We start from the raw sequence: 72,089 nt of genomic DNA on the forward strand, positions 1-72,089 counted from the left end.
ACATCGAGAAAGATGTAATTTCCCCCGTTTCTACAAAACAGCTACACCATTAACCTAAAGATCGTTAGATCGTGAAAAAAAAAATTGTCATTACCATATTTGTCCCAGGCGGATCCATGGTGGTCAAGTCAGTCGGCAAGGCAAGCACTTCTTCCTTGTTTCATGGTGGGTACGTACTTTGCTTCAAAACGTAGGTGCTGATTGGCTCCTGTGCGCCAATGAACGCGATCTATCGATCTGGGCTGGATTGCTCTTCCTTCATCCTCCAACTACCCGGATGTCTGTCTGAGTAACTTGAAATTGAATTCGAGAACTGAATCTGAATTGTGAGAAGTGAATGTGAAGATATATAGAGAGTTTAACTTTAAGTGAGGATCAAATTTTGTTGGACAAACTTTATTCGACCACAATTCAGATTCTGTTTTTGAATAAATACAATTTCAAATTATACAATTCAGATTCAGATTTTCAATGCAATGATTCAAATTAAACAATACACTTTCAAATTATGTTATTCAAATTCAGTTATTCAATGCAATTATTCAAGTTTAGCAATTCAAATTCAGTTTCTAGTGGCACATATTTCAGCCCATAGTTGTTGCACCTGCTGCCCCAATCATGTAAATGGCTGGCACTGTTGTATTGCTTGTGGGTTTGAATAAACCTTAAAGAAGTGAGAAACTGTCTTGTCTTCATGATTACTTGGACTTGGATTTAACAAATTGGCGACGAGGATTTTGCTGTTCTATATGAAAGATGTCGGCTGTTGTTTCTTTTCCCACGCCATTCTTAACTGGAGTCAAGCCAGCCGCGATTTGAAAATACACGGTCAAGCCAGCCGCTCTTTTTTTTCGCTTGCGCGTGTAATCATGCACTTACGGTACGGGTGCTGAGAGCAGTCAAACTGCATGAAAAGAAGCTGTCGTACACCGGTTTCCTTTTATACTTTTGATTATTTTAAATAATTTTAAAATTTTCGTACAGAGAACTGGCCTTAAATGAAAAGATCACTACTTAATTTTTGTATATAAACGTTTGTATTGTTCATTAATTATTAGAAATCGCGTATTAATGATTATAAATGATAAGATTAAGGATTTTCATTCATTGTTTTCTTATTTAATGTTTAAGTGTATATATATATATATATATATATATATATATATATATATATATATGTATATATGTATGTATGTATGTATGTTTGTGTTTAACAAAATAAAATTCATCCTAGCAATTGCACTGTCCCAGTTTCCTACATACATAAGTGTTCCTTTATATGTTAGCTAATTCTTTCAAATCATATGTATTCAGAGTGACCCTGACTTTCACTGTATTCATTTTCAAGGCATTTTACTGTATAGTTTTGGGAAAAAAATAAAAGCAGAATCACCCAAAACATCAAACTCAATTGTTGTACTTGTACTTTTTCACAATTCCAACATTCATAAAAAGGGTTCCTTTATAGGTTAGCTCATTCTATCAAGTTATATGTATTCAGAGTGCCACTGACAATCACTGTATTCATTTTTAAGGTATTTTACTCTATGGTTTTTGAGAAATTTAAAAGCAAACTCACCCAAAACATCAAACTCAATTGTGGCACTTGCTCTTTTTCCCATAGGCCTATTCCAACATTCATAAAAAGGGTTCCTTTATAGGTTAGCTCATTCTTTCAAATCACATGTATTCAGAATGAGTCTGACCATCAATTTATTCATTTTTCAGGCATTTTACTGTATGGTTTTTGAGAAATTTAAAAGCAAAATCACCTAAAACAACAAAATGCATCCTAGCAATTGCACGGTGTCCCATTTTCCAACATTCATGAAAAGGGTTCATTTATAGGTTTGCTCATGCTTCCCCAAGTCATATGTATTCAGAGTGACCCTGACTACCATTGTATTAATCTTCAATGCCTTTTACTGTATAGTTCTTGAGAAAGAAAAAGCAAAATCACCCAAAACATCAATCTTAAGTTGTTGCACTTGCACTTATTCCCATTTTCCAACATTCATTAAAAAAACGTTCGTTTATAGGTTTGCTCATTATTTTGAGTCATATGTATTCGGAGTGACCCTGACTATCTCTGTAGTAATTTTCAAGGCATTTTACTGTATAGTTTTTGAAAAAAAAAAAAAAAGCAAACTCACCCAAAACATCAATCTCAATTGTTGCACTTGCACCTTTTCCCATTTTCCATCATTCATAAAAAACGTTCCTTTATAGGTTTGCTCATTCTTTTAAGTCATATGTATTTTGCGTGACCCTGATTATCACTGTGTTAATTGTCAAGGCATTTTACTGTATAGTTTTGGAAAAAACTAAATGCAAACTCAGCCGAAACATTAAACTCAATTGTTGCACTTGCACTTTTTCCCATTTTCCATCATTCATAAAAAACGTTCCTTTATAGATTTGCTCATTCTTTTAAGTCATGTGTATTCGGAGTGACCCTGACTATCTCTGTATTTATTTTCAAGGCATTTTACTGTATAGTTTTTGAAAAAACTAAATGCAAACTCACCTGAAACATTAAACTGAATTGTTGCACTTGCACTTTTTCCCATTTTCCAACATTCATAAAAAGGGTTCCTTTATAGGTTTGCTCATTCTTTTGAGTCATATGTATTCAGAGTGACCCTGACTATCATTGTATTAATTGTCAAGGCATTTTACTTTATAGTTTTTGAGAAAATGAAAAGCAAAATCACCCCAAATAACAAAATGCATTTTATCAATTGCACTGTCCCATGTTCCAACACACATAAAAAGGGTTCCTTTATAGGTTATCTCATTCTTTCAAATCATATGTATCCAGAGTGACCCAGACTATCACTGTCTTCATTTACAAGTCAGTTTTGGAGAAAATTTAATGCAAATTCTCTCCAAGCATCTGAGTGCATAAGCACTTTTACATCACGTCCCATTTTCACTCATAAAAATCTTTAATTTATAGTTTTGCTCATTCTTTTTTCAAGTCTTTTTACTGTATGGTTTTGTAGTAAATTACTGGCAAATTCACCCTTTATACACCATGTCCCATTTTCAAACACTCATAAAAGTCTTTCTTTATAGGTTTGCTTGTTCTGTCAGTTGATTACTGTTCACAGTCACCCTGACTATTAATGTATTAATTTTCACATTTTTACTGTATAATTTTGTAGAAAATTAAATGCAAATTCACCCAGAATCTAAGTGAATACGCACTTTTACATCATGTCCCATTTTCGAACCCTCATAAAAATCTTTCATTTACAGGTTTGCTTGTTCTTTTGATTGATTCCTGTTTACCGTAACCCTGACTATTACTTTATTATCATTATTAGTATTTAACATTTACACTTAGTCTTTTTGCAGATGCTTTTATCCAAAGTGACTTACAATTGTGGGATACATAAGGTGATTCATCTTAGAGGCAAACAGACACAGTAAGTGCTTGTAATACCAAGTTTTAGACATTGTTCAAATAAGTACAAGCTAGAAAAAGAAGGAATAAATAGAGTTGTTGTTGTTGTTATTTTTTTACGATGAAGCCAAGTTCTTTCTATTGATTACTGTTAATGGTGATCCTGACTATTACTGTGGTCATTTTCAGATATTTTTACTGTAAAGCTTGTGAGACAATTTATGGCAAATTCACCCCAAGTATCTATGTGCACCTTTTCATTATTACATCACGTCTCATTTTCAAACACTCTTAAAATTCTTTCCTTTATAGGTTTGCTCATTTCTTTATTGATCCTGTTTACAGTGACCCTGACTATTACTGTATTCATTTTCATGTCATTTTACTTTACAGTTTCGAGAAAACGTAAACTCACTTCAAAAATGTTTTTATAGAGTGTATTTTTGCACTCATATCCCGTTTTCCAACGTAAAGTTTCAGTTTCTGAAGGAATTATTATGCAAATATAACATGCTTATAACCACATGAATCTGACTCTTATTTCATAAATAGTATTGGTCAAAATTGCTAGGAAATACCGTTCTGACGTCATACACTCAACCTCTTCTTACATTTTAATTATTAGTGTCCCATTTAATTAAGTTAAAATCTTAATTTAAACCGTAGGAAATTATCAAGTTAGTTTTTAAAAAAATAAACTTTTTTTTTTCACTCACTTCACTCACTTTTCACTTTTAATTAACTCTTTGATCAGTCCTTATTTGTGTCCATGGATTATAATTTTTAGTTACATTTCTTATGTCTTTGCTTTTATAGCCCTGAGGTTGATGTATTTGTTAATGGTGATTATGCTTGAAAAGCTATTATTTGTTTTGCTGTGTTTGTTTACCATAATCATAAGTCTGTTGAATAGGTCTGCTTAGCTGCAATTTCTTGTTTCCTTACCTATAACTGATCAATTTCAATTGTATTAAAACGGATTTTAGAATAATCAATCTCAATAAAAATCCAGATACTGTACAACAAGATTGCACATGGTAAGATGGTTGACAACACAAAGTAAAAATAAGTAAAATAGTATCAGTGCCCTTGATTGAAAATGATCAAACTTTTATTTTGACTTTACTAAACTTTATTATATCATATTCTATGTACTTTTAAAAACATGCATTTTATATAAATACATGCTATTTATATATATTATACATTTATTTTGTGTATTTGAGTTTTTTTTGTTTTTTTGCCTTGTTTCAGAAAACAAATTTGTGCATCTTAAGGAATAATAGCACTTTGGGCATACTGTTGTATATATCATCAGACTGCACAACAGTGCCTAATGTGGCTTCAACACCTGTGAACAATTATTGACTGTCTTCTGCACACTGATGCATACACCTTAAATCATCTTCTCATATTAGGCTTTTGTTTCATTGCATAAAAAATTACATATTTGCATTTGTATCTGTGAAATGCCATAACACAGGTTACATAATTCATATAACATCTTATTTCTGTATTTCAGTCTTAATAAAACTCATGTTTAAATTCCATTAGGTTGTATTGCAGTCGATCAGTCAATATCCTACTGTTATTTCAAGGTGTCATCGAGCATTGAAAGGTGCCTAATAAATTATATTATTATCGTTATCATTAAATTATCATAGGAGTAAGTGGCAGCAAAGGCTGTGGAAGAAAGACACCAGGGAGTTCTGCAGAGGCATGAGGACTATAATTTGTTATAAGCTTTTTGTACAATAAAAACAACAAATAAAAATAAAGGAAAGGAAACCTCAACAGTTTTTCCCATCAAAACATGAACACGACTGTTTTCTACAATTCACACTGAAACAATAACAAACTAATATTAATAATAGCAAATAATGTTTGTTATATAATACTTACTGTGACGAGTGGGACGGGGCCGAAAGCCGTGGGAACAGAGCGAGGCCGGTGTAGTGATTGGGAAATGAGTGAAACCTGCTCCACTCACCGGTCTCGAGATCGGAAGGATACAAAAGAGGAGCGATGACCGTGAAGGACGAGAGAGGACCAGGCCTGGGCTTTATTTTGTGTTTAGTTTTTGTTTGTGCACGGCAGTCGTCCGCGAGGGGCTGTCGTGTTGTTTTGTGTTTATTTCATTATTAAAGCTTAATTTGAATGTCCGCTGGTTCCCGCCTCCTTCCCGGGATTGTGAAGTTTTAGTGTTACACTTGCTATGTGTATCTGATCTCGAAAGATAAGGTATATGTTTCAAATTAGGGCATTTAACAGGATACAAGAGCTAAATTAGTTTAGCCAGGTCTTATTTTAAATCTCATCAAATAGAACTTTCCTGACTTCTTTTTGTGCTCTTAATTACTTATTATTATTTGAATTAATACAGTAATAATAGTTAGGGTGACTGAACAGGAATCAATTGAAAGAACAAGCAAACCTATAAAGGAAAGATTTCTATGAGTGTTTGAAAATAGGACTGTCACGATCATTAGCTGGAGTGTCCATAAACTCCAAAAAGGGCACTCCACTCAGGACTCAGGCATTTTTGTGTCCATCCCCTTTTTCGAACTCCATTTCCTATCCTGCCTCATTCCTGGGACTGATTGCGCACACACACACACACACCTGCAGCTAATACACAGACACACATATAAGCAGCACAATCAATCTCAGTCTAGGGAAGTCGTGTGTAGTTCTGTCTTGCATTTCCGAGCGATTTCGTGTTTGTTCCTTCCGTGTCTAATCTTGGATTGTTTATACCGACTCTGATTCTATGATGCCTGCCCCGACCTCTGCTTGTGACTGTTACTGATTGTGGGTATCCCTGACATACCTGACATCATTCCTGATTACTGCCTGTCCGACAGTTCTTATAATAAAGTTCTGCATATGGATCCGAACGTCTCTGACTCTCATTGTAACAAGGACATGGTGTATAAGTGTTTATTCACTTAGACACTTGGAAATTGTGAATTTGCCTTTAATTTTCTCCAAAATTATACAATAAAAATATTTGATATTTTTTTAAGTGATAATCTGGGTCACTCTGAATACATATGACTTGAAAGTATGAGCAAACCTATAAAGGAACCCTTTTATGAATGTTGGAAAATGGGAAAAAGTGCAAGTGCAACAATTGATTTTGATGTTTTGGGTGAGTTTGCTTTTAGTTTTTTCCAAAACTATACAGTAAAATTCCTTGAAAATTAGTACATTGGTAGCCAGGGTCACTCTGAATACATATGTCTTGAAAGCATGAGCAAACCTATGAAGGAACCCTATTTATGAATGTTGGAAAATGGCAAAGAGTGCAAGTGCAACAATTGAGTTTGCTGTTTTGGGTAAGTTTGCTTTTAGTTTTTTCCAAAACTATACAGTAAAATGCCTTGAAAATTAATACAGAGATAGTCAGGGTCACTCCAAATACATATGACTTAAAAGAATGCGCAAACCTATAAAGGAACGTTTTTTATGAATGATGGAAAATGGGAAAAGGTGCAAGTGCAACAATTGAGTTTGATGTTTTGGGTGATTTTGCTTTTTGTTTACTCAAGAACTATACAGTAAAATGCCTTGACAATTAATACAGTGGTAGTCAGGGTCACAATGAATACATATGACTTGAAAGCATGAGCAAACCTATAAAGGAACCCTTTTTATGAATGTTGGAAAATGGGAAAAAGTTCAAGTGCAACAATTGAGTTTGATGTCCAACTTATGGACCTTATGGACTGGTCTATGGAGGTAATCCCTGAATTTTCTGTTTCTCCGCTGGTTCCGTCCAGCCCTGGTCCCCCTGTATACCCTCTCAGTCTCCCACTCCCACCTCCTCCAGTCAGTTCCTCTGCTCCATTTCCGCTGGTTCTGCCCAGCCCTGAGTTTTCTGTTTCTCCGCTGGTTCCGCCCAGCCCTGAATTTTCCGTTTCTCCGCTGGTTCCGTCCAGCCCTGAATTTTCTGTTTCTCCGCTGGTTCCGCCCAGCTCTGAATTTTCTGTTTCTCCGCTGGTTCCGCCCGGCCCTGGATTTTCTGTGTCTCCGCTGGTTCCGCCCAGCCCTGAATTTTCTGTTTCTCCGCTGTTTCCGCCCAGCCCTGAATTTTCTGTGTCTCCGCTGGTTCCGCCCAGCCCTGAGTTTTCTGTGTCTCCACTGTTTCCGCCCAGCCCTGAGTTTTCTGTGTCTCCGCTGGTTCCGCCCCGCCCTGAACTTTCTGTGTCTCCGCTGGTTCCGCCCAGCCCTGAATTTTCTGTGTCTCCGCTGGTTCCGCCCAGCCCTGAATTTTCTGTGTCTCCGTTGGTTCCGCCCAGCCTTGAATTTCCTGGACTCCTCCTCGGTCCTTCGACCCAGTGGCTCCGCCTTGGCTCTTAGCTCCCTCATCTCCACCGTGGCCTGGCATCCCACCTGCTCCACCGGGCTCCCTCGTCCCTCCGGCTCCACCTTGGTCAGTCGTTGACCATCCGCCACCTCGGGACTTCATTCCTCTGGCTTCACCTCGTCACTCCATCCCTCCGGCTCTGTCAGGCTCCTCCTTCCCTCTGGTTCCACCTCCATCCTCAGTCACTCCGGCTCTGCAGCGCTCTTCAAGGTCCCCGCCTCCGCCTTGGTCGCCTGAGACTTCTGCTCCACCTAGGCCCTCCGGATCCTCGGCTTCACCCTGGCTCTGCGGCTGCGCTGCTCCATCTTGGGCTCCTCACCCACCGGTGCAGTCTCCGCCTGTCGGCCCCGTGGTGTCGACGGCCCCTTCTCCACCATGGCTCCTCCCGCCGTCGACTCCACCGTGGATCTCCATCCTGGCTGGTCTCTGGAGGACCATCCGGATCCTCCTGCTCCGGGCTCCTCCCTGACTCCTCCCTCCTTCCACTCCACCCTGGTTCCCAGCTCCTTGCTCCCTCTTTGCCTGCCCCTTGCCTGCCCCACGGCCGCCTCCAGAACCCCCACCTTCCCTCCGCTGGTATTCCTCTTGCGGTGCGAGGACACACCGTTCCCGGGAGGGGGTGAACTGTTACGTTCTGGAACTTTCAGTTTCCTTATTTGGTCGTCCTGTTCTTGTTTTGTTAATTGATTCCCCACCTGTCTCCAGTTCCCTAATTACCTCCTGTGTGTTTAAATACCCTGTCTGTTCAGTTCTTCCTGGTCCGTGATTGATAACCTGATATTGTGAAGTTGTTATTGTGATGATGTTAATGTGTAGTATATTGTCTATATTATCCTTCGATGTTCAGTAAACTCCTCTTTTGTTCAAGACCCTCCTCGAGCGCTTTATTCTTACGTTAGCACACACCTTGCTGTAACACCTATAAAGGAACATTTTTTATGAATGTTGGAAAATGGGAAAAAGTGCAAGTGCAACAATTGAGTTTGATGTTTTGGGTGATTCTGGTTTTATTTTTTTTTGTCCAAAACTATACAGTACAATGCCTTGAAAATGAATACAGTGAAAGTCAGGGTCACTCTGAATACATATGATTTGAAAGAATTAACTAACATGTAAAGGAACACTTATGTATGTAGGAAACTGGGACAGTGCAATTGCTAGGATGAATTCTATTTTGTTAAACACACACACACACACACACACACACACATACATATACATATATATATATATATATATATATATATATATATGTACATATACACATACTCAAACATGAAGAAAACAATGAATGAATATCATTAATATTATCATTTATCATCATTAATAAACGATTTATAATAATTAATGTACAATGCAAACGTTTATATACAAAAATTAAGTATTTAAAAACGAAAAGTATAAAACGAAACCGGTGTACGACAGCTTCTTTTCATGCATTTTGTCTGCTCTGAGTACCGTAAGTGCATGATTACAGGCGCAAGCGAAAAAAAAGTGCGGCTGGCTTGACCGTGTATTTTCAAAGCGCGGCTGGCTTGACCGCAGTCATTCTTACCATGTCCGGGTGAGCCGTCTATTCCTTTTGGCGTCTGGTTGAAGATGTTTGAGAATTACTTACTTGTCATAAATGCATCAGGAGATGACTGGCCAGTTGCACGAAAGCGAGCGTTGTTTCTTCATTGCTTGGGGACAGAAGGGCAGAGATTATTCTATACTTTACCAAACCAAGGAGAAACAATGGAGGATGCAATTAAGATTTTGAAACTACACTTTGTTCCCCGACGTAATGTTGTGGCTGAGTGTCATGCATTCAGAAAACGAATTCAAGCATCAGGTGAAACAATCCTGCAGTATGTTGCTTCTCTTCGGGACTTAGCCACCACATGTGAGTTTGCATCTAATAATGATGAAATGTTGCGAGATCAATTAGTGGAGAATGTAAACAGTCATCGTGTTCGAGAACGTTTGTTATTAGAGACTGATTTGACTCTTGACAAGGATATTACTATTGCTACACAAATGGAGGCTGCTGGTGAACAAGCTAAACTTTTTTCAAATCAGACTTTAGTACCTGTGCAAGCAATACAAGCAACAAGTGTGGCTGCTGTTGATCGTTACAAAAGACAATCACCTTTGAAATCTCTGCCTGTGCTTTCAAAGTCTTTTGCTACTTCCTTGGCTCGTGCATGTTATCGATGTGGATCTACTAAACATCTTGCAAATGATTTCAGATGTCCTGCAGTTTCTGTAAAGTGCAACAGCAAACACATTCTGTACATGAGATTGAACTGCCTGAGCTTCAGATTCTTTACATGCATGATTCAGTATCTAATAAGATAAAGTGTACTACTACTATCATGACTGCATCAGCCTCTGTACCTGTGGAGTTGATTGTGGATTCTGGATCTTCTGTTTCCATTCTGCCTAAATCTGTGTATGAAAAACACTTTAAACAAGACTCTTTGCTGCCTCCTGCTGTTAAATTGGTGACATATTCACGAGATCCAATACCAGTGCTTGGTTGTCTACCGGTTACTGTTACCAGAGATAATATAACCTGTAATACTTCAATCTTTATAGTTGAATGTGGCACTGCTCTTCTTGGAATGGATTTAATTAATGGATTGCATCTCAAGTTTGAAGGTTCTTCCATACTTCCAGGACCGACTCAGTCTTCAGCCTCTGTAATGCGACTTTCTGCTTCTGTGCCTGTTACTAAGCTAGGATGTGCAAAAGGATTTGTGCATAAGGTAAAAACTTCTTCAGTGGTGAAACCTGTACGTCAGAAACTTAGACGGTTGCCATTATCTGTTCGAAATGCTGTCAGTGATGAACTTCAACGCCTTCTTGACTTGGGTGTTATTGAGCGAGTGGATGCATCACCATGGATTTCTCCAATTGTAGTTGTTCAGAAGAAGACTGGTGGTATTCGCATGTGTGTAGACCAGCGAGAACCAAATAAAGCTGTTGTTGCGGACAGTTATCCTTTGCCCCATATTGATGAGATGATGTCTATGCTGCGTGGAGCAACTGTCTTTTCTACAATTGATTTAGAGAATGCTTATTTCCAGCTTTTGTTACATGAAGAAAGTCGTGATTTGACTGCATTCATCACCCATGAAGGACTATTTAGATTCTGTCGAGTACCTTATGGCCTTGCTTCAGCTCCATCTGCATTTCAGAAAATGCTAGCAACTGTACTACAAGGGTTGCCAAATGTGGCCAATTATCTGGATGATGTCATTGTCTGGGGACACACAAAAAATGACCATGACCACATGCTCAAAGTGGTTCTTCAACGCATACATGATGCAGGCTTACAGTTGAATGATTCAAAGTGCCACTTTAATAAAAGCAGTTTGCGTTTCCTTGGTCATACTGTATTGGCACAGGGTATTCACCCAGATGAAGATCATCTTAGTGCAATGCTTCATGGTCCTGTTCCTAAAGATGTACATCAGCTCCGTTCCCTTCTTGGATTGTTGTCATGGTACAATAAATTCATTCCAAATTTTGCTACAGTTGTAGAACCATTGCGTGCTTGTATCAGACAAGGTTCTGAGTTCAGCTGGTCAGATGAGGCTCAGAAGAGTTTCAGTACTGTAAAGGAGTTGTTACTCCAAAGCCCTGCTTTAGCATTGTTGATCCTAACTTGCCTATTGTCGTTTCAACGGATGCATCAGATTATGGACTTGGTGCTGTATTCTCTCAAATTCATGAAAACAACACAGAGCACATTGTTGCATTTGCTTCAAGAACATTGTCTACTGCGGAACGCAAATATTCAACGATTGAAAAGGAAGCTTTAGCATGTGTCTGGGCTGTTGAAAAATGGAGAACTTACCTCTGGGGTCGGAAATTTCTTCTACGAACGGATCATCAGGCCTTGACAGTGCTCCTCTCCTCTAAAGGCACAGATTGCGATGGAATGAGGATCGCACGTTGGGCACGTTTTTGTCTTCTGAAATGTCTGCTGTGTCTCCAACTGAATTTGCTCTTGCTTCTGCATCATGCTCAGAAATGATTGCATTACGTGCTCAGATTGTTCGTGGATGGCCCTCTTCATCAGCTGCTGTGGGGGTTGTTCTACGTCCATATTTTCAAGTACGTCATGAACTTGCTGTGCAAAAGGACTATGTGTTTAGAGGGTCACGTCTTGTGGTTCCTGTTGCATTGCGACGTGTTTTGGTGAATCTTGCCCATGAAGGCCATCAAGGAATAGTGCGTACGAAACAGCGCATTCGTGAACTTTACTGGTGGCCTGGTATTGACCGCTTGGTTAAGGAACAAATCAAGAATTGTGAAGTTTGCTTGTCTTCTGATAAGGTTACAACTGTTCGTGCTGCACCCTTACAACCTGTACCTTTTCCAACTATGCCATGGGAAAAAGTGGCTGTTGACATTGTTGGCCCATTTGAAACCGCTACCTGGGATTGTTGGTACATAATGACACTGATTGACTATCATAGTAAGTGGCCAGAAGTGGCATTTACTTATTCAATCACAAGTAAAAATGTGATCAACTTCTTGATGTCAGTTTTCAGCAGATTTGGAAATCCTAATTACATTGTATCTGACAATGGATGTCAGTTCAAGTCAGTGGAGTTTGCTGCCTTTCTGAAAGATCGAGACATTCAACACATACATACGTCAGTGTATCATCCAGCTGCAAATGGAGCTATTGAGCGATTCCATCGAGTACTGAAGAGTTCTATTCAATCTGCTATTCTGTCTGGAAAGCCATGGAAATCAACAGTGACAGACTTTCTTCAAATGTACCGTGCTACTCCCCATGCTGTTACTGGACGGTCTCCTTCTGAGTTACTCTGTGGTAGAAAATTGCGCACTTGTCTAAATGTTCTCCCTCTTCCTATAACTGGTAAGGATCCTGCTGTGAGTCAGAAAGTGTCATTGTCTCAAAAGAAGATGAAAACATACACAGACCTCAAACGAAGAGCCTGTACTCCTGAGTTCAAACCTGGAGACTGGGTGTGTATAAAAATTCCAGTTCATGTTCCAAAAGGACATCCTAGATTCTCAAAGCCTTTGAAAATTGTGTATCAACTTGGTCCATGCACTTACCAGTTATCAGATGGAAAAAACTGGCATGCATCTCATCTTTCTCCAACTTGTGCACCTTTGGAAAATGCCATTGAGAGTGACCTGGTGTCTTTGCCCCTCCAGTCTGTTCCTTCCTCTACGGTGTTACCTAAAAATGAACTTGTGAACTTGCCTAATCAAATTGTTTCTCCATCTGTTCCTGTAAGGTCTTCATCACGAGTGAAACACCCTCCGCGTTGGTTGCATGATTATGTTACTTAGTACAAAAGACATTGATTATCTTGTTAATTCTAGTTCTAATATGTCTGGTTACAGAATGTAGAATATATTGTTAAACTAACTGAATTGGATGTAAATTTTGTATAGGTTTTGCTTATTGCACCAACTATGTAATTTGGGTGGAATTTACAGTTTTGAGTAAAGGGGGAATGTTGTGTCTATGTACTTGTCAGGAGATGGCGCTGTAGTCACATGTTGATACCTATAAAAGGTGTGGAGTAAGAATGGAAGTTGTTGCACCTGCTGCCCCAATCATGTAAATGGCTGGCACTGTTGTATTGCTTGTGGGTTTGAATAAACCTTAAAGAAGTGAGAAACTGTCTTGTCTTCATGATTACTTGGACTTGGACTTAACAGTAGCCATTTTTAGATTGCCATGTATCGTAATAAATCTTAAAGGACCGTTCACACCAATTTATAAAGAAAACGATAAAGATATTTAGTTTTAAAAACTGTTCTCACTATTTAAAAAAAAGAGTCCACACCACAGCTATAATGATAAAGACATAGAGAAACAATATCATTGGAATCACTTTAAGAACTATTTTTTTTCCAGCTGATGAACGATTAAAAACATTGACAGCCAATCAGAATCCTGCTATAACGAGCTCGAGAATGTGCGCGCTTAGAATAAACAGATTATATCGTTCGCTGCTGTGGACTCTATCGTTATCTTAATAGTTATCATTCATTGTGTGAACGGGGCTTTAGTCTGACAGTTATTGTTATATTTTCAAATTGTATTATCTGTAACCTGAAGCTTGAATTAATTGTTCACATTTATATAGCAGTTTTCCAGGGATCCCCAACACAAGCATGATAAAGCTATTCAGTAAAAAGCAAACAAGATCAGAAATGGTTAAGAGAGATAGGGACATCCTTTGAAATATTACTGATTTCTTTACAGTCTATTGGCATGTTTGTAACATTATATAAAATATTAATTATTTGTCATAATTTATTTTAAATATAGAGTAATTTACAATGTAATAATTTAAAATGCAACTGAAAGTAATTCAAAATGTATCTGAAATCAGTTAAATATGTAAACCAATGTTATTATCTTCACAGATCGTTTTAATGGACTCCCATCCATACTGTTGCAGCACTGTAGCAGACAGCACACTATTCAGAACTGAGAATCAGTGCAGTTCCTCCTGTACAGAGCTGTACTGAAGGGAGCAGAGCTGGCACAAACCTAGAACAATGGTAAGTAAGAGTCAAATTCTTTAATGTATGACATAATTAATAAACTTTGATTAATAATATTAACACGCCCCATTGGTATGCCTAGAGAGTCAAGCCAGGTCCTGTCAGTGGAATTGTGGTCCTGTTTTCAAGAGAGGAAACTCGCTGAGTGGTTAAGGTAGGAGGAAAGTGTCTAATATTGATATTGATCATCTTTTCATATCTTGCTTTTATTCATAATGTATAACATGCCTATTTGATTAGCCCTAACAGAAAAAAGACAAAAACACAATCATAATGATTATGGCTCTATTCATTATGCATGCAACTTGTAATGATGGTGGAAATTTTTAATTTTTCTTAATGGTCAATTTACACTATACCTTTGTTTTTCATCTCAGGAGAATGTTTGCAGTGATGTCACCAGTGATCTGCCTGACCTATCAGTCCTCCAAGTGGCAGAAGTGTTATAAATATAGTAGTGTTATAAAAATATAGTAACACACCATTACACTGTCATAGTTATTAGTATTTGTATTTTACATAACTATTAAAACTGTATCAAAGTTTAAAAAAATTAAGTGTGGATATTTACATGTTTACACTACACTGGTGAGCAAGAAAACATATTAAAGTTACATATAGGGGTGTAACGATTCACTCGTTTTCTCGATGCATCGATTACAAACCCTGTCGATTCATATGCATCGATTTTGAAACATGATTTTTGAATCGTGAATCGCCGATCTTGGACAGTAATCGATTCAAAATGCTAAGAATCGAATGAATCGCGATTTCTATAGCGATTCAATGCTTTCAAAATGTATACACATTAAATTACTACACGCACGAATTAATGGAGACCTTGAAGAGTGTTCGTGAATCGTGCCTCTTATCTGTCCTTCACGCGCTCCACTGTTTACCGACTGAGACTGTCACAGGATTGCGCTCGCGCTCCGTTCGTCTCTGACGCAGCTGACGTGTGATCTATAGGACTTGTGGCCAGTAATGCTAACGTGAAGTAGTTTTACTTTTCTGTAGTTTGTCAATGGCTCTCTGCATCTTACCGACGGAGTTACCGGAGCCGTCGACAGCTGTATTTATTGCATGGACGGAGCAGAAATGTATTTATGTCTAAATCATACGCACAGATCCATTGAATGATAAATGTTTTTAAACAATGCGGATGAACCGAATATACGAAGGAAACTTTTCAAATTAACCACAGCATTAACAATGACCTTGAAATAAGAGCACGAGTTTTATCTGATAATCAGATGCATGAAAGTAGCGTTTGTTTCATTAGCAAACAGACATCTGGCACGTTTTCTCTCAGAATCATTCGCTGATGGAGAGGAAAAGTTAAATCGAGATGAAGACGTTTTCACACTGAAAGAGAAGCGATCTCGCTCTCATAGACGTGCCAGGCTATATCTGCAGCTAAACTGAATAAAAGCAGAATGAACTGATGAAACAAAAAAAAAACCCACAAACAATTTATGAATGATGCAGTGCTAATTGACATTTATTACAGTACAGAAACTATAAAGTATATTTTCTACCTTATTCTGTGCAGAAAATTTAAATAATTGCTAATTAAATGTAGCCTAGTATATAAAACAATCATAAAATTGCCATTAGGAAAAAAATATTGATTACAAATGATTGATTATTGTCCAGCAGTGTATTTGATTTATTACAGCTAATTAAAAGTAATTAAAAAAGAAGATAATTCCTTGTAAAAAATAATAATAATAATAATAATTATTATTATTATTATTATTATTATATAGGCTACATACATAAAATTATTGTATTTGACATTTCTGTCACTTCTGAAATTATGGCTACGCCCCTGGTGTGACAAAATGTTAGCTTATACATAATACTCTTTAAGCTCTTTTTTAAAAACTTGGCTTACATACATTTTTACATATGCCATGTCCCATCATTAAACTAGCATTTAACAATGGACAAAATGTTTTTTTTTTTTCTAACCTATGGTTCTCTAACCATAAATGCTACTGTAATTTGCCCCCTGACTAAGCATTCAAAGAATTTATTAGAAGCATTTAAATAATCCTGTGAATGCACTTAAAGAATGCAGAATCGAATCGTTATAATCGAATCGAATTGAATTTAATTGTGAATCGAATCGAATCGTTCTAAATTTGCAAAAATCGTTCTTGAATCGAAAACCTATGAATCGCAATCGAATCGAATCGCTGCCTTGCCAAAGATTCACAGCCCTAGTTACATATATTTGCACTTACATAATATTTAATTTACATTTTATATTGTAGTCTGTACAAATAAAACCAAATGAATCCATCCCAAGTTTTTTGTGTAAGGCCAGATCTCTCTGTGGAAGATCGACTGAAAGGTGGATCATGAAGAGGGGGAACTCATCGAAGGGCTGCAGAGACTGACACTGTCAAAATAAATGTTAAATAATTATGATACATGCATGTAACGTGTGCATTAAAAAGTGAAAATAAATAAAACATCTTCTTTCTCTGTCACAAACAATACAATATCAGTATTTACCATTGCATTGCTTGTTATTCCAACTTCTCTCCTCGCTGTAGCTGTCCTTGCTCTGGTCACACGAACCATGTGGAATGCAGGTTCAATAACGCTCCAAAAGGCCATTAAATGGATCTACTTCTCAAATCTAGATTGGATGAGACATGTTTTCAGAAAATACACACCAAACAATGTAAAAAGTTTGTTTGCCTACACTGAACCTGAAGGATACTTAAAAATGTATTGACATACAAGTGGAAAAAGGTAGGTCTGTAAAAAGATTTTAGCTGGGGTTTTAGCTTATTCTCCCTCGTGTCATTCTAAACTGTTCTGAATTTATTCTGTGGGGTCTATCTAGATAGCTGACTGACGGTAACATTATTTACATTATTTCTGTATGCCAATGAACAAAGCAAGCCATATGGGTTTACAGCGACATAATGTTGAGTATATGATGACAGCTTTATTTTTTTATTTTTGGGTCATCTATTAACACGTATTGCCTTGATCCACGGAAGAGGTTTTTAAACAAACAGGCAACCACAGCGACAAAAAATAAATAATGACAATTAAAAAAATTCACAATAGGCCTACATTGTGCTCGTTAATATAGTAATAAAGGTTTAGATCTTACCTAGTGTAGATTCGCATGCTGTTGTCATTCTTGAAGAGGCGCCTGCAGACTGAAGTATCAGAAGTGATGTTGAAATCCTTAAATCTTACATTACTAATTTGAATCCACTTATTTCGAGTTTCTACATCCAGGGGAGAAGTGTGAAAAACCTTTGAGGAGCCTCACAAAACGGGTCACAGCAATAGCTGTGTAAACCACCCTCACAGATGTTTATGGAACTCTTCATTAAATAATTATATTGCTGTGGTATACTTAATTTGTTGTATTATAGCAACATGTATAAATATTATTTAATATTCATTGTTTATGGATAAAAGTTTGCAGCTGGTAATTCACTTACACAGAATAAAGACAGGAACATCTCGGTTATGTATGTAACCTTGGTTCCCTGAATAGGTGAACGAGATGCTGCGGTGACGTCACCACTATGGGAACACCTTCGGTGTGACAAATGTCTGAAGCCCTATCCCATCCCGCCAATCCTATTGGCCAAATAGCGCGTGGCACCGCCCATGCATGCGTACGCATATATACCTGGTGCCGCACGCCATTTAACTCAGATTTCATGACTGAAGAAGAAGAATGCTATCAAGGTATGGCACGGCCAGGATCGCAGCATCTTGTTCCCTATTCAGGGAACCAAGGTTACATACGTAACCGAGATGTTCCCTTTCATAGGTCACTTCAATGCTGCGGTGACGTCACCACTATGGGAACGCTATACCATAACGCCTGACATACCTGATAGCTGGGATCCAAGGAAGCATCTGCTCAAGCGGAGAGAACACGGGAGCCAGGAGCCATCCTCACATCCAGACTGTAAGACTTGATAAAAGTGCTCGGTGAGGACCAACCTGCCGCAGCACAGGTATCATCCATAGAAGATCCACTGAGAAAGGCTTGAGAAGAAGCCACTGCTCTCGTGGAATGAGCTTTAACTCCTAAGGGCGAAGCGAGCCCGCGCGCCTCACAGGCTAAGGATATTGCCTCCACTAGCCAATGGGACATGCGCTGTTTTGTAACTGCATGGCCTTTATTCTTATGTCCAAAACAGACAAACAGCTGGTCAGACTCACGCCATGGGGCAGTACGATCCACATAAGTCTTTAAAGCTCTCACAGGGCAAAGACTTAGATCTCCAGACTCCGCCACAGCAGGGGATAAAGCCTCCAGGACCACCTGCTGAAAGCGAAAGGGATTAGATGCGACCTTAGGGACATAATTAGGCCTAGGTCGCAACAACACTTTCACAGAGCCCGGTGCAAACTCCATGCACGAGAGTGAGACAGAGAGAGCCTGTAAATCCCCAACTCTCTTGAGGGAGGATAAAGCCATAAGAAGAAGTGTCTTCAGAGTCAGGATTTTATCCGATACAGTTTCCAAGGGCTCAAACGGATGCCCTGACAAACCATGCAACACAATGGATAAATCCCATGAAGGAACTCGCACAGGAGCGGAAAGGTCTCAGCCGCCGCGCACCCTTTATGAAACGAGAAACCAATGGATGACGGCCCACTGAGACACCCCCTATATATTCGTGGTAAGCTGAAATGGTTGCCACATAAACCTTCAGGGTGGCTGGTGTCACTACATCCGAAAAACGGTCCTGAAGGAACTCCAGTACTGAAGCCACTGGGCAGTAAACTGGATCCATATTATGAGTTTCGCACCAGGTCGTAAACAGTCTCCACTTAAAAGCATATTAGCGTCTCGTAGAAGCTGCTCTAGAGTTAAGTATAGTCACGGTGGTTTCAACAGAAAGACCGGGACATATTAACTCACTCCGCTCAGAGGCCACGCCCACAGTTTCCACAGATCTGGCCTCGGGTGCCAAATCAGTCCCTGTGCATGCGATAATAAATCCTGTCTGAGGGGAATCTCCCATGGAGAGCCCGCTAACAGATTGATCAGATCCGCAAACCACGGCTGTGTGTGCCACCGTGGAGCCACCAGCAGCAGCTGTTCCACTCTGTCCAGCCGTATTCTGCATAATACCGCTGGGATCAGACGAATTGGGGGAAACGCATACAAACTGGTCCTGGGCCAGTTGTGAGCTAACGCATCCAAGCCCAGGGGCGATGGAGGGCATAGGGAGAACCATAGTGGGCAATGCGTAGTCGTGCTCGACGCGAATAAATCCACTTTCGCTTCTCCGAAAATCCGCCATAGGTGATTCACCGTCTGGGGGTGCAATCTCCATTCCCCCTGCTCCAGAATCTGTCTGGATAGTAAATCCGCTCCGAAGTTCAGTCGTCCGGGGATATGAACAGCCCGGATCGACAGAAATTTGTTGTGAGACCAAAGAAGAATACGTCTCGCCAGCCTGCACAGGGGGCGAGAGCGTAATCCTCCCTGATGATTCAGGTATGACACGACCGCTGTGTTGTCTGATCTGAGCAGCACATGACGGCTGATCAGCAGATTCGAAAAATACTGGAGAGCCAGAAAAACTGCCAGTAATTCCAATTTGTTTATGTGCCAGCTGCGTTGTGCCGCTGTCCACACTCCGTGGGCTGGGCGCCCCTGACAAACAGCTCCCCAACCGGTCAAAGACGCATCTGTCGTTACAGTCTCTCGAGAAGCACAGATCCCCAGCCGAACCCGGTACGGAGAAATTCGGCTGACATCCACAGTTTTAACGACATCACACACCTCCGTGTCACCGAGATCGTTCGATGCGGAAGACAACGGGGTGAAATATTCCGTTGTTTCGTCCACCACTGAAACGGGCGCATGTGAAGTAATCCCAGATGAATTATGGGAAGAGTCGCCGCCATTAGACCTCAAAGTCTGAGGCACAATCTCACTGTCACTGCATGACCCGCTCTGAAGCGCCGCAAGCATGACGCAATCGACTGAGCACGCGGGAGAGAAAGCTTCGCTGTCATCGCGCGAGAGTCCAATTCTATTCCCAGAAAGGTAATCCGTTGAGAGGGGATTAACACACTTTTCTGGAAATTCGTGCGTAAGCCCAGGCTGTGTAAATGATTCAGCACAAAATCCCGATGAGAGTGTGCTTGAGTCTGCGATTGCGCTAACACCAGCCAATCGTCCAAATAGTTCAAAACACGGACGCCCTGGAGCCGCAACGGGGCCAGAGCTGCGTCCATGCATTTTGAGAAAGTACGGGGAGCTAGAGCTAAGCCAAAGGGAAGAACGCGGTACAGATACGCTTTGCCCTCTAAAGCGAATCTGAGGAACTTCCTGTATCTCTTGATGATCTGAATATGAAAGTATGCATCCTTCAGATCGATCGTGACAAACCAGTCGTTTGGTTGAATCTGAGACAAAATAGACTTTACCGTCAACATCTTGAATTTGCTCGGCCTAAATGCAAGATTCAGACGGCGTAAATCCAGAATGGGTCGTAATCCGCCGTCTTTTTTTGGTACCACAAAATAACGGCTGTAAAACCCTGACTCCATCTGAGAGGGGTGTACTTCTTCTATAGCCCCTTTGTTCAGTAGAGCTGACATCTCCCGTCGCAGCACCGCTATATCCATCGGTTTCACCACCGTGGAGAGAATTCCGCGGAAAGGGGGTGGGCCTTTCCGAAACTGAATGGTGTATCCATGCCAAATTGTGCGTAACACCCATTGAAAAATGCCGGGCAAGCGTTCCCACGTGGCCCGAAACAATATTAGCGGCCTCAAAATGTCTGTTTCCTGCAACGCTGTCACACACATTGAAATGTCCGGGCACGAAAAACTCGCGGTGTTCGTGCACAGGGGAAGTGTATGCATAATAGTCGTTGCATCTCGTTGTGCGTAATCCTGAAACGTGTCCACGGCAGGAGTTAGGCCAACAGATTGTACATCGGGCTCTGCCGCTAGCGGAAAAGCGGCGGCTGTGCGAGCCGTCATGACGGGCCGTCCGTGCAGGACCCTTTGAAACGCCCCTCGAACTCTGAAAGCTGGATTGCGCAGTGTGTCTGAGGGAGCGTTTGGCGTTACAGCTCGATCCACTGCTGTTCGAGGCGTTGTTTGCGGCGAGACAGTCAGAGTTTGAGCATGGGGACTGCAATGAGAATGTTGGATGCGCGAAAGCGGTCCAACAGCGCTCTCTAGCGGAGGGCACAGTCCCTGGCAAGCAGCTAAAAAGATCAGGAGCTGCTATTCGGTGCCCGAGAACGAGCGCCGTTAGCCGTCAAACTCAGGTTCAACCTCTTACGTTGACGTTGTTGAGCCGGTGGGACAACCCTAGGGCCCCAGTCCTTCCGAGGGGGCGCCATAGGTGAAGGCTCCTCCCGAGAGGCTACTCGCTGGCGGTGAGAGGAGGTTGAGCGAGAACGCGCGGGCGCCATGTTGGTGAGATTAAGCCAGAGGTGGCGCTCAACCGTGATCAAACCGGCCATGGAACGGCCCACTGCTCGAGCACTATGTTTGGTAGCACGAAGCGCCAAATCCGTTGTCCGCCGTAATTCCTTTACCGCCTTAGGTGTAATACCCTCCCCTTCATCTAATCCTTTTAACAGCTCTGCTTGGTAGGCCTGAAGGACCGCCATAGAATGGAGCGAAGCAGCCGCCTGGCCAGCGGCCATGTAGGATTTCCCCACTAAACTGGACGTGACTCGACACGCCTTAGAGGGAAGAAGGGGGCTAGACTTCCACGCCGCGGGCGAATGAGGCGCGAGGTGCTCTGCGAGAGTCTCTTCCACCGGCGGTATCGCTGCATAGCCATGGTTTGCCATGTCAGAAATGGCGGCGAAATCCGCAGCCGCAGCGTTTGTAATCCGTGCCGAGAACGGCTGTTTCCAGGACCTCGAAACCTCCTGGTTAGAAACCGGTCGTCCAGCTTCGAAGAAGGTTGGGCCTCGGCCTTCTCAACCTCCCATTCCAGCCCCAATGTACCCACCGCACGAGAAACCACGTCCAACAGCTCGCTGTAGGAGGGGGAAACACGCCTCTCCTGTCCACTAGGAGGGAGAGGGCTAGTGTCGGCCGCGAAGTCCTCAGACCCCGAGGCCCCGGTGGATAAAACGTCGTCATCATGGCGTCCACAACCGAAGGAGATGGCACTACATGCCTCCGGTGTGGGCCGTAAATCCTCACAGGAAAAGACGACAGGCTCGATAAAAGTTTTCCTCTGCACCAGGGTAGGGGAGAGCGAGCGATGTGGAGAATATTCCAGCGCTGAGCTGTCCTCAAAATCCATGTCGCACGTGTCACCCCAAGCTATCACCTCGTGCGGTGCCTCAGCAGTCGCAGAAGTGACATGGCGGGGGTTAGACACGGGGGCGACATCAGAAAAAACATCTACCCTCGAGTGCAGCACTCTGAGCCGCAGGCCATCGCAATGGGGGCATGAAGAAAGGCCGCTAAGCGCCGCCTGTGCGTGATGCAAGCCTAGGCAAACTACGCACCTGTCATGAGTGTCCCCCTTCACGATGTACCTGGTACACGGCTCTTTGCATTTCCTGCAACTCATCGCGTCCGCGGAGAGGAGTAACACTGCTCGTGAAGATCGCTGGAGAACGCGAGATAATAGGGCACAGAAGATTCGGGATACTGAAGGGATGAAATCTGAGTTAAATGGCGCGCGAAACCAGGTATATATGCGTACGCATGCATGGGCGGTGCCACGCGCTATTTGGCCAATAGTATTGGCGGGATGGTATAGGGCTTCAGACATTCGTCACACCGAAGGTGTTCCCATAGTGGTGACGTCACCGCAGCATTGAAGTGACCTATGAAAGGGAACCTTTTATTCGCCCTGAGATTTCACAGGAAATACGTAGTCTATTGCACGTTTCTGCAGACCAACTGCCCCCTAGTGGTCGGGAGCATTTCCGTTGTATTGTGGCTTATTGTATTTGTGTTGTGAGAATTTCGTTGTGTTGTGGGTTAATGTCTTTGTGTTGAGGCTTAATGTATTTGTGTTGTGGCTTAATGTATTTGTGTTGTGGCTTAATGTCGTTGTGTTGTGCACTACTGGGCCACCGTATATATATATATATATATATATATATATATATATATATATATATATATATATATATATATATATTATAAAAATAATTAATTATATTTGTCCGTTTTGATATATCTGTTTACCTAGCTGTCTATGTAATATTTGGGAGGCCATATGTGCCATTCATAAAGGACACCTCCCCATACAGGATTTTAAAGCTGTCATGTGATGCGATTCCAAGTTTCTTCTTGACCTATATCAAAATTGTCTGACATTCTTCTTTATTTTTTATTTAGTTTTTGAAGCTGAAACATGCATTGTATGCAGAGAGACAGGTTATTTATTTATTCTTTATTTATTTTTTCCCAAAAAGTCTTAGTTTGTGTTAATCTGAAGAACATAGATAAATGGGGCGGCATGACAGTACAAAGGATGGAAATTGCCTTTGAAGGCTTTATTTTTTGTGTTAAACTTTGCTGAATTTTAATTGCTTTTCTATGCACTAGATGGCATGCAGTCATTGTACTTTGTTTTCTCCCTTAAACCAAATTTTTGTATTTCTGTCTGACCAGATATTTAGGAATTATTTTTCTTAAGCATTTTCACTTTGCATTGAGTTGATTCAACCTGATGAAACAAGCATCTCTTTATTTATTTATTTTAAATTTGTACCCTTTTAATTTTACTCAAGTCTTTTAATTGAGTAAAATGCTCACTGAATATCTGCATTTTTACAGATATTACAGAGTAAAATTTTTGAGTACTTTTTACACCCCTGCTCACTTTGAAACTGATTAATGAAGTGAACCATATAAATTGCGTGACTGAGGAAATCTGAAGTTTTTACACTTTTCTAAACAACTAATGAACACAATCTATGAAACTTACAGCACGCTGTATATATATTATAAGACCTCAAAAGACAAGGTTTCTGTATAGATTTCTAATACCTCACATATTCTATTTAACCCAGTAAACTACCGTTTTACACAGAATTGTATGCATACTAGATTTAAAACAGATGCCATGAAAATAGGTCATGTGTATTTTATTACCAGCTAAGTCAATAACAAATAGATTGTTTGGTTCCAAAGAGGAGTCTGTTGTCTAAATCTCTATATTAGTTTTTTTAAAATTGATATTAATTATAAATTAACATAGAAATAAGCATTTTGCATCAATTTGACATTCAGCAGGCCTACTGTACATGACAAGAGTACTAAAATATTTTCCCTCCACATTTACCAGTCAAGTCCTGTCATACATTGAGTGCATTGATAATATGCTAGTAATATATCAGTAAATATTCATTTGGTAAACTTATTAATGTGTTAAGCAAGAATTTTTTTAAAGGGGGGTGAATGTTTTGATATAGTAATAAAATTGTTCTCAAATGACCCCTTGAGTTTGAGCTGCTCTCTGGACCCAAGATAAAATTATTCACCCTGAAAAATATTTTGTGTCACTATTCTTCTAATAATTCTGCTGTTTTCTACATCTACATTTCAATGAAAAAGTGGGAATAGAATCCATTGCAGTCTTTTAGGTCTTAACATAATTAGTTTTTTGTTATTATTAAATATATAATGGTGTATGGATGACTGTAATTATTTTGCTGTGTGTGCCGGGAAATTGATTTTCTTTATTTGACTTGAAGTAAAACATTGACCACTGAATGTAAATAAAAGCCTCCTGCTGACTATAAAAATTCCCTGTCCATTTGCTTCTGTATTTGCTTCTTAATCTCAGCTCAACTTGGAATAAACAGCATGGAGTGTAAGCAGCAGTTGAAATGGTTAATACTTGCAATGATATGTCCTCTTATTGCAGGTAGGTATTTTTGCTTATTAACAATGCACTCTGAAATATACAGACAAAATATTTTGGAAATAAAACAGCAACAACTGACAAAAGTTACTTCCGTCATAATTTTCATGGCTTCCTCCAATAATCTGTCTGTTTCTGCTACAGGTGCCCCATCCTCCATGTCCAAACGAGAGAGTTCATGTCCCAAAGAGAATCTAAACATTAAAGGAGGAACGATTGTTCTTTCTAAAGGCTATTCAGATGGGAGTCTTCTAAAATACATCTGTCCAAATGGATATTACCCATCGGTTCGGTCACGTCTGTGTCAAGATGGACGCTGGACCTCAAAGATCAAAACCAGAAAAACCCCAGAGTGCAAAAGTAAGAAACAAGGCATTATTTGTGTCATTATATCATGAATAATTGCTGGACTTATTTCTTTTTATTATACTTTTCTACTGTATGCATTTATTCATGCATTTATCCTAGAGATCACATGTCCCAATCCCCGTGTTTTTGAGAATGGAGAGGTGATTCCATATAAAGACAAGTACTATGTAAATGACACAACCACCTACTCATGTCATTCCGATTATACATTCCGTGGCTCAGCAGAACGTGTTTGCAAGCCTAATGGGAAGTGGAGTGGAAGCACACCAATTTGTGGACGTGACTGTGAGTAATCGCTATAGATTTTTAAATATGTAAGCACACAGAATTTTCCATGTGCTAGTCTGATTTAAAGAGAAATGTAATCCCTGGTGTTATATCTCAAAAGTAAAATTCATATAACAGAGTTCTTGGGTTCATCTTAAAAATAAACTACTTTGTACTTCAGTTCAGTTTTTATCTGATGACCCTTGAGTTCATCAGAGTTTTAGCAGAAATTTCTCTCCATGCATCTGACTAAAACAGGGCTTTTCAAACATAGGTTCCAACGATCTCCACTTCCATTTGTCTGTTTATTACTGTCTCACAGCTGATCACTGTCCTGATCCTGGTGTTCCCCCTGGTAGCAGTCGAACAGGGAACATGTTTAACATAGATGACAAAGTCACGTACCGCTGTCAGAGTCCATTGACCTTGATTGGTTCCAAAGTGCGAGTGTGTCTGGATGGAGGCCAGTGGTCAGGAACAGAGCCACAATGTTACGGTAAGTCTTCTAAAAGTTACATCCAAAATCATGTGCTTTGCAGTACATGTTTTCACAAACATTGTGTTAATACTGTACAGCTGATTTCACATACGACACCCCAGAGGAAGCATCAGAAGCTTTCAGCAGTTCTCTTAAGTCAAATCTAGCAGTTTCTCAACAGTATGAAAAAGAAGGTAATTTTTGTGTGTCTTAAAGCATAATCCTACACACACACACACACACACACACACACACACACACACACACACACACACACACACACACACATTTTTAAAATCTTTATTAATAATTGCAATGCTTGGAATTAGAGACAAAATCATATCAGCATATTTGAAATGTTGTGATCCTTCTTTCTTTAGATCAGCAGGGGAAGAAATTAACTATGAATCAGGGTGGAAAACTTGATATTTACATTGCCGTGGATGCATCTGAGAGCATAAATCCGGAGGATTTTGAAAAAGCAAAAACCACCATTAAAATGCTTATAGACAAGGTATGTTAATTGTCAAATCCTCAGAGGTTGCTGTAGTAACCCCTTATTTAAGCATTGTATTTAGGATGCTGCTTACTGCATCTGAAAATCCTGTTTCACATTATGGAAACATGAACTGCACTGAAATCCAGCATTTTGATCAGAAAACAGACAGATGTTGAATTCTCAATGCTCTTTCCCCAAAAGATTAGTTATTACCCGGTCTCCCCAAACTATGAGATCCTGATATTTGCTACAGAATTTACGCGGATAATCTCTATGAGGGACTTCAAAACTAATGAAGATGCAAGAAACATAATGAATATTTTTAAAGAGCTTGACGACTTTAGTTATGAGCGTAAGTATTCTGTTTGAATGTCTCTTTTTGAGTCTTATTGTATAAATAGATATAATTTGATTTTTGTTAGATTATTATAACAGAGAATTGTACTATGAAAAAAATTATATGTTTAAATCTAAATTGAGGAAAATGCAATTATTTATTGCTGTCCAATGTGAAAGTAAAAAATAAAAAAAATCTTACATTATTATTCTTTTTTTAAATCTCATTTTATTTTCTGATTTTAATTCATTTTAATTCAGATTTAATCAGTTGTTTCTATCAGAAAATGTTTCTCATAAAATTCTGATGTGAAAAACAAACAAAAAAAAAACAGGTCAAGGTCAAAAAACAGGTACCAATATCGCCAAAGCCTATACAGCCATTTTAGAGAGCATGAAACTAGAGGAGATCAACAATGCAACGACCTTCAATGAGACCCAACACATCGTCATACTGTTCACTGATGGTACTGAATTTTCAGTATTTACATACAGTACAATTCAGTATATGCATATATAACTGTACTTAAAAAATATTTCTCACCTAAGTTCTTTATCGGAGCAAATAAATCAATATATTAATAAATTACTCAATGCACAGTATTACAAATTAGAATAAATTTTGAGTTCAACTTTTCAAATAAACAAATATTCACTGGAATTTCATCTTGCTTCATAGGTCAGGCAAACATGGGGGGGAATCCCAGACCTAAAGTGGAACAGATCAAACATCTTGTCACTAAAAATCTTCCAGACAGAGAGAAGAATCTTGGTGAACATGAAATTTATTAATCATAATTATATTTTAAATGTGTCTGTCATTCACAAGCAGGGACAGCAAAAAATACACATATTTGTTTAATTTTTTTATTTAATATTATTTCATATTGATATGGATGCATCCTCTCTTTCCAGATCTTTATTTATTTGGAGTTGGAGATGACGTGAATCAAGAAGACATAAATGGCTTAGTGTCACAGAGAGACCAAGAAAAATATTTCTTTAAGCTTAAAGACTTGACAGAGGTGCAGAAGATGTTCGATGACATGATTGGTACTGTATCTGCAATTCACCCAAAAGTGACGTTTCTGTAATTATTGATTAATTATACTGTAATTATCACCTTCAACACAAAAAATAAAATAAAAACAAACAAACAAAAAAACAAACACTTTTGCATTTCACTATTGTTTGGATGAATCAGTTTCACAGTTCCTGACCAGTTATAATTCTTTATAATTACTTCAGTGTAAATTGCTGTTGTTATTATTAACTCTTTATACCTGCTTCCTTACACAGACGAGAGCACCAGTGTAGGATTGTGTGGGATTGTGTGGGAAGGCTTGGAAAATAAACGCCGTGCATTCCCCTGGTTGGCACAGATTAATATTGTAGTGAGCATTACATTTTTATCGCTTTATTAAGAACTCAATGAAGTTAAAGGAAAAATGTTCACCCACAAGCAGAAGAAATATGCATGTTATGGCTAAAGAGTTTAATCATTCCAACCATATGAACATCAGTCTTCTCTGCTCTTCATGTAGCATGCTTCTGCATCTAAAGGTTCCAATTGCATGGGTTCATTAGTTTCCTCAAGTTACATCTTGACAGCGGCTCACTGCTTCAAAGAGGGAGACACACCTGATAAGATAATAGTTAAACTGGACAAAGACCTGGGTATGTCCTGATATGTCCATATTTTCAGACTGAAGTAAAACATGTCACAGGGTACATTTTATTAATGACATTTGCATTTCCTTTTGCAGTTGTAAAAGTGAAAAATTTCAAACTTCATCCTGATTATAAACCCACAGCAAAACAGCATATGGGAATACAAGAATATTATGAATTTGATATAGCTCTTATACAGTTGGAAAAAGCTGTTGAGATGAGTTTTAATCTACGGTGAGGAGCACAGACCTTCAACATGTGATGTTAATTTAGTAAGAATATGAAAAAGGAAGAAGAAGAAAAAAGCTGAACTAATTAAATAACATCATGTGTATTTCTCTTCAGACCAATCTGCATCCCATGTACAAGAGAAACCAATGGAGCTCTGAAACTTTCAGAAAGTGAAGGGACTTGCAGAAAACATGGTGAAGTCCCTGTCAGACATGATGTATATATATAAGAACCATATCAGAAATATGAAACATAACTTAATTTAAACATGTGAAAGATTTTATACAATGAAACTTACCAAACATAAAATGTCAAACCTTTTTTTCTCCTTGCATTTCTTACAGAGGAAATACTAATGAACAACGAGCTTGTGGAAGCTGCTTTCACGTCTGATATGGATACTGATAATAGTCCAAAAAACATAAAAAGCATCACAATCAAGCTTGGAAAATATGTAATGATTTTTCTTATTTTTAATCTTTCCAATCTGTGTAGTTTGAAGAGCTTCATTTAAGTTGATTTATTAATGCAAAGGCTGACTATCTTTTTCAGGCCTCCATAGTGTTAGAAAGTGAAATGTTCTTGAACATTTAGAATTACATTAACATATAAATAATAATAAAAAAAAAAAACTTTACTTTTGACTTCATGGTGCCTTTAAAGTGTCATGAATTTCTACACAACCATTTGTTGGTGCTTGAATTATTGTTTTGACATTCAACATTAAATAGATGCAATATTCAACAGAAAACATTATGTGAATCGCTTATGGTTAAAAAACATATTTCAGTCATCAACCAGCAAAAAACACTTGGTGTACTTTTTCTTTAGCGGGATGCTTGTGTTGAAGATGCAAAAAAAGCAAAAGGAATCAATGTGGAAAATGCCAGGGAAGCAGTTACAGACAATTTTCTGTGCAGTGGTGGTACTGAACCAAAAACAGATGATGTTGCCTGCAAAGGTATGTTTGATTTTTGCCGTCAAGATGGCAACTTGTATTTGGTTCTTATCTACTATATTTATTGATAACATTTGAATCATTAGAGATCTAAAATTGATTTATACAATTCTTGTATTGTGTTATTTTGTAACAGGTGATTCAGGTGGGGCCACTTATGTGAATAAAAAAGGTCGAGTGATTCAGGTGAGATTTCTGTTTCCTTTGAAAACAGTTTTGATGTGGCTGTAAAATCTCATGTACACTGAGTTACATATTACACAGTGAAAATAAAGACTCATTTGAGAGAAGCTGAGAACTAGGAACGTTTTTGATGTCTGAAAAATCTTTGATAGGTTGGTGTCGTAAGCTGGGGAGTGAAGGATGTCTGCAAGGAAAAAAGGAGATTCACTTCGGATGCAGACTCCAGAGATTACCATTCAAATCTGTTCAGTAAGGAGATACGCTCATTCCTTCAAGAACACCTAGAAAATGACCGCATAGGACAACCTCTTACATTCTTGTGAATGCTTTAGCAGACTGAACCTGTGTGAGTGCAGTCTGATAAAACACTGATTTATTTTCTGATGAATATATTCAACTTTAAGTCAAATAGCTGGTCTTTGTTAAAAATGTTAAACATTTATTAACAACATTCTTTCATGTTTTACTCATTCAATGTCATGTCTTTATGTCTATGTTGGAGCAGGACAGTCTGTACTGTGTATCCAAGAACTGGCAGGCAGGGGAGTTTCATTATTGCAGTTCCACTACTTGTTTCCATCTGTCTTGAGAATGATAATAGCAAAAAAATAAAATAAATAAAGCCTAACAATTTGTCACTAAACCTGCTGTATTAGGGCTGAAGCGTAATGGAGAGAATATGAAGATTATCATACATGAAAATTGACAGCTATGGCATTGATCAGACAAGAACCATTGTCATGCTAACATTAATTCCAAACACTTGTTAGGCTGGATGTCCCAAAGCACATAAGTCATTTTGTGCAAATAGCTGGTCTTTGATAAAAAGAATAAAAATGTTAAACATCTATTGTCAGCAGTCTTTCATGTTTTACTATTTCAGTATTATGTCTTTGTTATGTCTATGTTGGTACGGTACTTAGGGTTGGCACCTTCACCCAGGCAAAATAACCCCCCCCCCCCCCCCAAAAAAAAAAAACATGCTCAAACATTAAACTTCCAATTGAACATCCTAATATTGTTATTTTAAATTTGATTATTTATTATTATTACTTATTAATAGGTTTTTTGTCAGTTTTGCTGCTTTTACCTGGATTGGATGATTTTTTTATTAATTTGCTCAAAATTAGGGCAACATTTATTTGTCCCATTTTTCTGTAAATAATTTTGCATTTTAAAACACTTTTTAAAATTCCAAACTATATGACATTTCTTTTTTATTTTATATATATATTAATATTAATATAAACTTAATGCATAAAGTTCTCTCTTCTGTTGAACACAAAGGAAAATACTTTGAAGAATGTGGGTAACCAAACAGCTTCTAGTCCTCAGTAACTTCTGAAAATACTATCAGAGTCATTGGGGACCAGAAACTCTTTGGTTACCCACATTCTTCAAAGTATCTTCTTTTATGTTCAAAAGAAAAAAAAATATTAAGGTCTTGGAACAACTTGTGGGTTTGCAAACAATGAATAAATGCAATTTTTTTGTGTGAACTATCCGATATTTACGATCCTTCTGGTAGCACGTGAAGGCAGCATTAATGAAAACAGGAAGAGACAATAGTAGCTTTAGCAACATTAGCCTTACAGAGAGCCAAGAAGCTCTTTTGGAAAACAAAATATGACGCGTGATGTCTTTGTCTGGAATCTGGAGGTTTGCGCACAAAGTGCTGGTATTGATCCCTCTTTCAGAAATATATCTTTGCACTCCAGCGCTGAACTGGCCCCTGTTTGTGAGGAAGTCACAACATTAGCATGTTTGTAAGCACAAATATATTGGATTTTTCAGTTTTTTGGGGGGGGATCTTTACCTTCGAAAATGAAATTATTACCACCATGTCCTCTGTGGTCTATGGAGACTCCTGTCCGTTGCTGCATCCCAAACCACAACACTTGTAATGGCTCTTTTATTTTTTTATTTTCTTTTCTCTTTACATTTTAAAACAGTTCTAATGCCATGGCAAAAGGTTGACCAAACATGCTAACTATTCTGTCTTTGGTTGCACAGATGAGCACAGAACACTATTTAGAGTCTCACAAATTCTGAGTATGGGTCACCGTACTTGGCCGAATGTCACTTCACTTCACTTTAACATAAACTTGTGTGTTAATGAGAACTTATTTTAGTACTCACATGCCGTGTGACAGCTGCTTTCTGTCCGTGTGCTTCAGATGTGTGCTCTCAAAAAACCGTACATCAGAAGTTAAACTAACATGGTTTAAAACACATGATGATTTCAACCAAAACAGGAGGTACAAGCTGTAATAATGCAGCTCTATTCTGGAAAAGGGGGTAGGGAGCATCAGCTCATTTGCATTTAAAGAGACAGGCACGAAAAAACAGCGTGTTTCTGCTTCCATTAAAAATGGGCATTTTCAAAATGATATAATAAATTATCATTGGGGGTAGTTGGAGCTGAAACCTCACAGACACATTCTGGGGACACCAGAGCCTTATTTTACACATCATAAAAGCGGCATATGTCTCCTTTAAAATTTTTCCCCATTTCCTTTTCCCTTATTTCATACATTGTCAAAGTCTGTCAACCAACCTCCTACTGCATACTGAATTACATTTCAGAATAAAATAAAGAATTTCTCAGAACCAGTTTTAAAGTCATTTCTAAGATCATTTTAAGATCAATCATGTTTAGAGTCCATGCATGAAGAAGATCAAGTGAGTTTTACCTCAACAAATTGTTTGACAGATTAGTGCATGACTATAGTCACTTCCTCTGTTTACCTTGCTCTATAAATATGTGGGCTTCCTCGGTTGTTGTTCATTTGCTGTGTGAACCTGACAAGAACATCATGGAGGGTGAACCATGGCTGAATCTATTTCTGCTTGCAATACTGTGTCCTCTCGTAACTGGTATGTCTTTTGGATTTTGATTTAACCAGAAATATAAATATAAACTTCTGTTTTGCTTTTTAAATGAAAAACTGATTTGAGGCAACTTTAATGCATTAAATTATTAATTTATTTTCATTTTAAAAGAGCAGTAATTTACATTTAATCGTCTGTAGTCCAAAGCAATAATCCAACATTAGTCTGTGGACAATTTATTGTGGTGTTTACACATTATATTAAAACATCATGTTTCTTTTTTAGTGTAGCATTTTTGAATCTGTAGCACAATTAATTTGATAAATAAAATGTAATGTAATGACACTGATGGTACCAAAAAATTAAAATAAATTGTACAGTTGGCTCTTCTTTAGACTATTAAAATTTTCTTCACACTGAGGAAAACTGTTATTTTGAGAACTGTTCACTGAAAGATTATTTCAATCCAGAATGGTTTTTCTATGAACATGTGAAAAACCCTTTTGGAATCTTTTCAATTTTTTTAAGAGTTTACATTTTGGGTTCTTTACATTGAACTTCCGCAACACCATTTTCTTTCCCATCTGGTTCTCTGATATTTCTTGTAGGTGCACCGTCCTTTATTCCATGCCCTGATGAAAATCTCAGTATTAGTGGGGGGAATTTTGCTTTCTCAGAAGATGGGAGCACTGTAAAATACAGCTGTTCAGAAGGCTATTACCCAACTGTTAGAATCCGTCTCTGTGTTAGGGGGAGATGGAACCCATTGCCCAAAAAAAAACTCCCAGAGTGCCAGAGTAAGCAAAACATTATCAGACAAATAAGATCATTCATAATTGAAAACACAACACAGGTTACTCACACACACATGCAAAAATCCTTTATTTCAGAAATCACATGTCCTGATCCTCGCGGATTTGAAAATGGAGAGGTGTATCCATATCAGAGGCAGTATTTTGTGAACGACACAACCAACTACTCATGTAATTCTGGCTATGATTTCCGTGGCTCGGGGACTCGTGTTTGCCAGGTGAATGGGAAATGGAGTGGAGGCACACCAGTCTGTGGAAGAAACTGTGAGTGGGAAGTCTCTCTATGCTGTTTAGTGCAATAATAAACAAACAAACAACAATATTAAATTGACAATTTAAGCACTTTTAGAAGAATATAAGCATAGATTGTGTCACAATTCGCTTTTCTTAATTTCTCATTCACTTTCTTTGTCTGTTCCTCTTTTCAAACAGCTGATTACTGTCCTGATCCTGGGATTCCTGCCGGCTGTACAAGAGAAGGCCACAGGTTTAATATAGACGACAAAGTCACGTACCGTTGTGAAAATAAATTTACTCTGATTGGTTCCAAAGAGCGAGTCTGTCAGGAGAATAGCCAGTGGTCAGGAACAGAGCCACAGTGTTACGGTCAGTGTTGGGAAGGTTACTTTGGAAATGTAATAGGTTACAGATTACAAGTTACCTTATTTAAAATGTAATAGTAGTGTAACTTTTTTAATTACTTTAATAAAGTAATGTAACTAATTACTTTTGAGTACATTTTGATTACTTTTATAAATTTCTAATGAATATTAATTTGCAACTGTTAATCATCTTCAACCATTTTACACCATGCAGGTTTAACCTTACAGTAGAGCTCAATACTGTCAGACTTTCACCATCCTTCATCACTTAAATTAAGATGATCACATTTGAACACATCCACCACACAATCAGACTTTACTTAGAGATTGATCTGAAGTTCAATGCAGATTTAAAATCAAAAGAAATAGTTTATAGATACTGTTTTTGAAACCAAATCTTTGCATAACTAAAGGCATCTAACTGCATCTAACAATGGTTTGGGGAAAAATAGTTAATAAAAAAATAAAAGCATATACATCAACTCAAATACGGTTATCTAATAAGCATGTGTCCTATTTTGTGTACTAAACTCCTGAAACATTGGTGTCTTTTTGAAACACTGCTGTCTCTTTGTATATGATATGATGATAGTTTCTCAAAATAAGTAAAAAATGCTCATGAAGTGACTGTTCTAGAGATTCATTTCCATGAGGGGCGGACTGGGAAAAAATAGGCTGGGAAATCTCCCACTCATACACCCACAACCCATTCTGAAACATGGACAACCCTATTATTATTTTTTTGGACCTGACATGAAAAAGATTTGAATCCTTAGGTTGGGGGACTTTGCAACGTAATTAAGAGTTCTCTCCTGAACTGCACCTTCACTTCCATTATCCATCCATCTCTCTCATGACTTTAATACTGAAGATTTTTATTTGACTTTTACCATGTTTTGTAAGTGCAATTTTGTTTTTTTGGCAAATTAATTACCACTTGTATTTATTTTTACTACAAATTCCATAGTTAAACCACGGTTAGTGCCATACCATAGGCTATATTAATTTTCCTAAGGGTTGTGTTTTTGTATCCACTAGCTCTCCCTAAACCTATGATAACATATGATGATTTGTCTGCTAACTTACTACTGTAACATTACAATAGATAATAATGACGTCGTTTATACAGTATTTTGAGTGATTGCGAGCAATGTGCTGCTGCTTGACTAAGTAAACAAAGACAAAACTACATTAGCATATTTACAGATGAAACTGACCTGCACCTGAAACCCTGAACAGAAGTGTCGCTTCTCTACTCCAGCTGTGCGCTTACACAGTTCACTCGGGTCTCTCTCTCTCGCATTGATTACTCGGAGTCTGATCCAAACCGTTCGGCGGAGGCGCGGAGAGCGCGCGAGCCCAACCATTGCCAGTCACGACTAACCGATTCATGATTTATTAGAGATTTAATTATCGAATGGCGGATTTGGAAATAATCGCTTTAGTATATTCGGCCTGCAATTATACAATAACAATATTAAAGTAGAAGGCCAAATCGTCTGCCAGGCCACCGGGAATAGTCCCGGTTCTCCCGATGTCCAGTCAGCGCCTGATTTCCACAGACACGCAGAATGTGCAGGATTCATATTCAGTCTTTTTGCGGCTTAATATTCACAGACATCAGTCCATATCGGGTTTTGATTCAAGTGTACTGACCTACTTTTGATTTATTCGTCCAATATGTGGCATATTGCGTCCGCGTTATAGGCTGAATTCCATTTTTATGACTGGATTCTACGAATGTGTTTTCCGCGTCTCGGAGATTATGGGCCATATGTCTTAGTGCAATTTGGGAAAGAAATAAGCTGTATGTGGATGTGTGTAAATATTCAAATGTAATCCTCTTTGTAATCATTACAATTTTCACAAGTAACTGTAATTTAATTACTCATTTTTTCTTAGTAACTGTAACTGATTACTGTTACATTTATTTTGTAATTAAATTACGTAACGCCGTTACATGTAACTAGTTACTCCCCAACACTGGTTACGGTAAACCTTTCACCTTCCTTGTTTGAAGTGCAATGCACTAACTGAAAAGTATCATTCAAAGCTGAACTGAAAAGTACAATTCAGCTTTGCTAATGTTGTTTTTTTGTGTAAATACAGCTGATTTCACATATGACAGCCCAGAGGAAGCATCGGAGGGTTTCAGCAGTTCTCTAAAGTCCAGTCTAGCGGTTTCTCAACAACATGAAGGAACAGGTAGTCTTTTGCAACTCATTTGCCTTCTTCCTGTGCAAGACAATATTTAGTCTTAGGTTACCACTAAGTTTTTTTAGATAAAACCTGTTCTCTGTGTTTTCAGATCAGTATGGAAAGAAAATACATGTGACTAAAGGGGGAAAACTTGACATCTACATTGCTCTGGATGCATCTGCCAGCATAAAAAAAGTTGACTTACAAAAGGCAAAAGGTGTAATTAAAACACTTATCGAAAAGGTATATGAAATAGTATGTTGATAACACAGTCACACCCTTTCAACTGACTGAACCCTTTTAGCTATCTATTCTTTAGCTAGCTATTCTTTGATATTTCTGCCTAATTATGTCTCATTACTAGCACACTATTAGTGTCCCTTCAAAATCTCGTCTCTTAATGTAATGTTTTATATTCCTAATGAAGCTCTATGAATCTAATGAAAACTTGACCCTATGTTCATTACCGACAGATCAGTTATTACGAGGTCTCCCCAAATTATGAGATCCTGATTTTTGCCACAGACGTTACACGGATAGTCTCCATGAGGGACTTCAAGAGCGAGCAAATAAATAATCTGTTAGAAATTCTTAAAAGACTGGAGGATTATAACAGTAAGTGTTTGGTTTAGATTGTTTAGATTTTAATCCGATTTAAAGGTCATTCATACGGCAAAAATGGAAATACGTTTGTTTGGTGTTGGTCAGCCTGCGAGTAAAATGTCTGATACCATATCTTTAAGGACATATTTTAATATTTCACCGATTTGTGACTAACAGGTAAAGGTGAACGATCAGGAACTAATATCGCTCTGGCATATAAGAGCATTTTAGAAAGTATGCAAATCGAGCAGCTGAACAACAAAGAGGACTTCAAGCAGACCCAACATATCGTCATCATGTTCACTGATGGTATTAGTGATAACCATGTTTATTGCTATATTGATTTGATTTTTTTTGATAAATAAATAAAATAATAATAGTTATAATGATTATACTTGTTGGTTAGCACTGCATCTGTTTAAGTGTCTTTTGTTCTTGATGTAAACAAAGGATCACTTTTATTATTCGTTCTTTAGGTCAGGCGAACATGGGTGGTAATCCAAGACCATGGGTGGACCAGATCAAAGAACTTGTAAAACAAAATACTCCTTCAGGGGAGGAAAATCTTGGTGAGCAAAGACATGAATGATCTTTGACATTCAGCAAATCTTCAAATACAGCTCAATTGCATTTAATAACTCAGTTCCTTTTTTTCCTTTAATTATCAGTGATATCATTTTTTTTTGTACAGAGCTGTATGTGTTTGGGATGGGAGATAATGTGAATGCTGAGAGCATTAATGATTTGAAGACTGACAGGGGAAATGAGAAGTTTTTCTTCAAGCTTGAGAACTTGACACGATTGCAGCAGACATTTGATGAAATGATTGGTAATTCCTTATGTCTGTTTTCCATTTAGAAACATGTGCTTTGTTTAGGCTGGGTAAAAATATAATGTTAAGTTAATTATTGTCCTCCATGTCTTTTTTGTTTCTCATGTTATTCTTGCTTACCCTTGATCAGATGAGGGCTCCAGTGTAGCATTATGTGGACTTTACAGAGATTATGACGATGGAGATGATTCCCACAAACGTTATAAATACCCCTGGTTGGCAAAGATCACTGTGGCTGTGGGTATCTCTATCCTTGTCTTATTTCTATATTATTAAAAAATAAGTGGACAAATAAATGGCTTAGCATCACCATGCTAGTTCATCATTTCATGTTAAAAACGTCTACTTGTTGAATTAGTCCTTTCTCTGATGCTTCTGCAGCGCAGCAATGGAAAAATGTCAAATTGCATAGGGTCATTAGTCACCTCAAGCTTTATCCTGACAGCGGCTCACTGCTTCAGGTTTGAGGACACACCTGATAGAATAACTCTTGATTTGGGTTCAGATAATAAAGGTAATATTGCATGATTTAGAATACGGGCCTTTTTAATATGTAATGGTGCAAATCTCATCAGTGGTGTTTCCTTTTCTCTTCTTAGGAATAAAAGTGAAAAATTATATGCTTCATCCTCGCTATGACGTTGCAGCAAAAAAGAAAATGGGAATACCTGAATATTATGAATTTGATGTGGCTCTTATTCAGTTGGAGGAACCTGTAATTATAGGAATCGATCTTCGGTGAGGAGTGTAGGAGTGCATCGTTTTATGCTACTAAAAAGTTTTAAAATAGTTTATTGAATTAATGTAAATTGTATATGTCTCTACAGAACAATATGCATCCCCTGCACCAAGGAAACAAGTGGAGCTCTGAAACTTTCAGATAGAGAAGGAACATGCAGAAAACATCGTGAGTTACAAACAGATATGTCTGTCAGAAATGTTGCATGTTAGTCACATGTATAAATTTAGGGTAAGATGACACAACCACATTTTTTTTTCTTTTGACCATGGACAGCACAAAATCTCATCTCAGAACTTTTGATGAATTACTGTGCTCTTTGATCTGAATATCAAAATTAGTGAGATTTAGTCAGCTGAAACAGTTTGGGGGTTAAAAGGTCCAGGTCTTTGGAAAATAGTAATCTATTACATCACATGGAAACACTTTCCAGTAAGGTTCATTAGTTAACTACTTTAGTTAACATGAACTAAGCATGAGCATTACTTCTACAGCAGATATTAATCATAGTTCAACATTTACTAATGCATTATTAAAATCAAAAGTTCTGCTTGTTAACATTAGTTCATACACTGTGAATGAAAATGAACTAACAATAAACAACTGTTAACTAACATTAACATAGATTAATAAATACTGTAATAAATGTATTGTTCATTGTTCGTTCATGTTAGTTAATACACTAACATTAACTAAAGGAACCTTATTGGGAAGTGTCACACATTATATTATATTATAATTTTTAAATTATAAAATTATAATTAAATTAAATTATACCCTTGATTTGGCCCAGAAGGCCCCAAGTGTGCTTAACTTAATCCTAATTGTTTGAAGTCATTCAATTTAATAGTTTTGCTATTATGATAAATCTTCAAATAAATATGATCAGTTACATATGTAAATATTCATATACCTGTAATAAACTATAGAGTAAATTTAACTTTCAGATGAATCTCTTTTACTGGGATTCTGCTTTATCTGGTATCATTTATTCAGTTATTAAAGTTGTTTTAATATTTTACATTATCGAGTGGCAGTACAGAATATGTATATTATTTACATCTAAAGACTTGCATTGCTAAAATGAAACATACATTTTAACTGTGTTTTTACAGAGGAAGAGCTAATGAGTGGAGAAACTGTGAAAGCTTCTTTCATGTCTGTCGTGGAAAATAACATTGAAAATAAACTAATTACAATCAAGCAGGGAAAATGGGTAATGATATGTGGTGGAAACGGTCTTCTTCTCCTTTATATTTTTATTCATCTGTGGTTTCATTATGTTTTTACAGTTTTTAATCTCAAAGAACTCAAAAGAGCAATTAACTAAAAAAAAAAAAAAAAAGTAATTAAATGCATCCTTTGCTCAACAGTTATGAATTTCTTTTGTCCAAAACTGATACGTCCCTTTTCTTCAGAGGGATGCTTGTGTTGAAGATGCCAAAAAAGCTAAAGGAATTAATGCGACAAATGCCAAAGATATTGTTACAGATAATTTTCTGTGCAGCGGTGGTACTGAACCTACTGCGGATGATGTTGCATGCAAAGGTAAGTTGGATTTTTCAAGAGGACATAATATTTGGCAGTAATCTACCATATATGATGCTATTAAAATCACCATAAAATGTCATATCTTTAGTATCATTATCCTTAATAAATGGAATTTGACACAAGATCTAAACTCATAATGTTGTGCATATCATCAACAGGTGACTCTGGAGGGGCCACTTATGTGGTTCCAGGTAATCGACTAGTCCAGGTGAGTTTTTTTAATAATTTGTAGTTTGATGATTGCTTTTAACAGCACACTGAGCTATTTCAAATCATGCATCCCTCTTCAGAAGACTAAATTGTTGTTATTTATGTCTAATTTGAGAAATGTTTGTTTTAATAATATCTGAATAATCTTGGACAGGTTGGTATCGTTAGCTGGGGAGTGGAGGACGTGTGCAAGGACACCAGGAAGCCTAAACCTGGTTCATACACCAGAGATTACCATACAAATCTGTTCAGTGCAGAAGTACGTGAATTCCTTAAACGCTACCTAGCAGATGAGAAACTGGGAACCCCTCTTACATTCCTGTGAACACTGTGTTTAACAGTATTCTATTTGCCTGCTCAGAAACATTGTGCACATCTCTCAGTTAACTCAAAATGTATTTTCCTGCTTTGGAATTTGTAAGAAATGTGACATAATAAAAGCATTGTGAAATAATAAAAATATTTTTTTTTGCATTATTATTAATGTGTTTTTAATAATTTTAAGAATTAACTTTTTTATCCAGTGCATGTAATCAAATGTGGTTAATTAACATATTCAATGCAATCATGAACAACACTTTTCATGAGTGGGCTACAAAATAAAGCTTGAAACTTAATTTCAGTTGATTTAATTGTTTTGCACAATAAAACAGGGTTATATACAAACATATAATAACACTTTTTATGTTTTTTTCCCTTTATTTGATAAAAATACAGTAAAACAGTGAAATATTATTACAATAAAAATGAAAAGTTTTTTATTTATTCTAATTTATTTTGTCCCTGTAATGCAAAGCTGGATTTTCAGCATCATTAGCCTACTTCAGTCTTCAGTGTCACATGATTCTTCAGAAATCATTCTAAAATGCTAATTTGGTGCTTAATTCTTCAATTATTATTGGTGTTAGTTCTTATTATTGTCAGTGTTGACAAGAATAATGTGGAAAGCATGCTTAATGTGGAAAATAAAATTTTTCACAATTCTTTGATGAATAAAGTTCAAGGAACACAGCATTTATTTAAAACAGAAATAATATGTAACACTATAAATGCTGAATAAAAGTATTATTTTGTTTAACTTACCCTATTATTATTTTACCCTAAACATTTGAAGCAGCACAACTCTTTTCAATAAATGTTTCTTGAGCACATCAGAGTATTAGAATAATTCCCGAAGCAATTATAATGTTATTTTTAAAAACACGTTTCATTGCTTTTGATAACAAATAAGTTAAAATGGTCCGAGAACATGGGACTATTCGTTAAGACGAACTATTCCTGGTGGAAGAGGTTAAATGTAGAGCACTTGAAGCTCTCTCACTGGAGTGGTTGCCATATGGAATGAGGAAAGCCGATCTGATGTTTACAGCAGACAGACTTGATTATCACAGCCTTAAATCATTAATAAAAAGCATTTGCCATGTCTTCTGTTTCCCAGGAGTGGTTATATGCTGATTTATGAGGCTTAGAATTTCCTTACAAAATTCAATCCTTTTTTAATAGCAGTAGGAGTTTATATTTGCCCAAGTATGGTGGCACAGCAACACAACAGAGTGTGAGTGTTTTCAAACCCAGTGCATAGAAATTAGTTCATATGCAGAGATGAAGTAACGTTAGCAAGTCTTCCTGTGCTCTTGTAGTTTAGTCTCCAGTTCAAAATGGCTTGATGCTCACTATGACCCAGTCGCCAATCTATACACATTTTTCTCTTGCATTGGTGAGTCACTGTTGCATGAACTTGCACATTTACTTACTTGTCTGCAGTCGAACCTGCAACCACCAATCTCACCAGCTCATACTCCCTGTTCATTTCAACAGCTCTTTCAGATTTGCATGGAGATGGTGAGAATAAGGTGAGATGGTGTGTTTGTGCCATTGTAAGTGCGCTTAACTTAATGTGAACCAAAACACCAATATTCTTCAAAATAGCTACTTTTATGTTCCACAGAACAAAGAAAGCCATGCATGGTCAAGTCAATACAGGTCAATGACATGACACTAACTTTTTATCCATATCAAATGGAGTTTATTTGAAAATAAGTAAAATGTGCAGCTTGTACAAATAATGACCTAAAATGCCTTTAATATCGGTTTAAAAATGTTAATTTTGATCTTTCTTGGGGGCAGTAAAGTAAATAAAAAATGTCAAGGTGATACAACTCTCCTAGTATCATAATGAAGAAATAATAATCCCTAATAGAATTAAAATAAATTAATTACATTTTTGGAAGAAAAAAAAATAACAAAACTGCTCTTTTACATTTGAAAAACTTTTTTTTCCAGCAGATCAAAGTTAAATGTATGCAACCAACATAAAAAAAAAAAAAAAAAACATACAACTGGAAATGATATCACTGAGAAGACCCATACAGCTGCAATATTATCTTTTATCTGATGATTCATTGCATTTCTTGCGTAAATTATTCAGGTTCCTCATGCTTGAGCCACAGGAAATGGAGAATTTTGTTCTTCACAAAGAACAGCCTATACTTAGACAGGTGCCTATATCTACATATATGCAATGACTAACACATAGACAAAAAACTAAAGCACAAATGCACAAACTCTTTGTTTGTCTCAGACAGTCATTACCTGTATAGGGATGTTGAAGAAGAACATGGCAGATGAGGACGCAGTTAGCTGCCTGGTGATTGGCACAGAGAACGGTGATGTTTACATATTAGATCCAGAGGCCTTTACCATCCTCTACAAGGTCAGCACATTTACCCATGTTTCATATGTGCTTGTTACACACTATGTTCTTCTATGAGCTTTTGGCTTTATCATCAGTATCATCAGAACATCTGTTACTTACTTAAAAAAAAAAAAACGTAAATATATAAATATATGAGCTGAGAACGTTTGCTGGTTAAAGCCATGCAAATGTGTTGTAAAGGTTTTTTATAAAAGCAAAATGTAATTTACAATACAGTTCATTAAACATTAAAGATGATTTATCTGTAAAATAGGAAGTTTAAATTATTTATTTACCAACTTTATTGAAAATCCTCCTTAAAGCATTTTTTCCTACAGTTTGAAATTTTCTGAAACAGTGGGACATAAAGAGATGTTTGTTGAAATCATGTGACTTGGTCAGTAAGATACATGCTAAGTATTGTTTCGAAACTAAAGACTTCATTATAGAGATCATTATCACTAATGCAAATCGCTTTCCTGCAGTGTTTAGGACCATTCACACAAAGAACCTTAAAATTTTAGTTATCATATACTAATTCCATTAGAATAGTCCACGATACACATATATTGATAATGACACAAGAACCGTATAATTGGAATTTTTGATTTTTTTTTCCCAGCTCATGAATGATGAATACATTGAAAGTCAATCCACCTGACTTTAAAGAGGAGCATTTAAAAGGCAGCAGACAACATAACCGCAATGTGCATATGTAATCCACAAAATGTTATCATCGTTAGGTGGATGTAAATATGTGGGTGAATATCTAGTTATCATTCTTGATGTGAACAGGTGTGGTGGCTAAGGCCACACTTGTAATAAGAATTGGGCTAGTTTATTTAAATTGTTGTAGACTTCTAATTCATTTCTTTGTGGGATAAATTGGTTTTTGTTTAAGGGATTAATTGTTTGTTTATAAATTTTATATATTTATTTTGTCTCCCTAATATTTACCCAAAACATTTAGTGTTAGTTGTGCATGTTGTCTCTTATGTGCACATTGAAGATCAAAGAGCGACATAATTAATTACTAGAGTGCGCACTAGTGATTGAATAAAACCACAGCTACACAAGATATGGGTTATTTTCTTTAATTAGTTGAAGCATTGAGTATCTTACCCGTGGTTCTGCCAGGATCCATGACTGCAGCATGGAACCAAGGTTTGTAATTAAGAGCGCAGCATTTCCTGATGTCCAAGGGTTGGATTGTTTGTTAATTGTAAGATTGTTATAATAAAGGGCATTCTTTCCATTTTATTTTATTATTGCTTTATGGTGAATGGAATTTAATGTTTATAGTTTATTTGTGTATATATTATACTTTTCTTTTTCATTTAGGTTTGATGTACGGATTGAATCCCCCTGTAATTATAAAATGGTTTGCTCTGTTTTTTTTTAAAGGGTGTGATTTGTCTAGGGCTGAGTCAGTTCTGGTGAGGGATCCCTAGAGAAACATCTGAGGCCCAGAACGCAGTAGCATGTTGATTTTATTTATCAGTTTGCCCCCCCCCCCCTTTTCCTTTCTTTTCTTTTGTTTTCCTCACATTTTCTTGCACTATTGTGAAAAGTATATGAGTGTGGCAGTTAATAAAATGTAATTTTGAAGATTCTATGAATGCCTCCTGAAGATTTTATGGAAGAACCCTGATAACAGGCAATGAAGAAGTCTTTTTTTTTTAACAAAGGTCAGACCTCATGTTATAATGTAGATTTAAATTAATCTATTACTTTTTTAATGTTTTTTTAACAAAAAACATTGGTAAAATAGTAAAATATATATTTGGGAGTCTTAGACCTTTCCAACTATATAGAGTTTGTCAAGATTAGATTCGATTTAATTGTAATATAGTGAAGTAAATTTTGGTGTCCCGTAGGGTGACAGTTAAAGGGTTAAAGTCAGTTACAAATAATGTAGACAATTTGAATCAGAAAAGTGAGACTGATTATCTCTTGGCTAACTGCTAGTTGGTCAAACTAGTTCTTAACACAGGGGTTTTCAAACATTTTGGAGCCAGGGACCCCTTACAGGGGAGAGGATTTCCAAGGTCCCCCTCATAATTATAACAGTGTTTAAGGCTAAATTTTAACGTGGGTAGGAGGAATGAACATAAAAAACTTATATTAATTTATAATTGATACATTTCAGAAACATATAAGTTGCATCTGTGTGTACATCACATTTTACTATTACTTTCAGAAATAATTTAAATACTGCATGGGTCTAAATAAAACAAATGTTAGGGGAAAAATATATATATAATATTATAGTGCTGTACACATGGTTTTGAATTGACTTTGAATTCGATGCATTGGCAACTGTCTCAGATTGCGTCTTTGATTCACACTGCACGACTGTCACCGTTGTGAACGAGCATCGATTTACCTCAGATTTCGGGCATTTGTTGGCGATTTTGCAAAACATGTTGATGAGTGAATATCAGGGCTAAAATCCAGCTACTTGTGGAAACAGCAGTGAAAATGTGTTTTATAAAAATAAAATAAATAAATGCCTGTTTTCTCACCCTCCGGCAGAAACATAAATCAATGCCTATGGTTATGTCCATCACAAACTAAACTAAAGCCATGCTCACACTGTGCGATTAAAAAAAAAAAAAACACTGTGGAATGTCAGTTGTCAGACTATGGCCCAATCCCTATTCTATTTTATACCCCTCCGCCTACCCCTTCCCCTTGTCCCTTGAAACAGAGTGTCAAGGGGTAGGGGAGAAAATATTCCCCTAAGGATTGGGACACCACTACCATGACGTCACACGCCATCATTCGTCGTCTAGCTCTTACAATACACACATATACTGCTGTGCTGGTGTGCATTAGAGCCTTTAATTATCGTTCTGTATTAATGAGCTGCTTACTGACACACACACATATTGGAAATCGCGCAGCTCACACATCGAGGAGAAAGTAAACTTGTCAACACTGCCCCACGACTTTTACTAAATACAGTTTAAATACTGAATCGCTACATTATATTTTCCAGCAGCGAGAGGATATAATCGCTGTTTTTAAGTAAAATCACTCTAAAAAGATAAACGGACAGACAGGAATACACGCAACTTCCATTTCTCTTTCTCTCTTTCTCTCTTTCTCTCTCTCTCTCTCTCTCTTTCCCTCTCGGATAGGCAATATTTGAGAAAATGGTTTAGCGATATCTAATTATTGGGGGGATTAGTCTTCAGCAGTTATCGCCCTGATCAGACATATGCTGTGGCACAATCATGCAGTCTGTAATGATATGACGTTAGCAAATATTAGCGATTTTTGCAAACATTTCTTTGAGTTACATGAGCGTTACTATGAACTCACAACTGAATGTAACATAAAACAAATGATTAGGTTTCGTTAAAATCTTTATTTACGCCAACATAGCTTACATTTATGTGTCTTTTTGTTCGCTGTAGCAGCCATGTTGCCGAGATAATTCATACCCCTTCGTTTGAAGTGTGGTCCCGAAAAATCTTTGTTTGAAGGGCTATCTTGCCCTTCCCCTTACCCCTGCCCCTCCAAACAAAACAGAATCGAGACACTCCTACCCCTTCAGGTGAATGCGCGAAACGGAGGGGTAGGGGAAAGGGGAAGGGCTAAGGGGTAGAATTGGGATTGGGCCTATATGACAGTAAAGACACGTTAAAAATGGGTGCGCACAAGAAAACTACAAGAAAAAAAATAAATTTACATTACGGATTTCTACATTATCAACCTACACACGTTCAGCGACCACTAAATGCATTGCACGAGGGGCTGTAATGTTGATTATCATTAAAAGTATATGAATGGCAGCAATACTGGCTTTTTAAAGAAGAATAGTGCAAGCAGCACTACACACCCACATGAAAACAGCGGGGGTAACCTGTGTTTATAGCAAAGGCAATATATAATAAATTCAGTGAGCGGAGGATGGGAATGCCGAAGTTTATGCACTTAGAAGAAATCTGATCATGGCTTGCCTTGAAAAACGGAGACAGTTTAATGTTCATCGTATGAGAAGTCACACTGCAGGCTGTGCACCAAATCTTCTGACATCTGACAATTTAAAGGAACACTCCACCGTTTTTTGAAATAGGGCTTATTCACATTATTTCCTACATTTAGATAGGTGGGCAAATGCATTTTTGTGTCAGTGCATGCATTGTTTTAGCTTGACTGGGTCGGCGTTAGCTTAGCTTAGCACAATGAATGGAATCCTTTGTTGCCAGCTAGCATGGCCTGAGTAAAAGTGATCAAAAAAAAAAAAACCCCACCTAATTACTTCTTGTGGCCTGCGTATTCACAACGAGTACAAATAGCGATCCAGATTAACACTAGGCGATTTCCTAGGCAGATATTGACTTGGGACTATATTATGGGGAAGCACAGGCGAAGCACTGCTACTTCGGAGCAGAGATATCACGCAACACATGAAATCCCACGAATTCCGTCAACATACCGGCGTGCAACGCGTCAAAAAAAACAGAAGAAGAAAAACATACCGGCGTGACCTGCACCGAGTGTCTTCGCTTTTGGATGATTTATTTTGAGAAGTTACAGCAAACATGGTTATTACCTGCATAGCAAAAGGTTGTGAGAACAAGCAAAGGACATACACGAATGTAATGTTTCAAAGAATTCCACCTAATGTGGAACTGAGAAATAAATGGCTAGCAGCTCTGGAGATCTGTAGTTCAACGCCTCTCAACAAAATAAAGCAGTATCATGTTTGCGAAGAACATTTTGCACCAGAGGACTACTTTGAAAACACAGGAAGAACAAAGTGCACATGTAAGTTGTCTTTTATTTCTCTTCCTATATAACCTATATTGCCTGTGAAAACATCAACTCTATGTGAATACAGCTATAATATGGGTCGATCTATACATGCGTCATGATTAAAATAATCACTTACTCTGTGGACAGCTGTCCATTGGCGTGGGGCGTTTTTTCCAGTTCACTTTGTCACACCGGAAAAAAAATCGAGTACTGCAGAATGGATCAGCGCCGTGAAATCCTCTGTAGATGTGACACAACTTCGGGCACGCTCATCTTGATCTGACGTGTTGAGCCTGGTCATCAATGGCAAAAACATGTCCCACTCTCTACAGCATAGACACTCTATTTTGGTCGGCATAGATTGGCATATTCCCCCACATTCACACCACCAGTTCATGTTGGCTCTCATCACGAGCAATCGCAACCTCCTCCTCCTGTCGTTCTATTTCCAAAGCACGCAGCTCGTCTTCTGTAAACTCTGGTTCAAATAGGTATGGTTCTGGTTCTTGACTGTCTGAGAAGTCACCCTCTTCGTCTCTCTCAAAATCAGCCATGTTCATCGCCATTCGTGTACTGTAAGGAAAATAGTCAGGCAGCTACTATTCACGCCGGTATGTTGACGGAAGTCGTGGGATTTCATGTGTTGCGTGATATCTCTGCGCCGAAGTAGCAGTGCTTCGCCTAAGCAGCAGTGCTTCGCCTGTGCTTCCCCATAATATAGTCCCAAGTCAATATCTGCCTAGGAAATTGCCTAGTGTTAATCTGGATCGCTATTTGTACTCGTTGTGAATACGCAGGCCACAAGAAGTAATTAGGTGGGTTTTTTAAATTTTTTTGATCACTTTTACTCAGGCCATGCTAGCTGGCAACAAAGGATTCCATTCATTGTGCTAAGCTAAGCTAACGCCGACCCAGTCAAACTAAAACAATGCATGCACTGACGCAAAAATGCATTTGCCCACCTATCTAAATGTAGGAAATAATGTGAATAAGCCCTATTTCAAAAAATGGTGGAGTGTTCCTTTAACCTCCTTCCTTTAACGAAATTCTGGTTGTCGGTGAACATGTCAAACCAGAGATCAAAGACTACAGATTTTAGCCTAGGATTATAGGAATCTTTAAGGATTTTCTAAATTTATCTCAGATGACCAAATCATGGCCAAAATTGCACAGTGTGAGCCGGGCTTTACTTACTAAAAACTGAAACTTACCCATGCATGTGTGCTCGCAAACCTATTATTCGGCATATGCGGACAGGCCCAACTGAAGAACTGGAGATGCTGAGGCCATGAGACCCACCCGCATGCCTCTGAGTCTGAGAGGAGCGAGCGCTGCGTCCATGCACCTCGTAAACGTACGAGGAGCTACGGACAAGCCGAACGGCAGGACTGTAAACTGGTATGCCTGGCCCTCGAAGGCGAATCTCAAATATCGCCTGTGACTTGACGCTATCTGTATTTGAAAATACGCGTCCTTCAGATCTATTGACATGAACTAGTCTCCTCTGCAAATATGCGCGAGGAGTTTCCTGGTCGTAAGCATTCTGAAACTGTGTTTCACCAATGCCTTGTTCAGCTGTCTTAGATCCAGTATGGAATTCAAAGGTACAGCACGCACATCCAAAAACTTTAAAACTGGGTGCTGGGCAGACAAGTAGTTGCAAAGGTAAACAATGAGTCCGCACACCAGAAAATGCTCCTTAGAAATTTAATGGTTGCTCACCACGTGTAACGTTTCGGGCACAAGCCCTTCATCAGACATGAAAACAAGTGGGGAGACACACCTCCATATATACAGCCATGCATGATCACATGATCACATACATCCATGATTAATCACATGACCAATCAAGTAAATTGCAATTACAACAGGAAAACAGATATATATACATAAACCGACATTTGTAATACAAAAAATATATTAAGTGGCTAAGAAAAGCCTGCAGTGCTTGAAGCATAGCCTAGAAAGTTTTTTTTTTTTTTAAATGTCTCTACCACTGTAGGCAGTCGTAATAGATGAGCAAGAATGTAGATACATAAGGGCTACCACAAAAGTGTGTTACATATATCAAGTCAGCAAAACAATATTTACAATATTAACAAAATTACAGAAGTTATTTACAGAAATGGCCTCAGGTCAAAGTCTTCATTCAACCCTTTTGGAGCTAAAGTGTCCAGGGTATAGATCCAGAATGCTTCTCTTTTGAGTAGCAGACAATTAACATCTCCTCCGCGGGGGGGCTGTTTCACAAGTTCAATGCCGCAATATCTGAGAGAGGAAACGTTATGAGAGGTTTGTGAAAAATGCACCGCTACTGGACTTTTGATGTCATGGTTGCGAATATTTGATCTGTGTTCTGAAATTCTTGTTTTCAGTGACCTGGTCGTTTTACCAACATATGCCAAGCCGCATGGGCATTTAAGTAAATAGATAACATTCTTCGTGTTACAGGTGATCACACCTTTGATGTCATAGAGTTTTCCAGTGCATGGGTGATTGAAGGTGGTAGTTTTATGTGTGAAGTTGCATTGAGGGCAATTACCACATCTGTAATTCCCGAAGGGAATAGACTGCAAAAAATGTGGTGGAGTCAATGGTGAAAGTTGCGCTCTCACCAACATGTTTTTGAGATTAGGTGCTCTCTTGTACACAATGCGGGGTAATGTAGTAAAGCATTTAAGTGCTGGATCAGAGTCAATAATATGCCAATGTTTTTTAATGATGGATTCGAAATCTCTGCCAAGAGGTGAGTATTGGACAATGCAGTTAACTCTAGACTCAGAAGTTCTGGATCTAATTTTGCGGAGACAATCAGTTTGCGATATATTTTCAAAGCGATTACGTGCTTGGGTAATCCATTCAAGTTTTTTATTGTCTCTGTTGGAAATGTTTTTCTAAATCAGCTGCCTGGGCTTGGAAATCACTATCAGAACTACAGATCCGGCGAATGCGACTAAACTGAGACAAAGGCAGACTCCTCTTGAGTGGAATAGGGTGAAAAGAATCTCCATGAAGAATAGAATTTCTGTCAGTGCTTTTTCAGTACAGGTTGGATCCCAGTCTGTTCAAGTCTCTGTAAACAAGGATATCTAAAAAGTTCATCCTGTGCTTGTCATATTCCATTGTGAATTTCAAATGGCAACTGTTAGCATTGATAAACTCATGGAACTGTTTTAACTGAGTCTCAGAACCGGTCCAACTGAAAAAAATATCATCTATGTACCTCCTCCAGTTGGAAATTGAGGGTAGGTGTGGGTTGCATAGTTGATTCAGGATGATTTCCTTTTCAAGCAGTCCGCAGTATAGGGACGCAAAACTTGGGGCCATTTTAGCTCCCATGCTCGTGCCTGACACCTGGAGATAAAAGTCAGAGCCAAAAAGAAAATAATTGGATGTAAGCACAATTTCTATGAGATCCACAATACAGGAAGTGCTAGGTGTGCAGCTCAAGCGCTGATTTAAAAAAGAATTCTACTGCCTTTAGCCCCCCTTCAAAGGGTACATTGGTGTAAAGAGACTCAATGTCCATGGTCACCAGGATGCAATGTTCATCAGATAATTGAATAGATTGAATCATATTAATGAATTCCATAGAGTCTTTGACATAGGATGGAAGAGAAGTGACGAGTGGTTGGAGAAAATGATCCACGAATGCTGCAATTTTCTCTGTTAGAGACCCAATGGCTGCCACAATGGGCCGTCCTGGGGGTACATTTTTGTAGGTTCTGTGGATTTTGGGGAGAGTGTACAAAACTGGAGTGACAGGAAAGTCTACTACCATGAAAGCATGTTCTTGTTTTGTAATTTCTCCAATTTGTAGGAGGGAATCCAACTTCCCCCTTATACGCTGTTTGAACTCCTGTGTGGGATTACGATTGAGTTTATTATAGAAGATCGTATTGCTCAACTGTCTCTGAATTTCCATATCATATGCTGTCCGGTCCATGATGACAATAGCACCACCCTTATCTGCACTTTGGATCACCACTGACTTATCGTTTTTTATAGAGTTCAATTCCATCCTCTGATCCTTAGACAAGTTATTGGCTACCCTGTAATCCCTCTTTTTGCCTAATAAGAGGGAAACATCCTTCTCCACTAGTCTGCAGTAAATATCTATTGATGCATTTCTTTTATGAGGGGGAATAAAGGCGCTTTTACCTCAAAAAGGAGTCCTTGGTCCAGCAGAAAGCCTGGAGCTTAATTCACTCTCCCGTTCAAACACCACTGTTAAGTCATCTGGTTCTTCAGTACCTTCCGTCACAGTGACAGCAGAATTGGAAGGAAACTTATTATGGTTACTGAAAAATTCTTTGAGTCTCAACGTTCGAAAAAATTTATGAAAGTCTACAATTGTATCGAAATCTCGACAATGTGTGGTGGGAACAAAAGAGAGCCCTTTACTTAAAGCAGTCAGACAAGTGTCAGATAGTGGTTTGCTAGATAGATTGATCACATTTAGTACCTGTTCCGTTTCTGTGTCTGGCGTGTCCGATATGGCTCTCTGGTGGGAGGCGCTCTTCCCTCGCCTGCATTTTTTCTTGCTCCTGTATATGGAGGTTTTGGTTCGTTTCTTCTCACGTTGCCTAAAAAAGAGCCACTAGTCTGAGAGTAAGTGCTAGACTCTGAGTCATATTCCAGGTCTGTTGTTGACTGAGGCGGATTATCATTCCGGATGTTGTGTCTTGTGTACTTTCCGCGTGCGTTGCCACTCTCAGGCCTGGATCCACGACTTCTCCACGGAGGCGGGTTTCTCCATTGATAGATTCTCCCACTATCGTAATCAGCAGCGTCTCTCTCAAATTTCTTTTTCTTCGAAGCCGTGATTTCTTTGACTAGATCATTTTTGTGATATTCACAATCATCAAGGAGCTGTTTGTATTTATCTGGGTCTGTGTGCTCGCTCTCTAGTTGTTGTTTGACTCTAGTTATCTCCTCGCGCACTATCGCAAGATTGGTAGAAGCTTCCTGGATGGTTAGAGCCATTAGGTCAAAAGAGCATTTGTTAAGTATTTCGCTCCAACGATCACAGAATGTATCCTTGTCTTTACTAATAATAGGACCTTTATTGATCCTGAGGCCCCTAGGGATTCTCTTTGCCCGCATGTAGTCGCTGAGCATAACAGCATGTAAATACAAGCGTGTCTCTCTTTCTTGTAATTTCTCCAGTGTTCTAGACGACACTCCAGCAGGTTCTAATGTTGAGCTGCTGAAGAGTGAGTCTTTAAAGATGATTCGTGAGTAATCTTCTCGAGAGAACTCAAAAATGGATCCGGATCCATAGTCTAGATAGTGTTGATTAACTGCACCAATGTGGTAACTTGAATTCAGGAGTCATAAAAGAAGTGCTGTGCCGGTCAAAATATGTGCACTAGAATTCAAAGGTACAGTACGCACATCCAAAAACTTTAAAACTGGGTGCTGGGCAGACAAGTAGTTGCAAAGGTAAACAATGAGTCCGCACACCAGAAAATGCTCCTTAGAAATTTAATGGTTGCTCACCACGTGTAACGTTTCGGGCACAAGCCCTTCATCAGACATGAAAACAAGTGGGGAGACACACCTCCATATATACAGCCATGCATGATCACATGATCACATACATCCATGATTAATCACATGACCAATCAAGTAAATTGCAATTACAACAGGAAAACAGATATATATATATATAAACCCTCATTTGTAATACAAAAAATATATTAAGTGGCTAAGAAAAGGCCTGCAGTGCTTGAAGCATAGCCTAGAAAGTTTTTTTTTAAAATGTCTCTACCACTGTAGGCAGTCGTAATAGATGAGCAAGAATGTAGATACATAAGGGGTACCACAAAAGTGTGTTACATATATCAAGTCAGCAAAACAATATGTACAATATTAACAAAATTACAGAAGTTATTTACAGAAATGGCCTCAGGTCAAAGTCTTCATTCAACCCTTTTGGAGCTAAAGTGTCCAGGGTATAGATCCAGAATGCTTCTCTTTTGAGTAGCAGACAATTAACATCTCCTCCGCGGGGGGGCTGTTTCACAAGTTCAATGCCGCAATATCTGAGAGAGGAAACGTTATGAGAGGTTTGTGAAAAATGCACCTACTGGACTTTTGATGTCATGGTTGCGAATATTTGATCTGTGTTCTGAAATTCTTGTTTTCAGTGGCCTGGTCGTTTTACCAACATAGGCCAAGCCGCATGGGCATTTAAGTAAATAGATAACATTCTTCGTGTTACAGGTGATCACACCTTTGATGTCATAGAGTTTTCCAGTGCATGGGTGATTGAAGGTGGTAGTTTTATGTGTGAAGTTGCATTGAGGGCAATTACCACATCTGTAATTCCCAAAGGGAATAGACTGCAAAAAATGTGGTGGAGTCAATGGTGAAAGATGCGCTGATGAAGGGCTTGTGCCCGAAACGTTACACGTGGTGAGCACCCATTAAATTTCTAAGGAGCATTTTCTGGTGTGCGGACTCATTGTTTACCTTAGATCCAGTATGGGCCTGAGACCCCCGTCTTTCTTGGGCACTAGAAAGTATCTGCTGTACAGCCCCCCCTCGCTTTGAGCTTGAGACACAGGCTCTACAGCCCCTTTGCTCAATAGTTTTGATATTTCGGCCCGAAGTATGTGTGCCACTTCTGTTTTGACCGCAGTTTCGACGCGCTAAAAAGCGCGGAGGGCATCGAAAAAAACTGTAGCGAGTAGCCTCTCTTTATAATGTCTAGCGCCCAATCCGGAACCCCTGGAAGCGCTAAACATGCGTCTGGATGAACGGCTAGGGGTTGGATGCAAAGCGCGCTCTGTTGCTGGGCAACGGCAGCGCTTCGATGCGCTCTAACATGGGCGTTAAGCCTGTGACATTTGAGGCAGGGAGCGCGCTGATCACAGCGGGCCGATCGCTCGTCCTCGACCCCCCCCACGGTGCTTAACCGAGTGAGGGAGGGCTGAGCGGGTCCCGTGGGACTCGTGCTGTCTGTGAGTAATTGTGGGCTGTAAGCGTGCACATTTACTGCTTTAGACTCGCTGTCTGCCTGGGCAGAACGAACGTGCACGGGTTTTGTTTTTACAGAAACCACATGACGCGTGTGACATAGTGTTTGTGGGCACTGAGGAGTGGGCACGTTTACTATGCAGTGCGCGCGATCGACTTGAGTCGCTTTTATGGGCGCGAGCCCTGTGTGAAGGGCTGTGCTTATATGTGGAGATGGGCACTGAGCAGTGGGCATCGTCACTACATTTATAGCACCATCGGCCATGGCAGGGACACCAGAAATTACACCCTTTTCGGGAAATATCTGGGTAGCCGTGATAACGGTTTTTGTGTGCAGGCAAGCAGGCAACCGTACAGGCTTGCGCATTGCAAAAGACGCAGAGACAGTCACAATCCCTGGAACTGAAGCTTGGGTGAGAGTTCGGCCGCGGCGACTCGTACACCGGCGCTTTCCTAGGATGGCTTCGGGGCTTCCGGCCTCACCGTAATCCTCTGCCGTGGTCCCCGCGGCGCGGGGCGACGGCCGGTAGAGCGAGAACGGGGTCTCGAGCTGCGTTGCTGAAGCTGTTGTGATAACAGCTTTTGTGTGCAGGCAAGTGGGCAACTGTGCAGGCTTGCGCGTTGCAGAAAACGCTGAGACAGTCACAATTCCTGGAACTGAAACAGCGGCAAGCTTGGGTGAGAGCTCGGCCACAGCAGAGCTCGTACACCAGCGCTTCGATGAAGGAGCAGGAGGCGGGGGGTGTGGCTGAGAGCTTTGCGAGGCCGGTCTAGCACGACTCGCTGCAGAACCGGAGCGCTTGCCATGTCTGAGAGCGTCAGCCCTAGATGCCTCTCAGCCACCGTAGCGGAAGCCATAACTCGTCCCATGGCTTGTGCAGCAGATTTAGTAGCGAAGCACTCCTAAAATCCGCGAGACAGATAGCTTCAGGTCCCATCTCGTCCAGTTTACAGAGGAGATCACCCTGGAATATCTGCAGCCATCGTGTGTAGTGCAGACGCAGCCTGCTCAGCAGCAGAAAAGATTTGCGTGAGCAGAGATGACGTCATGCGGCAGGGTTTAGATGGCAACACCGCTTTCGTCCGCCGTCCAGCAGAGGGCGGGCAAAGGTGCGTCCCTATCGCCTGTTCCACCGGCGGAAGTGACTGGTAGTTCCTGTTTTTAGCATCATCCAGTGCGGAGAATGCTAGTGAGACAGACGAACGAGTTCGCGCTGAATATGGAGCGTTCCAAGCCTTTGCCACCTCTTCGTGAAGCTCAGGAAGAAATGAGGCGGGCTTTGAGAAGTACGCTCATCCGAAAGGAAACTACCATCCAGCCGGGAACGAGGGGGGGGGGGGCGCTGGTGCAACCCACTCGAGGCCGAGACTCGTCGCGGCCAGCGTGAGCACTCGCCTCGGCTCTTTCTGGATGTCAGCTCGTTTGCTGGGCTTCTGAGCAGAAGGCGCGAGATCCCCGGAGCTCACACAGCCCTCACTGCCCGAAGCTAGCAGAGAGCACGTGTCCTCTTCCCCCAACGCGGTCCTGAGATCGACTTCCTCGGACAACGCGCCGGCAAACAGCGGGCGCTGCCCACCGGGAAGCGATGCAGGGGAGGCCGGTGAAGCAGGGCGAACCGGCGAGCTCGGTTGAGTTGGAGGCGGTTCCGGTAAATGCTGGGAGCGGCGCTTTTTACGGAGGATGCGGAGGATGCAGGCTCGGAGAAGAATGCCAGGCGAGTCCTCAGAGTCACCATTGGCAACAGCTCGCAGTGAGGGCATCCGCCGTCAGCGAGCGCTGCATGATCCTCACTCAGGCAGGAGACACAGATGACGTATCGGTCTCCCTCGCTGAGTGGGGCTCTGATGAGCCGCAGGAAGGCATCTTAAAAAAGACGCAAGCTCTTTTACGAGTGTGTGTCACAGGGCGAACACACACAAGGATATAAAAGGATATAGGCGCCGGAGAGCGCAGCAGGAACGGCAGTGGAAGGCAGCGAAGGCCAGCAGCTTCAGAAGTGGCTCGTCCCGCTGAGATGCTTATCAGACGGCGCTTGCTTCCTTTGTGATCCAACGATGTGTGAGCTTCGCTGACGAGATGAAAAATCAGGTGAGTCAGCCTTTTCGAGCTCCTTTTATAGGGTTGGGCCACACCCGTTTCGGCGGGAAGTGGCATGAAGGGCGCGATGCGCCCTTATTTGTCTGATGTTGCATCAGCCTGCGCTCGATAGGCTGTGCAGTTGCCGCAGAGCAGCCAATGAGCGAGCGAGCCGTCTCGCCTATGGCTGTGTACTGCTGCAAATGCGCTTTACAAAAATTCAAAATTAAGGATAATTTTTTGCTTCAGTATTTCATGAAAAGAGACTTTTCCCGTAGCGTCTTAGCTAAGACGCAGTACGAGAGAACTCTCGTAAGAGAACTGAAATTGGTATGCTGTTCAGAGTGTTTTTAGGGGAGAAAGTAAGTCGTAGAAAACTTTCCTGGTAAAGCCACATCTCAAAATTTCAGCTGAGAAAATTTTACATATTATATGCATATTATATACACTACCAGTCAAAAGTTAGGAATAATATTTTTTATGCTTAGGCCTGCGTTTATTTAATAAAAAGTGCAGTAAAAACAGTAATGTTGTAAAACAGTATTACAATTTATAATGACTGTTTTCTGATTATTTTATTTGAAATGCACTTTATTCTTGTGAATTTTGCATACATTTTGCAACCAAAACTTGAAAAAACTTCAGAAATCATCTAATCTCTAATATGCTTATTTGATGCTCAATTATTATCAGTTATTATAGGTATTCAATTATTAATAAGGGTTCTCTTATTATCAAAAAACTTTATTTTCTTCTTAATAATTTTGTGGAAATCAAGATACATTTTCAGGGTTCTTGTTCTAAAGAACAGAATAAAAATATTCTGTATCACTATAAAAAAATCTTTCTCACACCAAAATCTGAATGAAAGTGTATTATGGTATCCATAAAAATGTTGATCAGCAAAACTAATTTCACCATTGATAATAAGGAATAAATTGCATATTAAAATAAATTCAAATAGAAAAGTTTTTTTTATTTCATTGTAACAATTTACAATATTGCTATTTTACTGTATTTCACATCAAATAAACCTGAAAGTTGAGATCGTGGTTGTCTTTTTCCATGCAGCCATGCACAGAGCTTTTCAGATGGACCTGAGCAGGCTACATCCCACTGCAGCACGGGCCTATGTCAAGGCCCTGGAGTCCAGCCTCACACCCATGTCAGCGAGCCTGACCGAGCCGCTCAAGATGAACGCTGTGGTGAGTTGAGCAATTCTGAATGTGCCAACAAGATGACACTGGACGGCTGATACCAACCTCAACGTCTGCTTCCTGTTTCTGCACAGGTTCAAGGGTTGGGCCCATCCTTTAAGCTTACACTGAACATCCAGAACACTGCAGCGTGCCGTCCAGTCATGAAACTAGCAATCATTTTTCTGTACGATGAAAATTTGAACAGCATGAGGGCGGCCTTTTTCAAGATGACCTCAGTTGAGCAGTTTAATTGATAATATTCTTTTTTGATATAAGCAAATTCTTTTAATGTGTAATGTTTTACTGATTACAGTGAATCGTTGTGTGTCTGTAGATCCCCCTACTGGTACCAGGGATGAATTACCCCATTGACACTTTTGTGGAGTGCTTGAGTGACAAAGGGATTTCTGACATCATCAAAGTGAGCCTCTCACCCTATATCTTTGATAATAAAACAGTGTTTCTCTAAAATGCAGTGGCATACATTTTCTATTCACAATAAAATTTGCTCAGTCTCTTGCTTGAAGCTGAAAATCCTATGAACATTCACCAACAAAGATGGGTTCTGCCACTGGTGCCATCGCAAAAAATAGGAGCATGACAACCCTGTACATTCCCATGATGCACAACATAAATGTTTATTACAGTACAACAAACCCTGGATGAAGCCAAGCAGCTGTTTAATGTTACGTTTCTGATTGCTGGTGTTTGTGCTGAGGGAAGGAAAGTGCTCCTCTCCTCACCGCCCACATCAACATGCCTGTGAGTGAAGGACTTGCACTGAACTGAGAGCGAGTCAGACACATCTAGTTAAGCTTCACAGGCATCTTCAACTATTGCTATGCTTCTAGCAGCAGTTAGGCTTCTCCACAGAGGTGCTTAGAAGGGAGAGCCTTACATCACGGGAGAAAAGAGAAGCTTGCGCTGGCCCAATAGCTGGTGCTTCCTGTAGCTTAGATCAGGATTGAGGGAGGCATGTCCTCATAGGTAATATCTCTGTACCTTTTAATGGCTAGTGATGGAGCATTTGACTGATAGCTGCGAGGCCTAGCGCTCCATAGGTCATTTAGTTTGGATGAAAGAGACATTCTGATGTTTTATTTGTCAATACTGTCCAATCCTGCCTTAGCAACTTCACTATATTATCAGACAAGCTTTTGCTCTTCTTTTCTGTATATCTGTGGAATTGTTTAGATAATTTCTGTACAATTATCCTTAAAATTATCTGGGTTTACAGGTAATGTAATAGTGACATGGTACTCAAAAAGGACACACACACACACACACACACACACACAGCATATTTTTCCCTTTTCTGAATCTGTGAGCATTAGTAACCAAAGAGGGCAGAACTTAGAGAAAGGTCAGTTCATTCTCTATTTGAGTTATACTCTTACTTTTTTACACAACAGTGTCGTAAGTTAAAATATTCTTTGGCTCAGATTCTTTTTTGTCTAAATACTGCCTGCATGCACGTAAACTTTATATACACAACCATTTAGAAGTTTGGAGTCCCTCATGCTCATCAAGACTGTATTTATTTGATCGATAGAAATATAGAAAACGATAATATTAAGAAATATTATTAGAATTTAAATGATCTATAATATATTATTCCATTTTAAAATAATTTAAAATGTAATTTACTCCTGTGATGGCAAAGCTGAATTTTCAGCATCATAACTCCAGTCTTCGGTGTCACATGATCTTTCAGAAATCATTCTAAATTCGTGCTTAAGGAATATTTCTATTATTATGAATGCTGAACATTGTTTTTTGGATTCTTTGATGAATATAAGTTTTAAAAACAGCATTTATTTGAAATAGAAATAACATGCAATGTCAGAAATGGCTTAATTTTTTACTTTTGATACATTCTAATTCATCTTTACTAAATATAAAATATAAATTTCTTTTATAAAAAAAATCTTTCTGACCCCTAACTTTTGAGTTGTAGTGTAAACAAAAATCAGGTTCACTGCTTTTTCTGAGTGTATTCTGTTGGTTCTTACTTCTCGATGTTTGCTTTTCTTTCCTTTCATGTTAAATATAAAATATTCATCATGTCATACAGCTGATAGTATGAATTCCTTATTGCCAGTCAGGTACCAACTTCATAAATACTGCTGAGGTTACAGAAGGCATAGGACAAGCACTAAGGAAGAAGAACAGCCATCTAAGTAAACATATTGAGGGTGATCCACTATAAGAAGAAAGGAAGAAAACAAAAGGGAGGGAAAATGTTTCAAACAGATATTACTGTGCTACAGAGAGATGAGATTTGCTATTGAAATTTCTAATTACTAATGACCAGTTAAGACCACCCTGGGTGAAACTGAAGGATACCAATCCATCTTCATCAGTGTCCACTCTTTTAAAAGTTTCTGTTGGAATAAAAAAAATGAACTCTTAAGACATCTTTTCCTGTCTTACAAAAAAATTGTCTTAAAGCTACACAGAATTTTGTCAGCTTTCGGACTGTAAAAATGAACATAAAAAAGATGGTGTTTTCTATTTGGCACACTTACTGAACATGATCTCCAGGCGGATCAGACAGGACACAAAGCTGTCGAAGACCACTCTGAGGTCTAGCTTTGCATAGCACAGGATGATCAGCTGGAACAAGTTGTTGGTCAACTTGAAGCCTTATAGAATGTATAAATTCAAAAAGTCTGCATAAAAATAATATACCACCGTAACTATAGATGTTGTGCTATTTAAAGAGTACTGCATGTGGCAGATACCTGCTGATTCTAGTGCCAGACGCATTTCATAAGAGCTCATTGTGCCAGACTTGTCCAAGTCAAAGACCATCCAAATCTATACTACCATTCAAAAGTTTTGGGTCGGTAAGATTTTTAATGTTTTTGAAAGAAGTCTCTTATGCTCACCATGGCTGCATTTATATTATCAAAATATAATTAAAACGATAATACTGTGAAATACTGTTAGAATTGGAAATGTTTTCTATTTGAATATATTTTTAAAAGTTATACAAAGCTGAATTTTCAGCTATATTTAATTCAGTCTCAGTGTCACATGATCCTTCAGAAATCATTCTAATATATGATGTTCTCATAAACAAGATTCGGGAGGAGCGCGTCAGATACTTAGCCTAATCCACACAGGTGGACCACAATCTAGTAATCAATCCCACAGTATAAATATCGCTGACTTACCTCTATTCATTGGCGGTTAATTAGCATTCGATTCGCTCTGTCTGCCATCTTATCACAGACCCAATCTTCCTTCCAACGAAGAGATCTGTACCAGGGATTTTTCCAAAGTGGGGATCTGCCACTTTTTCCGGACCCACGATCACTCCTACCTCGCCAAACACGGCCGCCGAACACCATTAAGTGTTATCGCGACAGCAAAAAGACCGTGCAAAGCCCCGACCGGGCTCTCCTCGAGCGCTGGATCGCAGCAGCAGGCATTCAACCAGCCTGGGCCTTACCATTTGCCTTACCGTGCATGTTTAAACCTCACTGAGATGATACAGACATAAGTTGCATGCAATTATTCTGGCAGGACCTATTTATTTAGGTAAGGCAAGTTTATTTATATAGCACATTTCGTACACAATGGTAATTCAAAGTGCTTGACATAAAACAAAGTGAAATAATTATGAAGGGAAATAATAATATAATAAATAAATAAAACAAGCAATTTTTAAACTTTTTAAAAATGATTTGGAAAAATGTACTTATTTAAAATGAATTTAAAAACCGTTAGAAACAGAAAATGATTTTGCCAAAAAAAAAAAGTGCAACCAGTTCGGACATTGCACAAGTGCTCATTCAATAAATGCACAGCTTAACATATGAGTTTTAAGTCTAGATTTAAATGTGACTAGTGTATTAGCACATCTGATCTCTTCTGGAAGCCGATTCCAACTGCGGGCGGCATAGTAACTTAAATGTTAAAAGCCGACTCCCCTTGTTTGCGTGAACCTTTGGTATTTCATACTGACTTGATCCTAGTGATCTGAGTGCTCTGTTAGGTTTATATTACACCATTTACTTGCATGATCAATCAGAATTTATCTAAAACACAACTACCCTCATGTTTTGCCGCAGGACAGCAAGGGTGAGTAAAATTTCTGTTGTCTTTTCAGGACTGTAATACGAAAAGCACACAAAGTAAATATCTTTAGAATCTGCTTGAAAGTGAATAGCACATAACTGCAATCATCTTTCCCATTATAACCACGTCGGTTGGTACAATATTTTACAAGACTAAACATGCTTCAGCGTTTTCAAAGCCCCTGATTCCACAGTCCATCCTACAACATGAAAACAGCATTCCAAATTTATCCCCTCTGGAGACCATTTAAAAAGGCCAGAAGGCCAAAACGAGCTGAAAACATGCTTCCAGCAGGAACGTACTAATGTGGACAAGGCTTGAGGTATTGTCAAACCAGGCAACCAATTGAAAGCTGGCAACACAGTAGGCTACCCAGGCACTTTTTATTTTTTTTATTTATTTTTTTAGCTTGCCCCATCAATTGTTACTAACCCTTCTACTTTTCCTGCAGCCAACAACTACAGCAGCCGAAGCAAGCTCAAGCCGCAGGCGGCTCAAGAAGCTATCCCTCCCCACTGCAACAGCAGTGTCTGCTCCCGCAGGAGCCTCTATCCACATTTCTCCACTGCCGCAGCAGTGCCTGCTCCCACAGGAGCCTCTATCCATATTTCTCCACCGCCACAGCAGCGTCTGCTCCCACAGGAGCCTCTTCTATATTTATCCACCGCTGCAGCAGCGTCTGCTCCCGCAGGAGCCTCTTCTATATTTACCCACTGCCGCAGCAGCGTCTGCTCCCGAAGGAACCTCTATATATATTTATCCACCGCCGCAGCAGCGTCTGCTCCCGCAGGAGCCTCTATCTATATTTCTCCACCGCCGCAGCAGTGTCTGCTCCTGCAGGAGCCGCAAAAGCCTTCAAGGGCCCAAACGTTCCCGACAATAGTTTCTACACGTCACTGTACAACCTAGTCCTTGTTTTGCTATACATCTAATTCAAATGTACACCATCTTTAATATTGGACAATTCTTTACAACAGGCATGTAAAGCAATCGTAAGTCCTGACCTCAAATGTTGCTATACGTTTCAGCTATTCTCCGAAATAATCTGGGCCCGGTTCCCCAAAACGTTCTTATCGCTAAGTAGTTCTTAACCTATTCCTTAACCTCTCTCTTAACGTTATGGCATGATTCCCAACATGTTCGTACGCTAAGTATATCTTCTGTAAGTCACACTTTCGTAAGGTTGGTCTGGACCATTCGTAAGCTCTCTCTTAGCGTTGTTTGAGCTCAAGACGCTAGTCACCGCTACTGTGCAGCAGTATTTTTTGAAATTTTGAAGTCAAACTATGGTAAGTTGACAGTATTGTAGCTCAACAATGATTTTAAGACTCATAATAAATTATATTCGCAAGCCTATTTATGAAGTTAACTTTATGTGGTATCAGAACTTATATGGTGGTAATTAGCCTAGGCTATTTTGTAATGTAGTTAAAGCGAATTGGCAATCACTTTTGATAATGAAAATCTGGTAAACAATTTGGCTCTAAATGGCTAAGATTCTATAAAAGGGTAAGCATAGTGGTGTCCAGTAAGCGACCAACTATGGCAGCGATCCAACCTGTCCTTGTATTGAATCAAAGACGGCGCCGGCCGTTTAGTCCATGTCAATTTTTTTATTTGGCAAAACTTAAGCCCTTTTGACATTTTGCCTGACGTGGCTATATAAAAAAAATCGCCTCCCAAGACAGCTCATTATGGAGCTGCTGGACCTTCTCAGACCTGCGCTTGCCAGGCTAACGTGGCGGAATTTTGCTTTAAGCCCTGAAGTCCAGCTTTTTTTAAATTTTTTGTTGTTGTTGTTTTTTTTTTGCTACAGTGAGCTTCATCGAGGTCATGGGAGAGGGCTACGGCCTAATCAAGACCTCGGTGTGGAGGTGCGTCCACACTGTCTGCAACGTCCTTCTCTGCCATGCCGGGGATTACATCCTGGTGGATGGCACACTCATCCCTATCGTCAATCCATCAGTGATTGATCAGGCGTACATATCGCGAAAGGGATACGCGGCCATAAACGTGCAGGTTATAGTGGACCATCTATAGGGGTGTGATCTTTGACCTGGTGGCAAGGTCCAGCAACACTTCAAGTTCCTCTGACGAGAAGCTTGGTGCCCTTTTTTACATTGCTTCCCCAGCATATTCTGTATCTAACTCTCTCTCTGTTCATTGTAGATAGGTTGCTTTTTATTGAAAACATTAACCAATGGCAATCAATACCGCATTAAACAGAACTGCAGCTGCTTGCCAATCAATTCTGATTGTACCTTACCATTATACCATATAAAAGTGTACTATATAATTTTTAGAAGTCGTTAAACCCATGCCAAGAAGCGGCACAACGGGGTAAGGAGGGTGGAAGATTAGCGAGCGATACCCGGTTCGTCTAACCGTCACAGCATATCGTGTGAACATATTACTGACCATTTGATAATTTAATTTATAGTCTATATTCTACTGACAAGGGTCAATTCTTGCACCGCTCTTGTTTAGCCTGTATATGCTCCCACTAAGTCAAATAATGAGAAAAAACCAAATTGCCTATCACAACTATGCTGGTGATACCCAAATTTACCTAGCCTTATCTCCAAATGACTACAGCCCAATTGACTCCCTCTGCCAATGATTGATGAAATTAATGGTTGGATGTGCCAGAACTTTCTTCAGTTAAACAAGGAAAAAACTGAAGTCATTGCATTTGGAAACAAAAATGAAGTGTTCAAGGTGAATGCATACCTTGACTCTAGGGGTCAAACAACTAAAAATCAAGTCAGGAATCTTGGTGTGATTCTGGAGACAGACCTTAGTTTCAGTAGTTATGTCAAAGCAGTAACTAAATCAGCATTCTATCATTTAAAAAACATTGCAAGAATTAGATGTTTTGTTTCCAGCCAAGACTTGGAGAAACTTGTTCATGCCTTCATCACCAGCAGGGTGGACTATTGTAATGGGCTCCTCACCGGCCTTCCAAAAACGACCATTAGACAGCTGCTGCTCATCCAGAACGCTGCTCCAGGATTCTGACTAGAACCAGAAAATCTGAGCATATCACACCAGTCCTCAGGTCCTTACACTGGCTTCCAGTTACATTTAGGATTGATTTTAAAGTACTTTTACTCATTTGAGTCACTAAATGACCTAGGACCGAAATATATTTCAGATATGCTCACTGAATATAAGCCTAACAGACCACTCAGATCATTAGGATCGAGTCAGTTAGAAATACCAAGGGTTCACACAAAACAAGGGGAGTCCTCCTTTAGTTACTATGCCGCCCGCAGTTGGAATCAGCTTCCAGAAGAGATCAGATGTGCTAAAACACTAGTCACATTTAAATCTAGACTTAAAACTCATCTGTTTAGCTGTGCATTTATTGAATGAGCACTGTGCAATGTCCGAACTGATTGCACTATATTTTCACTGTTTTTTTTATTTTATTTTATGTAAAATCATTTTCTAACTGTTTTGAATTCATTTTAAACAAGTAAATTTTTTAATAATTTTAAAAGTTTTAAAATTGCTTGTTTTATTCTTGTTATTATTTTTCTTCATTATTATTTTACTTTCTTTTCTGCTGCGAGTACAAGCTCCCATCGGACGTCGGCGAGAGCCCCGCGGCCACCCAAACTTACCTCTTCCATCCTACGGCCAGTGATACAGGCCTCTGACCCAGCCGATACAGCGAGCATGAAGTTCCTGTTGGATGCTGGTGAGAGCCTCTTGACCACACTAATTTACCTTTCCGTCTTTCATCTGGAGAGGCTTACCCGTTCGATGCAGTGAGTACAAGCTCACGTCGGACGTGGGCGAGAGTCTCCCGGCTAGACAAACTTACCTTTTCCTTTTCTATGGTCAGAGAGGCTTACCCGTTTGATCGTGTGTGCTCCCGTCGAACGTTGGCGAGAGCCTCCTGGCCAGACAACCTTATTTTCCAATCTATGGTCGGAGAGACTTACCCGTTCGATCGTGTGTGCTCCCTTCGGACGTCGACGAGAGTCTCCCGGCCACATGACTTTACCTTTCCATTTGACGATAGGCGAGGCTTAACCATCCGACACCACGAGTCTCAACCTCCCGTCAAATACTGTACAAAAAAAAAAAAAACCCTCCGCTACCCTCACATCTTTTCCCCCCACCTGGCGAGGCTTACCCGTTCGATGTTCTGAGTTGATACCCCATCGGATGCAGCGAGAGCCTCCCAGCATGGGTTTTCTTTTCCTCTCCCCGTCCGGCGAGGCTTACCCGTCTGATGCGTGTGCTCCCATCAGACGTCGGCGAGAGTTTTCCCAGTCGGGTTCCATACTTGCTGGCCGCAAGCGAGTCTCATCCATCCGATGTCTTGAGTATCGACCTCCCGTCAGATGTCGCAAGAGTCTCCTTGACGGTCAGCCGAAAAACCTTTTTATCTGCCAAACCGAGAGGACCCAGACGTCCGTCGTCCTTAGTCTTAATCTCCAGTCGGAGGCTTCATGGGCCCTCTCGGTCAGCCATTTGCCCTTCAGCCTCTGAACAGCAGGGGCTTATCAGCCATGACCTATTCCAGTCGAGGCAACTCGGGCCCTCCCGGTCGGGCTATACAACCACGCCGCTCTTCCTCATCGGCCGGTAGGACTCACCAACCTGGTGAGCCCCCTTTGAGCATCGGCTCGAGCCCTACCGACCGGGCGCCTCTAACCACATAGTCCAGTACCTGCAGCCGGTAGGGCCTACCTTCCCAACGCTTAAGTCGCTCCCATTGGAGTATGTAGGCTCTTCCGGCCCGCCAACGAGATGACTTCTCAGAAAATAAAATCAGCCCCCTCCAGTACTCAATGCTATTTGGGGGGCGTCCTTAATCTGGCAGCTGCCGTCTTGTCCATTTGCTTTTTGGGGTGTACTCTAGGTTCGGGCCATTCCCGAGTTTGGAGCCGTTCCCCAGACAGCACCCCAAATACACATACCATACCTCAGCTAATTATATGTAAGCGTGAACTCGTGAAATGATGTTCTCGTTAACAAGGTTCGGGAGGAGCGCGTCAGATACTTAGCCTAATCAACACAGGTGGACCACAATCTAGTAATCAATCCCACAGTATAAATATCGCTGACTTACCTCTATCCATTGACCGTTAATCAGCATCCCTCCTCAACCCCATCTCCTCACTTCGAGTTCACTTTATAATTAGAAGGGGAAGGGGTGTACTCTAGGTTCGGGCCATTCCCAAGCACGGAGCCCTTCCCCGGACAGCACGCCAAATACGCATTCCATACCTCAGCTAATTATATGTAAGTGTGAACTCGTGAAGCTGATTTGCTGCTCAAGGAACATTTATTATAATTCTAAATGTTGAAAAGAGTTCAAAAGAATAGCATTTATTAAAACTGAAATTTTTTGAAACACAATGTCTTAACTGCTACTTTTGATCAGTTGATTGCATCCTTGCTGAATAAAAGTATAAATAAATAAATAAAAAATCTTGTTGACTCCAAACTATTAAACAGTACTGTTTGTCTAACATTTATATATATATCATATAGCAAGCATAAAATGTTGCCACTGACAAGATATTGTTTGGTCTGTCAGTCGCAGCCTTCCAGGGCCAGATGTCTTCATGGCAGGTTAAGGTTTGACTTTATTCTTAAAGCAAACTATTCACAGTGTGACCTATAAAAATGGACAACAAATGCTAACATTCTTGAGTGTGGAGTCTTCAAAGGATACATCCAAAAGATGTATCATGCCTCAACAAGCCTCTTTGTCAAATCTGTCTGTCTTTATATCTTTATCTACAAGAAGAACAATCATATGGACATTCCACATATACTGCAAATAAAGTCATAGTCAAGACAATTACCACAATTGTGAAACCTGTGACATTTGCTTTTTTTGTCAGTAAGCACACTCATGTTTGCTAACAACCTGGTTTAGAATTATCTGGAGTTTCAACACATTAATCTCCATCTAGACCAGAGTGAGTGAGTGAGTCAATCAAGCTATTGGGCACTACAGCAACCTGTGAAGTCCTCCCACTTCCTCCTGTCTTACCGGCCCTGCCAGCTTTGTGAAGAGCGCCTTGAAGCCCTCGTCAATGTCGCTCTCCTGGAGTGCATGCCATAGGAACAACACATTATTCAGCAGCAAAACTTCCCAGGATGCATCTGTGTGCAATGCTGCTGAAAACATTTTACAGGAAAACTCACCTCCTCTGGTACAACTGCTGAAATTTCATCATCTAGCCCCCATAGAGAGAATACTATAATAATATACATATATACACACAATTTTAATTGCATTTTTAATTTAGATTTCTAGATGGGAATTAAAATGGTTAGAAGTATTAATATTTTAAAATGTGTGTATATTATATTATATTATATTATATTATATTATATTATATTATATTATATTATATTATATTATATTATATTATATTATATTAATTATATTATATTATATTATATTATATTATATTATATTAGGGGTTAAAAAATTTGAAATTTGAATTTGAAATGGACTGATATTTTCCAAGACTGCTGTATTTTATGCCACAGTTCAAAATGATACCAGCTTGACTCTAGAAATGACAACATTTCGATTGATTGGTTCTGTTGTTCCTGAGCACTAACATCTACGGAGCAGCCCATCAGGGAGCCTCTCTCCACAGCTCTTCTGATGATGCTGAAGAGGTTGGGTGGAGTTTTATTTAGCTCATAGATCTCTGTCACTCCACCAGTGAAGTCCTCAAACTGCTCAGACGTACAGCCTCCTGACAGAGCCTCATAGCAGCCATTCAACTTGCCACATTCATAACTGAACTCATTACACAAGCAAACAAGATCCTGGTCTGAAGACTACCTGTGAAATCCTTCTTACTTTGTATTTGCCTTCTCCACCAGGGCGGTCCAGAACTCTGTTCCTTCAGCTGGACTAAAAGTAGCTAGGCAGCTGGTCATGAATCACCACATCCATCCAGTCCTCTAACTTCAATGTCACATGTCAAAATCCATGTCACATGTCATCACGACACAATTATTGTAATCAAAAAGATGAAAGGGACTACAAGGGAACTCTTAAAGGGATACTCCACCCTAAAAATAATTTTTGACATTAATCACTTACCCCCATGTTGTTCCAATCCCGTAAAAGCTCGGTTAATCTTCGGAAAACAATTTAAGATATTTTGGATGAAAACCTGGAGGCTTGAGGCTGTCTCATCGAATGCCAAGTAAATAACAGTGTCAAGGTCCATAAAAGGTATGAAAAGTCATTGTCAGAATACTCCATCTGCCATCAGACGTGCCATCTGGGTTATATTAAGCAACAGGAACACTTTTTGTAAGCAAAGAAAACAAAAATAAAGACATGATGACATGAATGCAGCATTAAACACCAGTGCACACAATGGGGGCATGGGTGTACTATATTTTTGTAATTCACTGTAAATATTCATAAAATTATGTTGAATGTCCCAGATCACAATCTTCAGTGTTAGGTTTCAACAATAAGGATTTGTTTTTTTTCTGTTGACCCATCTTAATCGGTCCAGTCATTTTTTAGCAACAAATTTCTATAACACACTACCATTCAAATGTTTGGGGTCAGTATAATTTTTAAGAAATAACACTTTTATTCAGCAAGGACACATTAAATCAATCAAAAGACATTTCTAATATTCCAAAAGTGTCCTATTTCAAACAAATATAGTTCTTTTTTTACTTTCTATTCATCAAAGAATCCCGAAAATAAAAATATAAAAATGTATCACAGTTTCCACAAAAATATTAAGCAGCACAACAGTTTTGAACATTGATAATAAGAAGAAAAGCAAATATTAGAATGATTTCTGAAAGATCATGTGACACTTAAGACTGAGTAATGATGCTGAAAAATCAGCTACCAAAATATATTAAAATAGAAAACAGTTATTTTAAATTATAATAATATTACTGTTTACTGTATGTCCGATGCAATAACTGAGCATTTGCTTGGTGAGTATAAGAGACTTCTTTCAAAAACATTTAAACAATCTGAAAACTTTGAAGACTAGTGTATTTTATAAAGCATCAGGTTTCTGTAACAACAACCACAAAAAAGATATATATTTGATAACTACATATATGTGATATATTTGAATTATACAATAACAATTTCTGCATTTCTCTTCCTTTGTAAACATTAGTACACTAGGTGCTGCTGGCTGTTCTTCAAGTCTCTGTGGAGCACTAATGCTTTGAACATTATGCATTCACTAAATGTGACTGAGCCTAAATAGCTCCTGGCTGGAGAACAGAAGGGGAATTTGGCGAGTTAAATGTGGCCATTTCATTTTCTGGGTGAGGTTGGTATATAGTCATTGCAGCAGACAGGGTGGGCTGACATTTAGGGACTGTTGCTTAATGTAGATCTGCTGAGCTATGGAGAAACAAATGGAAATGGAACAGATTGGTTTACACGCTGCATTGAAAAGGAGGTCTGGGATTTTTCAAAAATGTGGCAGAAAATTAACTAATGGGTTCTAAATGTATTTTCCTCAATACTTGTATGACTGAGGGCATAGATTACCTTTATCTGCACAATGGTTTTCTTTTATAAATGACTGTCCATATAATTAACGGCGCACTCAGTAATTTGGCTGGAAATATGATCTTAACATATATATATATAATTGTACACTATAACATTAGAATTATCATTCTAATTTTATACATTTCTACATAAATGTATTCATATTCATGTATATGAAGAGTTTGGTTCCAAAAAGCTATAAATCCATTTTGATTAATTTGAGTAAAAATGTGTTTTCTTTATCAAGAAAGTGGGAAGGTGAAAACCAATATTTTCTGTTTCAAACTTTCACATAGCATCTTTTAGGTTATTATGACATTAAAAATTTGAATCCAGTTTTTGACTTTCAAAGGTTTATTATAAAATTATATTATTTTTCCTCCCCAAAATGCAACAAATCCATTGAATCAATAAAGTTATTCTTCATATTGAAACTGATGAAAATACACAACATTGTAAGTTGATCCACACATGACAGCCTCTGAACTTGGTCAATACTAATCTTATACACAGGCACTGGACTAAAAATACATTCATCAGTCATCGCTCCCAAAATGAATTTAACGGGTCATCTTGTTTGCTATAAATTAATTACAACAATAAAGGAAATGTCATTATGAACAAAAAAATGAACAACAATATCACATTAGACCACAAAAATTCCAAAATGACATTTCTCTTACATTTAACTTCTAAAAGTGCATTCATCGTTGCCATGTTACATTCATTCAGTTGACTAGTGCTATATGCTGTATAATTCTTTATAATAATGCTCGCATCTCAGCTTGTCTAACAGACATTTCTTGCTTGATGAAGGACAATCATCTTCAACTCAACCTTGCCAAGGCAGAACTGCTTGTGGTTCCAGCAAACAGATCGTTTCATCACGAGTTCACCATCAAGTTTGGCACATCAAACATAATTCCTTCAAAAACAGCCAGAAACCTAGGAGTTATGATTGATGACCAGCTGTCTTTCTCAGACCACATTGCTAAAACTGTCCTGTCCTGCAGATTTGCTTCATTCAATATCAAGAACATCAGGACTTTTCTTTCGGAACATGCTTCAAAAATTCAAGGCATTGATGTTTCCATACAAAATCCCGACTGGCTCTGCATGACCTTTACCTAAATTCTATGGAGGAATTATTGGGTCAGATTATAAACT

General features: G+C 39.1%; 2 protein-coding genes and 1 pseudogene across 2 annotated transcripts; 2 read left to right on the plus strand and 1 right to left on the minus strand.

The window, feature by feature from the left end:
• Positions 1-19,180: 19,180 nt before the first annotated feature.
• On the minus strand, positions 19,181-20,354 carry LOC132130311 (uncharacterized; annotated as a pseudogene).
• Positions 20,355-25,086: 4,732 nt separating this feature from the next.
• On the plus strand, positions 25,087-31,042 carry LOC132131016 (complement factor B-like). The gene is made up of 18 exons (XM_059542969.1): positions 25,087-25,206; positions 25,348-25,563; positions 25,672-25,857; positions 26,162-26,335; positions 26,416-26,511; positions 26,698-26,831; positions 27,018-27,168; positions 27,488-27,619; positions 27,832-27,924; positions 28,068-28,205; positions 28,452-28,543; positions 28,697-28,829; positions 28,919-29,057; positions 29,169-29,248; positions 29,399-29,508; positions 29,886-30,015; positions 30,149-30,198; positions 30,348-31,042. The coding sequence occupies exons 1-18, from the start codon at positions 25,146-25,148 to the stop codon at positions 30,516-30,518; spliced, it is 2,286 nt and encodes a 761-aa protein (XP_059398952.1). The 5' UTR covers positions 25,087-25,145; the 3' UTR covers positions 30,519-31,042.
• Positions 31,043-32,949: 1,907 nt separating this feature from the next.
• On the plus strand, positions 32,950-41,038 carry LOC132131014 (complement factor B-like). The gene is made up of 18 exons (XM_059542966.1): positions 32,950-33,072; positions 33,636-33,824; positions 33,918-34,103; positions 34,272-34,445; positions 36,551-36,646; positions 36,750-36,883; positions 37,114-37,255; positions 37,421-37,552; positions 37,720-37,812; positions 37,935-38,072; positions 38,206-38,312; positions 38,457-38,589; positions 38,675-38,813; positions 38,903-38,982; positions 39,930-40,030; positions 40,233-40,362; positions 40,524-40,573; positions 40,730-41,038. The coding sequence occupies exons 1-18, from the start codon at positions 32,958-32,960 to the stop codon at positions 40,898-40,900; spliced, it is 2,310 nt and encodes a 769-aa protein (XP_059398949.1). The 5' UTR covers positions 32,950-32,957; the 3' UTR covers positions 40,901-41,038.
• Positions 41,039-72,089: the final 31,051 nt, after the last annotated feature.

Source organism: Carassius carassius, chromosome 47 (genome assembly GCF_963082965.1).
Source record: "Carassius carassius chromosome 47, fCarCar2.1, whole genome shotgun sequence".
In the NCBI taxonomy this organism is placed as follows: Eukaryota; Metazoa; Chordata; class Actinopteri; order Cypriniformes; family Cyprinidae; genus Carassius; species Carassius carassius.

Bases quoted from the DNA above. Each gene is read 5' to 3' on its own strand.
- LOC132131016 (XM_059542969.1), top strand. From the start codon at position 25,146: ATGGAGTGTAAGCAGCAGTTGAAATGGTTAATACTTGCAATGATATGT. The intron at 26,512-26,697 runs GTAATTTTTGTG...TTCTTTCTTTAG, and splicing joins TCAACAGTATGAAAAAGAAG to ATCAGCAGGGGAAGAAATTA. The intron at 28,544-28,696 runs GTAGTGAGCATT...CTCTTCATGTAG, and splicing joins GGTTGGCACAGATTAATATT to CATGCTTCTGCATCTAAAGG.
- LOC132131014 (XM_059542966.1), top strand. From the start codon at position 32,958: ATGTGGGCTTCCTCGGTTGTTGTTCATTTGCTGTGTGAACCTGACAAG. The intron at 38,073-38,205 runs GTAATTCCTTAT...ACCCTTGATCAG, and splicing joins GACATTTGATGAAATGATTG to ATGAGGGCTCCAGTGTAGCA. The intron at 40,574-40,729 runs GTGAGTTTTTTT...AATCTTGGACAG, and splicing joins CAGGTAATCGACTAGTCCAG to GTTGGTATCGTTAGCTGGGG.